Here is a 72089-nt window from a genome sequence, read left to right as displayed (position 1 = left end):
AAGAGGAGAGAGGGCCCCGATCACCAGATACAAGAGGAGTGAGGGCCCCGATCACCAGATACAAGAGGAGTGAGGGCCCTGATCACCAGATACAAGAGGAGTGAGGGCCCCGACCAGCAGATACAAGAGGAGAGAGGGCCCCGATCACCAGATACAAGAGGAGTGAGGACCCCGATCACCAGATACAAGAGGAGTGAGGGCCCCGATCACCAGATACAAGAGGAATGAGGGCCCGATCACCACATACAAGAAGAGTGAGGGCCCCGATCACCAGATACCAAGAGGAGTGAGGGCCCCGATCACCAGATACAGGAGGAGTGAGGGCCCCGATCACAAGATACAAGAGGAGTGAGGGTCCCGATCACCAGATACAAAAGGAGAGAGGGCCCCGATCACCAGATACAAGAGGAGTGAGGGCCCCGATCACCAGATACAAGAGGAGTGAGGGCCCCCGTCAACAGATACAAGAGGAGTGAGGGCCCTGATCACCAGATACAGGAGAAGTGAGGGCCCCGATCACCAGATACAGGAGGAGTGAGGGCCCCGATCACCAGATACAGGAGGAGTGAGGGCCCCGATCACCAGATACAAGAGGAGTGAGGACCCCGATCACCAGATACAAGAGGAGTGAGAGCCCCGATCACCAGATACAAGTGGAGTGAGGACCCCGATCACCAGATACAGGAGTGAGGGCCCCGATCACCAGATGCAAGAGGAGTGAGGACCCCGATCACCAGATACAAAAGGAGTGAGGGCCCCGACCACCAGATACCAAGAGGAGTGAGGGCCCCGATCACCAGATACAAGAGGAGTGAGGGCCCGGATCACCAGATACAAGAGGAGTGACGGCCCCGATCACCAGATACAGGAGGAGTGAGTGCCCCGATCACCAGATACAGGAGGAATGAGGGCCCCGATCACTAGATACAAGAGGAGTGAGGGCCCCGATCACCAGATACAAGAGGAGTGAGGGCCCCGACCACCAGATACAAGAGTAGTGAGGGCCCCGATCACCAGATACAAGAGGAGAGAGGGCCCGATCACCAGATAGAAGAAGAGTGAGGGCCCCGATCACCAGATACCAAGAGGAGTGAGGGCCCCGATCACCAGATACAGGAGGAGTGAGGGCCCCGATCACAAGATACAAGAGGAGTCAGGGCCCCGATCACAAGATACAAGAGGAGTGAGGGTCCCGATCACCAGATACAAAAGGAGAGAGGGCCCCGATCACCAGATACAAGAGGAGTGAGGGCCCCGATCACCAGATACAAGAGGAGTGAGGGCCCCCGTCAACAGATACAAGAGGAGTGAGGGCCCCGATCACCAGATACAAGAGGAGTGAGGGCCCCGATCACCAGATACAAGAGGAATGAGGGCCCGATCACCAGATACAAGAAGAGTGAGGGCCCCGATCACCAGATACCAAGAGGAGTGAGGGCCCCGATCACTAGATACAGGAGGAGTGAGGGCCCCGATCACAAGATACAAGAGGAGTGAGGGTCCCGATCACCAGATACAAAAGGAGAGAGGGCCCCGATCACCAGATACAAGAGGAGTGAGGGCCCCGATCACCAGATACAAGAGGAGTGAGGGCCCCCGTCAACAGATACAAGAGGAGTGAGGGCCCTGATCACCAGATACAGGAGGAGTGAGGGCCCCGATCACCAGATACAGGAGGAGTGAGGGCCCCCGATCACCAGATACAAGAGGAGTGAGGACCCCGATCACCAGATACAAGAGGAGTGAGGGCCCCGATCACCAGATACAAGAGGAGTGAGGGCCCCGATCACCAGATACAAGAGGAGTGAGGGCCCCGATCACCAGATACAGGAGGAGTGAGGGCCCCGATCACCAGATACAAGAGGAGTGAGGACCCCGATCACCAGATACAAGAGGAGTGAGAGCCCCGATCACCAGATACAAGAGGAGTGAGGACCCCGATCACCAGATACAGGAGTGAGGGCCCCGATCACCAGATACAAGAGGAGTGAGGACCCCGATCACCAGATACAAAAGGAGTGAGGGCCCCGACCACCAGATACAAGAAGAGTGAGGGCCCCGATCACCAGATACCAAGAGGAGTGAGGGCCCCGATCACCAAATACAAGAGGAGTGAGGGCCCGGATCACCAGATACAAGAGGAGTGACGGCCCCGATCACCAGATACAGGAGGAGTGAGTGCCCCGATCACCAGATACAGGAGGAATGAGGGCCCCGATCACTAGATACAAGAGGAGTGAGGGCCCCGATCACCAGATACAAGAGGAGTGAGGGCCCCGACCACCAGATACAAGAGTAGTGAGGGCCCCGATCACCAGATACAAGAGGAGAGAGGGCCCGATCACCAGATACAAAAAGAGTGAGGGCCCCGATCACCAGATACCAAGAGGAGTGAGGGCCCCGATCACCAGATACAGGAGGAGTGAGGGCCCCGATCACAAGATACAAGAGGAGTGAGGGTCCCGATCACCAGATACAAAAGGAGTGAGGGCCCCTATCACCAGATACAAGAGGAGTGAGGGCCCCCGTCAACAGATACAAGAGGAGTGAGGGCCCCGATCACCAGATACAGGAGGAGTGAGGGCCCCGATCACCAGATACAGGAGGAGTGAGGGCCCCCGATCACCAGATACAAGAGGAGTGAGGACCCCGATCACCAGATACAAGAGGAGTGAGGGCCCCGATCACCAGATACAAGAGGAGTGAGGGCCCCGATCACCAGATACAGGAGGAGTGAGGACCCCGATCACTAGATACAAGAGGAGTGAGGACCCCGATCACCAGATACAGGAGTGAGGGCCCCGATCACCAGATACAAGAGGAGTGAGGACCCCGATCACCAGATACAAAAGGAGTGAGGGCCCCGACCACCAGATACAAGAAGAGTGAGGGCCCCGATCACCAGATACCAAGAGGAGTGAGGGCCCCGATCACCAGATACAAGAGGAGTGAGGGCCCCGATCACCAGATACAAGAGGAGTGAGGGCCCCGACCACCAGATACAAGAGTAGTGAGGGCCCCGATCACCAGATACAAGAGGAGAGAGGGCCCGATCACCAGATACAAAAAGAGTGAGGGCCCCGATCACCAGATACCAAGAGGAGTGAGGGCCCCGATCACCAGATACAGGAGGAGTGAGGGCCCCGATCACAAGATACAAGAGGAGTGAGGGTCCCGATCACCAGATACAAAAGGAGTGAGGGCCCCTATCACCAGATACAAGAGGAGTGAGGGCCCCCGTCAACAGATACAAGAGGAGTGAGGGCCCCGATCACCAGATACAGGAGGAGTGAGGGCCCCGATCACCAGATACAGGAGGAGTGAGGGCCCCCGATCACCAGATACAAGAGGAGTGAGGACCCCGATCACCAGATACAAGAGGAGTGAGGGCCCCGATCACCAGATACAAGAGGAGTGAGGGCCCCGATCACCAGATACAGGAGGAGTGAGGACCCCGATCACTAGATACAAGAGGAGTGAGGACCCCGATCACCAGATACAGGAGTGAGGGCCCCGATCACCAGATACAAGAGGAGTGAGGACCCCGATCACCAGATACAAAAGGAGTGAGGGCCCCGACCACCAGATACAAGAAGAGTGAGGGCCCCGATCACCAGATACCAAGAGGAGTGAGGGCCCCGATCACCAGATACAAGAGGAGTGAGGGCCCGGATCACCAGATACAAGAGGAGTGACGGCCCCGATCACCAGATACAGGAGTGAGTGCCCCGATAACCAGATACAGGAGGAATGAGGGCCCCGATCACTAGATACAAGAGGAGTGAGGGCCCCGATCACCAGATACAAGAGGAGTGAGGGCCCCGACCACCAGATACAAGAGTAGTGAGGGCCCCGATCACCAGATACAAGAGGAGAGAGGGCCCCGATCACCAGATACAAGAGGAGTGAGGGCCCCGATCACCAGATAACGAGAGGAGTGAGGTCCCCGACCACCAGATACAAGAAGAGTTAGGGCCCCGATCACCAGATACAAGAGGAGTGAGGGACCCGATCACCAGATACAAGAGGAGTGAGGGCCCCGATCACCAGATACAAGAGGAGTGAGGGCCCCGATCACCAGATACAAGAGGAGTGAGGGCCCCGACCACCAGATACAAGAAGAGTGAGGGCCCCGACCACCAGATACAAGAAGAGTGAGGGCCCCGATCACCAGATACCAAGAGGAGTGAGGGCCCCGATCACCAGATACCAAGAGGAGTGAGGGCCCCGATCACCAGATACAAGAGGAGTGAGGGCCCCGATCACCAGATACAAGAGGAATGAGGGCCCCGATCACCAGATACAAGAGGAGTGAGGGCCCCGATCACCAGATACAAGAGGAGTGAGGGCCCCGATCACCAGATACAAGAGGAATGAGGGCCCCGATCACCAGATACAAGAGGAGTGAGGGCCCCGATCACCAGATACAAGAGGAGAGAGGGCCCCGATCACCAGATACAAGAGGAGTGAGGGCCCCGATCACCAGATACAAGAGGAGTGAGGGCCCCCGTCACCAGATACAAGAGGAGTGAGGGCCCTGATCACCAGATACAGGAGGAGTGAAGGCCCCGATCACCTGATACAGGAGGAGTGAGGGCCCCGATCACCAGATACAAGAGGAGTGAGGACCCCGATCACCAGATACAAGAGGAGTGAGGGCCCCGATCACCAGATACAAGAGGAGTGAGGGCCCCGATCACCAGATACAAGAGGAGTGAGAGCCCCGATCACCAGATACAGGAGGAGTGAGGGCCCCGATCACCAGATACAAGAGGAGTGAGGACCCCGATCACCAGATACAAGAGGAGTGAGAGCCCCGATCACCAGATACAAGAGGAGTGAGGACCCCGATCACCAGATACAGGAGGAGTGAGGGCCCCGATCACCAGATACAAGAGGAGTGAGGACCCCGATCACCAGATACAAAAGGAGTGAGGGCCCCGACCACCAGATACAAGAAGAGTGAGGGCCCCGATCACCAGATACCAAGAGGAGTGAGGGCCCCGATCACCAGATACAAGAGGAGTGAGGGCCCCGATCACCAGATACAAGAGGAATGGGGGCCCCGATCACCAGATACAAGAGGAGTGAGGGCCCCGACCACCAGATACAAGAAGAGTGAGGGCCCCGACCACCAGATACTAGAAGAGTGAGGGCCCCGATCACCAGATACCAAGAGGAGTGAGGGCCCCGATCACCAGATACCAAGAGGAGTGAGGGCCCCGATCACCAGATACAAGAGGAGTGAGGGCCCCGATCACCAGATACAAGAGGAATGAGGGCCCCGATCACCAGATACAAGAGGAGTGAGGGCCCCGATCACCAGATACAAGAGTAGTGAGGGCCCCGATCACCAGATACAAGAGGAGTGAGGGCCCCGATCACCAGATACAAGAGGAGTGAGAGCCCCGATCACCAGATACAAGAGGAGTGAGGACCCCGATCACCAGATACAGGAGTGAGGGCCCCGATCACCAGATACAAGAGGAGTGAGGACCCCGATCACCAGATACAAAAGGAGTGAGGGCCCCGACCACCAGATACAAGAAGAGTGAGGGCCCCGATCACCAGATCCCAAGAGGAGTGAGGGCCCCGATCACCAAATACAAGAGGAGTGAGGGCCCGGATCACCAGATACAAGAGGAGTGACGGCCCCGATCACCAGATACAGGAGGAGTGAGTGCCCCGATCACCAGATACAGGAGGAATGAGGGCCCCGATCACTAGATACAAGAGGAGTGAGGGCCCCGATCACCAGATACAAGAGGAGAGAGGGCCCCGACCACCAGATACAAGAGTAGTGAGGGCCCCGATCACCAGATACAAGAGGAGAGAGGGCCCGATCACCAGATACAAGAAGAGTGAGGGCCCCGATCACCAGATACCAAGAGGAGTGAGGGCCCCGATCACCAGATACAGGAGGAGTGAGGGCCCCGATCACAAGATACAAGAGGAGTGAGGGTCCCGATCACCAGATACAAAAGGAGAGAGGGCCCCGATCACCAGATACAAGAGGAGTGAGGGCCCCGATCACCAGATACAAGAGGAGTGAGGGCCCCTGTCAACAGATACAAGAGGAGTGAGGGCCCCGATCACCAGATACAAGAGGAGTGAGGGCCCCGATCACCAGATACAGGAGGAGTGAGGGCCCCCGATCACCAGATACAAGAGGAGTGAGGACCCCGATCACCAGATACAAGAGGAGTGAGGGCCCCGATCACCAGATACAAGAGGAGTGAGGGCCCCGATCACCAGATACAAGAGGAGTGAGGGCCCCGATCACCAGATACAGGAGGAGTGAGGACCCCGATCACTAGATACAAGAGGAGTGAGGACCCCGATCACCAGATACAGGAGTGAGGGCCCCGATCACCAGATACAAGAGGAGTGAGGACCCCGATCACCAGATACAAAAGGAGTGAGGGCCCCGACCACCAGATACAAGAAGAGTGAGGGCCCCGATCACCAGATACCAAGAGGAGTGAGGGCCCCGATCACCAGATACAAGAGGAGTGAGGGCCCGGATCACCAGATACAAGAGGAGTGACGGCCCCGATCACCAGATACAGGAGTGAGTGCCCCGATCACCAGATACAGGAGGAATGAGGGCCCCGATCACTAGATACAAGAGGAGTGAGGGCCCCGATCACCAGATACAAGAGGAGTGAGGGCCCCGACCACCAGATACAAGAGTAGTGAGGGCCCCGATCACCAGATACAAGAGGAGAGAGGGCCCCGATCACCAGATACAAGAGGAGTGAGGGCCCCGATCACCAGATAACAAGAGGAGTGAGGTCCCCGACCACCAGATACAAGAAGAGTTAGGGCCCCGATCACCAGATACAAGAGGAGTGAGGGCCCCGATCACCAGATACAAGAGGAGTGAGGGCCCCGATCACCAGATACAAGAGGAGTGAGGGCCCCGATCACCAGATACCAAGAGGAGTGAGGGCCCCTATCACCAGATACAAGAGGAGTGAGGGCCCCGATCACCAGATACAAGAGGAATGGGGGCCCCGATCACCAGATACAAGAGGAGTGAGGGCCCCGACCACCAGATACAAGAAGAGTGAGGGCCCCGACCACCAGATACAAGAAGAGTGAGGGCCCCGATCACCAGATACCAAGAGGAGTGAGGGCCCCGATCACCAGATACCAAGAGGAGTGAGGGCCCCGATCACCAGATACAAGAGGAGTGAGGGCCCCGATCACCAGATACAAGAGGAATGAGGGCCCCGATCACCAGATACAAGAGGAGTGAGGGCCCCGATCACCAGATACAAGAGGAGTGAGGGCCCCGATCACCAGATACAAGAGGAATGAGGGCCCCGATCACCAGATACAAGAGGAGTGAGGGCCCCGATCACCAGATACAAGAGGAGAGAGGGCCCCGATCACCAGATACAAGAGGAGTGAGGGCCCCGATCACCAGATACAAGAGGAGTGAGGGCCCCCGTCACCAGATACAAGAGGAGTGAGGGCCCTCATCACCAGATACAGGAGGAGTGAAGGCCCCGATCACCTGATACAGGAGGAGTGAGGGCCCCGATCACCAGATACAAGAGGAGTGAGGACCCCGATCACCAGATACAAGAGGAGTGAGGGCCCCGATCACCAGATACAAGAGGAGTGAGGGCCCCGATCACCAGATACAAGAGGAGTGAGAGCCCCGATCACCAGATACAGGAGGAGTGAGGGCCCCGATCACCAGATACAAGAGGAGTGAGGGCCCCGATCACCAGATACAAGAGGAGTGAGAGCCCCGATCACCAGATACAAGAGGAGTGAGGACCCCGATCACCAGATACAGGAGGAGTGAGGGCCCCGATCACCAGATACAAGAGGAGTGAGGACCCCGATCACCAGATACAAAAGGAGTGAGGGCCCCGACCACCAGATACAAGAAGAGTGAGGGCCCCGATCACCAGATACTAAGAAGAGTGAGGGCCCCGATCACCAGATACAAGAGGAGTGAGGGCCCGGATCACCAGATACAAGAGGAGTGAGGGCCCCGATGACCAGATACAGGAGGAGTGAGGGCCCCGATCACCAGATACAGGAGGAATGAGGGCCCCGATCACTAGATACAAGAGGAGTGAGGGCCCCGATCACCAGATACAAGAGGAGTGAGGGCCCCAACCACCAGATACAAGAGGAGTGAGGGCCCCGATCACCAGATACAAGAGGAGAGAGGGCCCCGATCACCAGATACAAGAGGAGTGAGGGCCCCGATCACCAGATAACAAGAGGAGTGAGGGCCCCGACCACCAGATACAAGAAGAGTGAGGGCCCCGATCACCAGATACAAGAGGAGTGAGGGCCCCGATCACCAGATACAAGAGGAGTGAGGGCCCCGATCATCAGATACCAAGAGGAGTGAGGGCCCCGATCACCAGATACAAGAGGAGTGAGGGCCCCGATCACCAGATACAAGAGGAATGGGGGCCCCGATCACCAGATACAAGAGGAGTGAGGGCCCCGACCACCAGATACAAGAAGAGTGAGGGCCCCGACCACCAGATACTAGAAGAGTGAGGGCCCCGATCACCAGATACCAAGAGGAGTGAGGGCCCCGATCACCAGATACCAAGAGGAGTGAGGGCCCCGATCACCAGATACAAGAGGAGTGAGGGCCCCGATCACCAGATACAAGAGGAATGAGGGCCCCGATCACCAGATACAAGAGGAGTGAGGGCCCCGATCACCAGATACAAGAGTAGTGAGGGCCCCGATCACCAGATACAAGAGGAGTGAGGGCCCCGATCACCAGATACAAGAGGAGTGAGGGCCCCGATCACCAGATATAAGAGGAATGAGGGCCCCAATCACCAGATACAGGAGGAGTGAGGGCCCCGATCACCAGATACAAGAGGAGTGAGGGCCCCGACCAACAGATATGTCACGAACCCTTAGCCACTTCCGATATGTCAGGGATCCACACTGTGACCGTCACCCCTACGTCACGGATCGGGGTGAGTTTAGGCCAACAGACGGCTATCACATGTGCAGGGGGCTTATCTTTGTTATCCCTCCACTCCACAATGTGATAAAAAGACACACACGAGGCTATTGACCTCTTAGTTTACAGCAGGGGCTTATTCTAGGTATCCCACTGCTCTTCAATATACCACGAACTGCAGGGACTTATGTATCCCGCTTACAGTTCCACCTAACACTTGCAGCTCTCTGGCACCCCCTTTACCCGCAGGTCAGATCAGGTACTGCACCTAGGGTAATTAGTCGCCAGAAAGGCTGTCTGCTATGTACGGGCTATTGGGCACGCTATTGGGAACAATAATTATTAACGCCGCAGTCACTACAACATCACCCAAAAGCCTGCACGGTATCGCTGCCACCAGCTTCGATTAAACGGGTCCGAAGCTAACCCAACACAGTAGCGTAATTCCCTTCAGGAGACAGGGTACGTTTAGAGCATGGAGAAGGAACTAGTATTAAATATTATACTCCGTAAAGTTTAGGCAGTGCTTTATAAAAAAAGTTTACAAAGATGTTACAAATGAGACAATTGCAAATATGTACAAGGTAATTATAACATAAAGAGGATTAAAGGAGAAAAGATCACACTCACATGTTCTTAGTTCATATCAGTTCAGGCAAAAACCATGCTGTTGGGCGGAGCTCCCAAAAATCACAATGCATGAGGTACAGCTCTTCAGATCAGACTCGCATGTTCTTCCAGCAACAGACTCCTCGCTGGAATCTGGCCAAGACAGTTATAGCTCAGCTTGGTGACATCACCAAAAAGGGCTGGCTATCCTGTTGTGAAATTGGATTCTGGGCTCCCCCGGTGGCCACTTGTGGAATTGAACTTGTGTGCATCATCCCCTCTGTTCACCTGCTCCTATCAGGATGTGGGAGTCGCTATATAACCTTGCTCCTCTGTCAGTTTCTTGCCGGTCAACAATGTAATCAGAAGCCTTCTGTGCTTGTTCCTGCTACTAGACAACTCCCAGCTAAGTTGGACTTTTGTCCTTGTGTGTTTTTGCATTTTGTTCCTGTTCACAGCTGCTGTTTCGTTACTGTGTCTGGAAAGCTCTTGTGATCGGAAATTGCCACTCTGGTGTTATGAGTTAATGCTAGAGTCTTAAAGGAATTTCTGGATGGTGTTTTGATAGGGTTTTCTGCTGACCATGAAAGTGTCCTTTCTGTCTTCCTGCTATCTAGAAAGCGGACCTCGATTTTGCTAAACCTATTTTCATACTACGTTTGTCATTTCATCTGAAATCACCGCCAATATATGTGGGGGCCTCTGTCTGCCTTTTGGGAAAATTTCTCTAGAGGTGAGCCAGGACTGTCTTTTCCTCTGCTAGGATTAGGTAGTTCTCCGGCTGGCGCTGGGCATCTAGGGTTAAAAAACGTAGGCATGCTACCCGGCCACTTCTAGTTGTGCGGCAGGTTTAGTTCATGGTCAGTATAGTTTCCATCTTCCAAGAGCTAGTTCTCATATTTGCTGGGCTATGTTCTCTCGCCATTGAGAATCATGACAGTTTGACCGGCCCAAAAAAGGGTTAAATTACTGGCTGAGAAAGGAGAGAAAAAAGAAGTCTGCTACAATTTTTTTTTTTTTTTTCCTCTAGTTCTGAGTGTGCTCTTAATTGAATCACTTGCTAGTTTGCCTATGCTGCAGCCTTCCTCTCTTTCTCTCCTTCTGATCCTTGAATGGCTCTGTGTTCACCTGTTTCAAATGGATCTTCAGAGTGTAGCTACAGGTTTGAATAATCTCGCCACAAAGGTACAAAATTTGCAAGATTTTGTTGTTCATGCACCTATGTCTGAGCCTAGAATTCCTTTGCCTGAATTCTTCTCGGGGAATAGATCTCACTTTCAAAATTTTAAAAATAATTGCAAATTGTTTTTGTCCCTGAAGTCTCGCTCTGCCGGAGACCCTGCGCAGCAGGTCAGGATTGTAATTTCCTTGCTCCGGGGCGACCCTCAGGACTGGGCTTTTGCATTGGCACCAGGGGATCCTGCGTTGCTCAATGTGGATGCGTTTTTTCTGGCCTTGGGGTTGCTTTATGAGGAACCTCATTTAGAGCTTCAGGCGGAAAAGGCCTTGATGTCCTTGTCTCAGGGGCAAGATGAAGCTGAAATATACTGCCAAAAATTCCGCAAATGGTCTGTGCTTACTCAGTGGAATGAGTGCGCCCTGGCGGCGATTTTCAGAGAAGGTCTCTCTGATGCCATTAAGGATGTTATGGTGGGGTTCCCTGTGCCTGCGAGTCTGAATGAGTCCATGACGATGGCTATTCAGATCGATAGGCGTCTGCGGGAGCGCAAACCTGTGCACCATTTGGCGGTGTCTACTGAGAAAACGCCAGAAAATATGCAATGTGATAGAATTCTGTCCAGAAGCGAGTGGCAGAATTTTAGACGAAAAAATGGGTTGTGCTTCTATTGTGGTGATTCAACTCATGTTATATCAGCATGCTTTAAGCGTACTAAGAAGCCTGACAAGTCTGTTTCAATTAGCACTTTACAGTCTAAGTTTATTCTATCTGTGACCCTGATTTGTTCTTTGTCATCTATTACCGCGGACGCCTATGTCGACTCTGGCGCTGCTTTGAGTCTTATGGATTGGTCCTTTGCCAAACGCTGTGGGTATGATTTGGAGCCACTGGAGGCTCCGATACCTCTGAAAGGGATTGACTCCACCCCATTGGCTAGTAATAAACCACAATACTGGACACAAGTGACTATGCGTGTTAATCCGGATCACCAGGAGGTTATTCGCTTTCTGGTGCTGTATAATCTACATGATGTTTTGGTGCTGGGATTGCCATGGCTGCAATCTCATAACCCAGTCCTCGACTGGAGAGCTATGTCTGTGTTAAGCTGGGGATGTAAAGGAACTCATGGGGACGTACCTTTGGTTTCCATTTCATCATCTATTCCCTCTGAGATTCCTGAATTCTTGTCTGACTTTCGTGACGTTTTTGAAGAACCCAAGGTTGGTTCACTACCTCCGCACCGGGAGTGCGATTGTGCCATAGACTTGATTCCGGGTAGTAAATACCCTAAGGGTCGTTTATTTAATCTGTCTGTGCCTGAACACGCTGCTATGCGAGAATATATAAAGGAGTCCTTGGAAAAGGGACATATTCGTCCTTCGTCATCTCCCTTAGGAGCCGGTTTTTTCTTTGTGTCTAAGAAAGACGGCTCTTTGAGGCCGTGTATTGATTATCGACTTTTGAATAAAATCACGGTTAAATATCAATATCCGTTACCACTGCTTACTGATTTGTTTGCTCGTATAAAGGGGGCCAAGTGGTTCTCTAAGATTGATCTCCGTGGGGCGTATAATTTGGTGCGAATCAAGCAGGGGGATGAGTGGAAAACCGCATTTAATACGCCCGAGGGCCATTTTGAGTATTTGGTGATGCCTTTTGGTCTTTCAAATGCCCCTTCAGTCTTCCAGTCCTTTATGCATGACATTTTCCGCGATTATTTGGATAAATTTATGATTGTGTATCTGGATGATATTCTGATTTTTTCGGATGACTGGGACTCTCATGTCCAGCAGGTCAGGAGGGTTTTTCAGGTTTTGCGGTCTAATTCCTTGTGTGTGAAGGGTTCTAAGTGTGTTTTTGGGGTTCAAAAGATTTCTTTCTTGGGATACATTTTTTCCCCCTCTTCCATCGAGATGGATCCTGTCAAGGTTCAGGCTATTGGTGATTGGACGCAACCCTCTTCTCTTAAGAGTCTTCAGAAATTTTTGGGCTTTGCTAACTTTTATCGTCGATTTATTGCTGGTTTTTCTGATGTTGTAAAACCATTGACTGATTTGACTAAGAAGGGTGCTGATGTTGCTGATTGGTCCCCTGATGCTGTGGAGGCCTTTCGGGAGCTCAAGCGCCGCTTTTCTTCCGCCCCAGTGTTGCGTCAGCCTGATGTTGCTCTTCCTTTTCAGGTTGAGGTCGACGCTTCTGAGATCGGAGCTGGGGCGGTGTTGTCGCAGAGAAGTTCCGACTGCTCCGTGATGAGACCTTGTGCTTTTTTTTCCCGTAAATTTTCGCCCGCCGAGCGGAATTATGATATTGGGAATCGGGAGCTTTTGGCCATGAAGTGGGCTTTTGAGGAGTGGCGTCACTGGCTTGAGGGGGCCAGACATCAGGTGGTGGTATTGACTGACCACAAAAATTTAATTTACCTTGAGTCTGCCAGGCGCCTGAATCCTAGACAGGCGCGCTGGTCGTTGTTTTTCTCTCGGTTTAATTTTGTGGTGTCGTACCTACCGGGTTCTAAGAATGTTAAGGCGGATGCCCTTTCTAGGAGTTTTGAGCCTGACTCCCCTGGTAATTCTGAGCCCACAGGTATCCTTAAAGATGGAGTGATATTGTCTGCCGTTTCTCCAGACCTGCGGCGGGCCTTGCAGGAGTTTCAGGCGGATAGACCTGATCGTTGCCCACCTGGTAGACTGTTTGTTCCTGATGATTGGACCAGTAGAGTCATCTCTGAGGTTCATTCTTCTGCGTTGGCAGGTCATCCTGGAATCTTTGGTACCAGGGATCTGGTGGCAAGGTCCTTCTGGTGGCCTTCCCTGTCACGAGATGTGCGAGGCTTTGTGCAGTCTTGTGACGTTTGTGCTCGGGCCAAGCCTTGTTGTTCTCGGGCTAGTGGATTGTTGTTGCCCTTGCCTATCCCGAAGAGGCCTTGGACGCACATCTCGATGGATTTTATTTCGGATCTGCCTGTTTCTCAGAAGATGTCTGTCATCTGGGTGGTGTGTGACCGTTTCTCGAAGATGGTCCATCTGGTTCCCTTGCCTAAGTTGCCTTCTTCTTCCGAGTTGGTTCCTCTGTTTTTTCAAAATGTTGTTCGTTTGCATGGTATTCCTGAGAATATCGTTTCTGACAGAGGGACCCAATTCGTGTCTAGATTTTGGCGGGCATTCTGTGCTAGGATGGGCATAGATTTGTCTTTTTCGTCTGCTTTCCATCCTCAGACTAATGGCCAGACCGAGCGGACTAATCAGACCTTGGAGACATATTTGAGGTGTTTTGTGTCTGCGGATCAGGATGATTGGGTTGCTTTTTTGCCTTTGGCGGAGTTCGCCCTCAATAATCGGGCCAGCTCTGCCACCTTGGTGTCCCCGTTTTTCTGTAATTTGGGGTTTCATCCTCGATTTTCCTCCGGTCAAGTGGAATCTTCGGATTGTCCTGGAGTGGATGCTGTGGTGGAGAGGTTGCATCAGATTTGGGGGCAGGTGGTGGACAATTTGAAGTTGTCCCAGGAGAAGACTCAGCTTTTTGCCAACCGCCGTCGTCGTGTTGGTCCTCGGCTTTGTGTTGGGGACTTGGTGTGGTTGTCTTCTCGTTTTGTCCCTATGAGGGTTTCTTCTCCTAAGTTTAAGCCTCGGTTCATCGGCCCGTACAAGATATTGGAGATTCTTAACCCTGTGTCCTTCCGTTTGGACCTCCCTGCATCCTTTTCGATTCATAATGTTTTTCATCGGTCATTGTTGCGCAGGTATGAGGTACCGGTTGTGCCTTCCGTTGAGCCTCCTGCTCCGGTGTTGGTTGAGGGTGAGTTGGAGTACGTTGTGGAAAAGATCTTAGACTCTCGTGTTTCCAGACGGAGACTCCAGTATCTGGTCAAATGGAAGGGATACGGTCAGGAGGATAATTCTTGGGTCACTGCCTCTGATGTTCATGCCTCCGATCTTGTCCGTGCCTTTCATAGGGCTCACCCTGATCGCCCTGGTGGTTCTGGTGAGGGTTCGGTGCCCCCTCCTTGAGGGGGGGGTACTGTTGTGAAATTGGATTCTGGGCTCCCCCGGTGGCCACTTGTGGAATTGAACTTGTGTGCATCATCCCCTCTGTTCACCTGCTCCTATCAGGATGTGGGAGTCGCTATATAACCTTGCTCCTCTGTCAGTTTCTTGCCGGTCAACAATGTAATCAGAAGCCTTCTGTGCTTGTTCCTGCTACTAGACAACTCCCAGCTAAGTTGGACTTTTGTCCTTGTGTGTTTTTGCATTTTGTTCCTGTTCACAGCTGCTGTTTCGTTACTGTGTCTGGAAAGCTCTTGTGATCGGAAATTGCCACTCTGGTGTTATGAGTTAATGCTAGAGTCTTAAAGGAATTTCTGGATGGTGTTTTGATAGGGTTTTCTGCTGACCATGAAAGTGTCCTTTCTGTCTTCCTGCTATCTAGAAAGCGGACCTCGATTTTGCTAAACCTATTTTCATACTACGTTTGTCATTTCATCTGAAATCACCGCCAATATATGTGGGGGCCTCTGTCTGCCTTTTGGGAAAATTTCTCTAGAGGTGAGCCAGGACTGTCTTTTCCTCTGCTAGGATTAGGTAGTTCTCCGGCTGGCGCTGGGCATCTAGGGTTAAAAAACGTAGGCATGCTACCCGGCCACTTCTAGTTGTGCGGCAGGTTTAGTTCATGGTCAGTATAGTTTCCATCTTCCAAGAGCTAGTTCTCATATTTGCTGGGCTATGTTCTCTCGCCATTGAGAATCATGACACTATCCCAGACCCTCCTACCTTTTCAGTCTAACTAACTGTGCATTAAATATATCTGATGCCCGTAACTTCGCTACAGAACGTGTCATAATCCTACCACACCCAGCATTCATCTCGTATTATCGCTAGCATTCTATTGAGATCAAATATGTCCTATTTGGGATGTATATTTACAGAGAAATCCCTACTTCTTTACCTGATGGAGTTAGAAGCTCATGATTAGAGTGCTGGATAGATGCTCCGATGGAGATTAAGAATATATATTTTCGTGTTCTTAACTTAAATGATTTGCCTAATATCTTACAAAAACAGAACAAAGGACTTTCATGATTCTGGAAGTTTCTAATCCAGTTAAAGCTGGTCACTTTCCACTACAGGAAATGCCGGTCGTAAATACCTTGGCGAGGGGGGATGAGGCTTGTGAGCTGAAAGTCAGGAATGTGCAGCAAGAAGCAATAAACCCTTCTACACTCATTGACAAGACAAGGTAAAACACAGTGAAGGGGGGGTCAGCGCCCACCCTATGTGTGCTGGCAGAGAAACTAAACTTATATATTTCATACCATATCGTGACAAGATACAAGAGAAGTGAGGGCCCCGATCACCAGATACAAGAGGAGTGAGGGCCCCGATCACCAGATACAGGAGGAGTGAGGGCCCCGATCACCAGATACAAGAGGAGTGAGGGCCCCGACCACCAGATACAAGAAGAGTGAGGGCCCCAATCACCAGATACAAGAGGAGTGAGGGCCCCGACCACCAGATACAAGAGTAGTGAGGGCCCCGATCACCAGATACAAGAGGAGAGAGGGCCCCGGTCACTAGATACAAGAGGAGTGAGGGCCCCGATCACCAGATACAAGAGGAGTGAGGGCCCCGATCACCAGATACAAGAGGAGTGAGGGCCCCGACCACCAGATACAAGAGGAGAGAGGGCCCCCATCACCAGATACAAGAGGAGTGAGGGCCCCGATCACCAGATACAAGAGGAGAGAGGGCCCTGATCACCAGATACAAGAGGAGTGAGGACCCCGATCACCAGATACAAGAGGAGAGAGGGCCCCGATCACCAGATACAAGAGTAGTGAGGGCCCCGATCACCAGATACAAGAGGAGTGAGGGCCCCGATCACCAGATACAAGAGGAATGAGGGCCCCGACCACCAGACACAAGAGGAGAGAGGGCCCCCATCACCAGATACAAGAGTAGTGAGGGCCCCGACCACCAGATACAAGAGGAGAGAGGGCCCCGATCACCAGATACAAGAGTAGTGAGGGCCCCGATCACCAGATACAAGAGGAGAGAGGGCCCCGATCACCAGATACAAGAGGAGTGAGGGCCCCGATCACCAGATACAAGAGGAGTGAGGGCCCCGATCACCAGATACAAGAGGAGTGAGGACCCCGATTACCAGATACAAGAGGAGTGAGGGCTCCGATCACCAGATACAAGAGGAGTGAGGGCCCCGATCACCAGATACCAAGAGGAGTGAGGGCCCCGACCACCAGATACAAGAAGAGTGAGGGCCCCGATCACCAGATACCAAGAGGAGTGAGGGCCCCGATCACCAGATACAAGAGGAGTGAGGGCCCCGATCACCAGATACAAGAGGAATGAGGGACCCGATCACCAGATACTAGAGTAGTGAGGGCCCTGATCACCAGATACAAGAGGAGAGAGGGCCCCGATCACCAGATACAAGAGGAGTGAGGGCCCCGATTACCAGATACAAGAGGAGTGAGGGCCCCGATCACCAGATTCCAAGAGGAGTGAGGGCCCCGATCACCAGATACCAAGAGGAGTGAGGGCCCCGATCACCAGATACAAGAGGAGTGAGGGCCCCGATCACCAGATACCAAGAGGAGTGAGGGCCCCGATCACCAGATACAAGAGGAGTGAGGGCCCCGATCACCAGATACAAGAGGAGTGAGGGCCCCGATCACCAGATACCAAGAGGAGTGAGGGCCCCGATCACCAGATACAAGAGGAGTGAGAGCCCCGATCACCAGATACAAGAGGAATGAGGGCCCCGATCACCAGATACAGGAGGAGTGAGGGCCCCGATCACCAGATACAAGAGTAGTGAGGGCCCCGATCACCAGATACAAGAGGAGTGAGGGCCCCGATCACCAGATACAAGAGGAATGAGGGCCCCGACCACCAGATACAAGAGGAGAGAGGGCCCCGATCACCAGATACAGGAGGAGTGAGGGCCCCGATCACCAGATACAAGAGGAGTGAGGGCCCCGACCACCAGATACAAGAGGAGAGAGGGCCCGATCACCAGATACAAGAGTAGTGAGGGCCCCGATCACCAGATACAAGAGGAGAGAGGGCCCCGATCACCAGATACAAGAGGAGTGAGGGCCCCGATCACCAGATACAAGAGGAGTGAGGGCCCCGATCACCAGATACAAGAGGAGTGAGGACCCCGATTACCAGATACAAGAGGAGTGAGGGCTCCGATCACCAGATACAAGAGGAGTGAGGGCCCCGATCACCAGATACCAAGAGGAGTGAGGGCCCCGACCACCAGATACAAGAAGAGTGAGGGCCCCGATCACCAGATACCAAGAGGAGTGAGGGCCCCGATCACCAGATACAAGAGGAGTGAGGGCCCCGATCACCAGATACAAGAGGAATGAGGGACCCGATCACCAGATACTAGAGTAGTGAGGGCCCTTAACCCTCAGATACAAGAGGAGAGAGGGCCCCGATCACCAGATACAAGAGGAGTGAGGGCCCCGATCACCAGATACAAGAGGAGTGAGGGCCCCGATCACCAGATTCCAAGAGGAGTGAGGGCCCCGATCACCAGATACCAAGAGGAGTGAGGGCCCCAAACACCAGATACAAGAGGAGTGAGGGCCCCGATCACCAGATACCAAGAGGAGTGAGGGCCCCGATCACCAGATACAAGAGGAGTGAGGGCCCCGATCACCAGATACAAGAGGAGTGAGGGCCCCGATCACCAGATACCAAGAGGAGTGAGGGCCCCGATCACCAGATACAAGAGGAGTGAGAGCCCCGATCACCAGATACAAGAGGAATGAGGGCCCCGATCACCAGATACAGGAGCAGTGAGGGCCCCGATCACCAGATACAAGAGGAGTGAGGGCCCCGATCACCAGATACAGGAGGAGTGAGGGCCCCGATCACCAGATACAAGAGGAGTGAGGGCCCTGATCACCAGATACAAGAGGAGTGAGGGCCCCGATCACCAGATACAAGAGGAGTGAGGGCCCCGATCACCAGATACAAGAGGAGTGAGGGCCCCGATCACCAGATACTGTAGGAGTGAGGGCCCCGATCACCAGATACAAGAGGAGTGAGGGCCCCGATCACCAGATACAAGAGGAATGAGGGCCCTGCTGCTCACAAGCTACAATCTATGAGGATAAAGGGGATGCACGAGAGGGGGATGGTAACAATTGCTTTCGTAGTTCGGACCAGCCATAGTGTAAGGATCGGTTTTTCATGTAAAGCTGCATGAACCAGTTATCAGCCTAAGTATGTAACAGTACAGACACAGGGCTATTAACCCCTTCACTCCCAGAGCTTTTTTCGGTTTTGCGTTTTCGTTTTTCACTCCCCTCTTTCCCAGAGCCATAACTTTTTTATTTTTCCGTCAGTATGGCCATGTGAGGGCTTATTTTTTGCGGGATGAGTTGTAATTTTGAACGACACCATTGGTTTTACCATGTCATGTACTAGAAAACGGGAAAAAAATTCCAAGTGCGGTGAATTTGCAGGAAAAATGCAATGCCACGCTTGTTTTTTGTTTTGCTTTTTTGCTAGGTTCACTAAATGCTAAAACTGACCTGCTATTATGATTCTCCAGGTCATTACGAGTTCATAGGAACCAAACATGTCTAGGTTATTTTTTATCTAAGTGGTGAAAAAAATTCCAAACTTTGGTAAAAAAAAAAATTGCGCTATTTTCCGATACCCGTAGCGTCTCCATTTTTCGTGATCTCGGGTCAGGTGAGGGCTTATTTTTTGTGTGCTGAGCTGATGTTTTTAATGATACCATTTTGGTGTAGATACATTTTTTTGTTCGCCCGTTATTGCATTTTAATGCAATGTCGTGGTGGCAAAAAACAATTCTGGCGTTTCAAATTTTTTTCTTGCTACACCATTTAGCGATCAGGTTAATGCTTTTTTTATTGATAGATCGAGCAATTCTGAACGCGGCGATACCAAATATGTGTATATTTGATTTTTTTCAATTGTTTTATTGTGAATGGGATGAAAGGGGGGTCATTTAAACGTTTATATCTTTTTTATTTTTTTCATATTTTTAAAATATTTTTTTTTACTTTTGCCATGCTTCAATAGCCTCCATGATCAGATCGCTCCTATGTAGCTGAATTACTGCATTGCTATGAGCGCCAACCACAGGGAGGCACTCACAACAATCCAGCATCAACAACCATAGAGGTCTTCAAGAGACCTCTGGTTGTCATGCCGAGCCGATGGCCAGAAGCGCTACTGAAATGCTGCTGTCAGCGTTTGACAGCGGCATGTAACTAGTTAATGGCGTTGGGTGGATCGCAATTCCACCCGCTGCTATTGCGGGCACATGTCAGCTGTACAAAACAGCTGACTTATCCCGGCTCACCGCCGAAGCCAGCATCAAAGCGGGGGTTCTGACCTCGGACGTACAATCCCATCAGAGGTCAAAAAGGGGTTAAATGCATAAAGCGTGTGAGGACATGATGAGAGGAACCTGGTTATGGTAAAAAAAATTTATGGGCCACAAAGGGATAGTTAGGTTAATGCGTTGAGGCGGTAGGCCAGTCTGAACAAATGCGTTTTTAGGGCACGCTTAAAACTGTGGGGATTGGGGATTAATCGCATTAACCTGCGTAGTGCATTCCAAAGAATTGGCGCAGCACGTGTAAAGTCTTGGAGACGGGAGTGGGAGGTTCTGATTATTGAGGATGTTAACCTCAGGTCATTAACTGAATGGAGGGCACGGGTAGGGTGGTAGACTGAGACCAGAGAGATGTAGGGTGGTGCTGAGCCATGGAGGGCATGGGTAGGTTGGTAGACTGAGACCAGAGAGGAGATGTTGGGTGGTGCTGAGCCATGGAGTGCTTTGTGGATGAGGGTAGTAGTTTTGTACTGGATTCTGGAGTGGATGGGTAGCCAGTGTAATGACTGGCACAATGTAGAGGCATCGGTGTAACGGTTGGTGAGGAATATGATCCTGGCTGCAGCATTCAGGACAGATTGCAGTGGGGAGAGTTTGGTAAGAGGGAGGCCGATTAGTAGAGAGTTACAATAGTCCAGACGGGAATGAATAAGTGAACCAGTAAGAGTTTTTGCAGAGTCGAAAGTAAGAAAGGGGCGAATTCTAGAAATGTTTTTGAGGTGCAGATAAGAGTGAGCCAGTGATTGGATGTGGGGGGTGAATGAAAGCTCGGAATCAAGGATGACGCCAAGGCAGCGGGCATGTTGCTATGGAGTAATGGTGGAACCGCACACGGAGATGGCAATGTCAGGCAAAGGTAGGTTAGTAGAGGGAGAGAACATGAGGAGTTCAGTTTTTGACAGGTTCAGTTTCAGATAGAGGGAGGACATGATGTTAGAGACAGCGGTAAGACAATCACTGGTGTTTTCTAAAAAGGTCGGCGTGATATCAGGAGAATAAGTGCGTAATTGGGTGTCGTCATCATAGAGATGGTACTGGAAACCAAATCTACTGATTGTTTGTCCAATAGGGGCAGTATACAAAGAGAAGAGGAGGGGGCCTAGGACTGATCCTTGAGGAACCCCAACAGTAAGGGGAAGGTGAGAGGAGGAAGCAGCAAAAGATACAGTGAAGGAGCGGTCAGAGAGATAGGAGGAGAACCAGGAGAGAACGGTGTCCTTGACGCCGATGGAGCGGAGCATAATGAGGAGGAGCTGGTGATCCACACTATTGTGAGCAGGTAGGAAGATGCAGTAACGGGTCGGAGGCTGAGCAAGTGTTAACGTGGGGTTTAATTTCACAGGAATACTCCTCACAGGGAGAAAACAAATAAAACAATATAAAGGAACGCAGGAGACGTAACTCAGGGGAAACAGGTGTGAAGCATAGGGTAGGAAGTTCAAGGATAGCAAACTCATCAGTCTGACGACTTCAGAATGCGTTTAGTTCAGGATGTGGGCGTTTGCGCCAAAGCAGTGGCGCATAAGGGGTCCAGTATAGTCCTGGAAAAGATGACATCCTGGATCCTGGCAGCGGCGGGGATTCCTCATGGCCCGGTCGGTGATCGGTGTTTCAGGAAACGATGACCCAGACAGAGGACAGTCTTTCCCCCTGTCAGCGTACAGGGACAATGAGCAACTCGATTCAGGTACAAAGGGAAACCCCTCACAGCGGGTGTCCCAATTCTCCTATCGGTGCGTGCGCAGGTTTATGTCCTGACTGGGCGTCCTGTCACTCACGGTCAGCGATGTCAGCGGGGACCAGGTACGTCATTGTCGACAGTCTCTGTTAACAGCTTTCAGCCTCTGCAGGTTTTTGCCCACTTTGGCAGTTGCCCCCCCCCCCCCCGCAGAAGCCCTGACACTGCCCACCTGCGCGATGCACGTTCCCACGGCAACTAACTGATTTGCCGTGCGCTGTGGCCCTTTTATCTTAGCCATGCCCCCTACTCCTAGGTGCAGAGATCAGTCCGGGGTTTTAAGCTTTCCCCCATAAAACCTGGGTGACGGCCTGACAGTTCCAGATCCGTCATGGAGTAGGTAGGCCTAGCCTGGGTGTTCTCCTCACATTATCCAATGCTGCGGAGAGATAAAAGAGAATTAGCATGGAGTAGTGACCATTAAATTTAGCTGGTAGTAGGTCATTAGAGACTTTAGTGAGGGCAGTTTTAGTAGAGTGTAAAGAGTGGAAACCAGATTGAAGAGGGTCGAGAAGAGAATTATCTGAGAGATAGCGGATAAGACCTGGGCGTTCGAGGAGTTTGGAGATGTAGGGAAGATTAGAGACAGGTCTATAGTGAGCAGCACAGTTTTGGTCGAGGGATGGATTATTAAGTAATGGATGTATGATGGCATGCTTAAATGAGGAGGGAAAGATACCAGAAGAGAGAGAGAGGTTGAATATTTTTGTTAGGTGAGAGGTGACAGCCGGGGAAAGGGACTGGAGAAAATGTGATGGAATAGGGTCACTGGTGCAAGTGGTCGGGCGAGACGATGCAAGGAGCCTGATTACTTCTTCTTCTGTGACTGGTTCGAAGTCAGAGAGTGAGCGAGAAGCACTGGGGGAAAAGATGGAGAAGATGCCACCTGAATAGTGTGCGTCTGTCACCTGTGCCTCACTGTGTATCTGTACGGTCATCGCTTGTCTGCAGGGATCCTCAGCTATAAGCTCACTGTTTGGCGGTAATATTAATCATGTGTTGTTTGCTGAGGTGCCTACTGTAAATGGGGTCTGCCTCTGTCATTGTACATGTGTTACTTGGTTTTGAGGCTCACTTAGATGTGTTTCACACTTCGGGAACAGTTATGGAGGAAACGTGTTCTGGCTGTGTGGCATCTGCGGCCCGGTGGGCTAATTACAGGCCCGGGGTCCCGCGTGGCCTCTTAGGTTTCTTGCTCTGAGATTCTTCTCTGTTACTTGTGTCTCCTCTGTAATAAACGTTTCTTATGACGGTAATTATGGATTTCTCAGCAGGGAGACGAGGAGCAGCTGGAACCATCGCCTCCTCCGCCAGGTCCCCTGGGAGTCGCCATCATGTCTCTAGAGGAAGCAGCAGAAGTTTTCTCACCAACAGGATCTGACACAAACGACTCAGGTGACACTGAGCTCTAACATGAAAGGGCAGGCGCAGTCCCAAGTAAATGAAGCTTCATCATTGAGGAAAGTGAGCGTCATCCTTTTCCTCCTCACTGTCACAAGATCTCTGCTTGCTGTCACTGAATGACACATCCTGATACTTATTTTTGTCACCAAACACAAGCCCCTGTTTACTCCTCTCATGAGTTACTGTGGCCGGGGCCTTCAGATGCTGGAGGACAAGGGGGCAGCGCAGAGTACAAGTGTGCGGCATGTGATATAGGAGCCGCCGTCTGACGGCCACAATCATTTTGTGGTTTCAGCTTCCTTCCACCATAAAAGGCTCTTTGTGTGGAGTGTGGAGGAGAAGCGGCCATACTGGATATAACACGGGGGATTGTACGGGAGGTGTGGCAGGACGACACCCCGGGGACAACTAGCAGCCACGACCATAAACAAGTCAGCCACAAACTTCCAAGCAGACGGGGACTGAGCCCAGACCAGCAATGCCCAACAAGGGCCATCAGGGCCCGCAAGTAGACGCCAGGGGTCCGCGGCATAGAAAGGGACAGGCTCTGGTCCACGAATCTATCCTCCCTCAATGCATATACAGTCACAGGTGCTAAAATATACCTAAAATATCCTTCATGTACACAACCCCCAAGACCTGACCCCCTGCACCCCCGGAAAGAGGCACAAATCTGGTGGTGTGCGAAGCTCTGTGTCCGCTGTATCCCTTTGTGTCCTCTGTATCCCTCTATATCCTTCTGTGTCCTCTGTATCCCTCTGTGTCGTCTGTATCTCTCTATACCCTCTGTGTCCTCTGTATCCTTCTGTGTCCTCTGTATCCCTCTATATCCCTCTGTGTCCTCTGTATCCCTCTGTGTCGTCTGTATCCTTCTGTGTCCACTGTATCCCTCTGTGTCCTCTATATCCTTCTGTGTCCTCTGTATCTCTCTATACCCTCTATGTCCTCTGTATCCCTCTGTGTCCTCTGTATCCTTCTGTGTCCTCTGTATCCTTCTGTGTCGTCAGTATTCCTCTGTGTCCTCTGTATCCTTCTGTGTCCTCTGTATCCCTCTGTGTCCGCTGTATCCCTCTGTGTCCGCTGTATTAATCTGAGCCCGCTGTATCCTTCTGTGTCCTCTGTATCCCTCTGTGTCCTCTGTATCCTTCTGTGTCCTCTGTATCCCTCTATATCCCTCTATGTCCTCTGTATCCCTCTGTATCCCTCTATATCCTTCTGTATCCTCTGTATCCCTCTGTGTCCTCTGTATCCTTCTGTGTCCTCTGTATCCCTCTGTATCCTTCTGTGTCCTTTGTATCTCTCTATACCCTCTGTGTCCTCTGTATCCTTCTGTGTCGTCTGTATCCTTCTGTGTCCTCTGTATCTCTCTATGTCCTCTGTATCCCTTTGTGTCCTCTGTATCCCTCTGTGTCCTCTGTATCCTTCTGTGTCCTCTGTATCCTTCTGTGTCGTCAGTATCCCTCTGTGTCCTCTGTATCCTTCTGTGTCCTCTGTATCCCTCTGTGTCCGCTGTATCCCTCTGTGTCCGCTGTATCCATCTGAGCCCGCTGTATCCTTCTGTGTCCTCTGTATCCCTCTATGTCCTCTGTATCCCTCTGTATCCTTCTGTGTCGTCTGTATCCTTCTGTGTCGTCTGCATCCCTCTGTGTCCTCTGTATCCCTCTGTGTCCTCTGTATCCTTCTGTATTCTTCTGTGTCCTCTGTATCCCTCTGTATACTTCTGTGTCCTCTGTATCCTTCTGTGTCCTCTGTATCCCTCTGTGTCCTCTGTATCCTTCTGTGTCCTCTGTATCCCTCTGTGTCCTCTGTATCCCTCTATGTCCTCTGTATCCCTCTGTGTCCTCTGTATCCTTCTGTGTCCTCTGTATCCTTCTGTGTCGTCTGCATCCCTCTGTGTCCTCTGTATCCCTCTGTGTCCTCTGTATCCGTCTGTGTCGTCTATATCCTTCTGTGTCCTCTGTATCCTTCCGTGTCCTCTGTATCCCTCAGTGTCCTCTGTATCCTTCTGTGTTCTCTGTATCCCTCAGTGTCCTCTGTATCCTTCTGTGTCCTCTGTATCCCTCTTTGTCCTCTGTATCCTTCCGTGTCCTCTGTATCCCTGTGTCCTCTGTATCCTTCCGTGTCCTCTGTATCCCTCAGTGTCCTCTGTATCCTTCTGTGTCCTCTGTATCCCTCTTTGTCCTGTTTTCTTCTGTGTCCTCTGTATCCCTCTTTCTCCTCTGTATCCTTCTGTGTCCTCTGTATCCCTCTGTGTCCTCTGTATCCTGTGTCCTCTGTATCCCTCTGTATCCATGTCCTCTGTATCCCTCTGTATCCTTCTGTGTCCTCTGTATCCTTCTGTGTCGTCTGCATCCCTGTTGTGAATTTACCTTTTGGCTCCCTCTAGTGGCTACTAGTGATTTGACTCTGGGTATGTCATTCATCCCTTGTATGCTCACCTGGGTCGTTAGGTCAGGGGTGTTGCTATATAAGCTCCCTGGACCTTCAGTTCAATGCCTGGCAACGTTGATATCAGAGCTAATCTGTAGTGCTCTTGTCTACTGATCCTGGTTCCTGCTTGATTAAGCTAAGTCTGCTTTCTTGCTTTTTGCTATTTGTTTTTGTTTGCATTTTTGTCCAGCTTGCATATTATTTGTTTCCTGACCTTGCTGGAAGCTCTAGGGTGGCTGGTGTTCTCCCCCCGGGCCGTTAGACGGTTCGGGGGTTCTTGAATCTCCAGCGTGGATTTTGATAGGGTTTTTGTTGACCATATAAGTTATCTTACTACATTCTGCTATTAGTAAAGTGGGCCTCTCTTTGCTAAAATCTAGTTCATCTCTGTGTTTGTCATTTCCTCTTACCTCACCGTTATTATTTGTGGGGGGCTACTATCCTACTTTTGGGGTCTATTCTCTGGAGGCAAGAGAGGTCTTTGTTTTCCTCTTCTAGGGGTAGTTAGTCCTCCGGCTGGCGCAAGACATCTAGCGACCAACGTAGGCATGTTCCCCGGCTACTGCTAGTGTTGGCGTTAGGAGTAGATATATGGTCAACCCAGTTACCACTGCCCTATGAGCTGGATTTTTGTACGTCGCAGACTTACTTGTTTCTCTGAGACCCTCGCCATTGGGGTCATAACAGTTTGCCAGGCCAGTATTAAATGTTAAATGCATTGCAGAAGCGGGATTATAAGAAAGAAAGTTCTGAGGTTTTTTTTCTCTCTCTCATTTTTTTTTTTCTTTTCCCCTTTTCCTCTGAGTGGCTTGTGTTTGCTGCAGACATGAATGTCCAGACCTTGATTACAAGTGTGGACCAGCTTGCTGCTCGTGTGCAGGGCATACAAGATTATGTTATCAGAAGTCCTATGTCAGAACCTAAGATACCGATTCCTGAACCGTTTTCCGGAGACCGATTTAAATTTAGAAATTTCAGGAATAATTGTAAATTGTTTTTGTCCCTGAAACCCTGTTCATCTGGAGACTCCGCTCAGCAAGTAAAAATTGTTATTTCTTTTTTACGGGGCGACCCTCAGGATTGGGCCTTCTTGCTGGCGCCAGGAGATCCGGCATTGGCTGACATTGATGCGTTTTTTCTGGCGCTCGGTTTGCTTTATGAGGAACCTAATCTTGAGATTCAGGCAGAAAAAGCCTTGCTGGCGATGTCTCAGGGCCAGGACGAGGCTGAAGTGTATTGCCAAAAATTTCGGAAATGGTCCGTGCTGACCCAGTGGAACGAGTGTGCATTGGCTGCTAATTTTAGAAATGGCCTTTCTGAAGCCATTAAGAATGTGATGGTGGGTTTTCCCATTCCCACAGGTCTGAGTGATTCTATGGCCCTGGCTATTCAAATCGACCGGCGGTTGCGGGAGCGCAAAACCGCAAATCCTCTCATGGTGTTATCTGAACAGACACCTGATTTAATGCAATGTGATAGAATCCTGACTAGAAATGAGCGGAAAATTCATAGACGCCAGAATGGCTTGTGCTACTACTGTGGTGATTCTACACATGTTATCTCAGCATGCTCTAAACGTCTTACTAAGGTTGTTAGTCCGGTCGCCATTGGTAATTTGCAACCTAAATTTATTCTATCTGTAACTTTGATTTGCTCACTGTCATCGTATCCTGTCATGGCGTTTGTGGACTCAGGTGCTGCCCTGAGCCTTATGGATCTGCCATTTGCCAAGCGCTGCGGATTTGTTCTTGAGCCATTGGAAAATCCTATCCCTCTTAGGGGTATTGATTCTACGCCATTGGCAAAAAATAAACCGCAGTTTTGGACACAGGTTACCATGTGCATGACTCCCGAACATCGGGAGGTAATACGTTTTCTTGTTCTGCATAAAATGCATGATTTGGTTGTTTTGGGGTTGCCATGGTTACAGACCCATAATCCAGTCTTGGACTGGAAGGCTATGTCAGTGTCAAGTTGGGGCTGCCATGGAATTCATGGAGATTCCCTGCCCTTGTCTATTGCTTCTTCTACGCCTTCGGAAGTTCCGGCGTATTTGTCTGATTATCAGGATGTCTTCAGCGAGTCTAAGTCCAGTGCACTGCCTCCTCATAGGGAATGTGACTGTGCAATAGATTTGATTCCAGGCAGTAAATTTCCTAAGGGAAGACTGTTTAATCTGTCGGTACCTGAACATACCGCGATGCGTTCATATATCAAGGAGTCTCTTGAGAAGGGGCATATCCGTCCTTCTTCTTCCCCTCTTGGTGCGGGATTCTTTTTTGTGGCCAAAAAGGACGGATCTTTGAGGCCTTGTATTGACTATCGGCTTTTAAATAAGATCACTGTCAAATTTCAGTATCCTTTGCCGCTGTTGTCAGATTTGTTTGCCCGGATTAAAGGTGCCAAGTGGTTCACCAAGATAGACCTTCGTGGTGCGTACAACCTTGTGCGCATTAGGCAGGGCGATGAATGGAAAACCGCATTCAATACGCCCGAAGGTCATTTTGAGTACTTGGTGATGCCATTCAGTCTCTCTAATGCACCTTCAGTTTTTCAGTCCTTCATGCATGACATTTTCCGGAAGTATCTGGATAAATTTTTGATTGTTTATCTGGATGATATTCTGGTTTTTTCTGATGATTGGGACTCGCATGTGGAGCAGGTCAGGATGGTTTTTGAGATTCTGCGTGAAAATTCTTTGTTTGTAAAAGGCTCAAAGTGTCTCTTTGGTGTACAGAAGGTTCCCTTTTTGGGGTTCATTTTTTCCCCTTCTGCTGTGGAGATGGATCCAGTCAAGGTCCGAGCTATTCATGATTGGACTCAACCCTCGTCAGTTAAGAGTCTTCAGAAGTTCTTGGGTTTTGCTAACTTCTACCGTCGTTTTATCGCAAATTTCTCTAGCGTTGTTAAACCGCTGACGGATATGACCAAGAAAGGCTCTGATGTAGCTAACTGGGCTCCTGCTGCCGTGGAGGCTTTCCAGGAGTTGAAACGCCGGTTTACTTCGGCGCCTGTTTTGTGCCAGCCTGACATCTCACTTCCTTTTCAGGTTGAGGTGGATGCTTCGGAGATTGGGGCAGGGGCCGTTTTGTCACAGAGAGGCCCTGGTTGTTCTACTATGAGACCTTGTGCCTTTTTCTCTAGGAAGTTTTCGCCGGCAGAGCGAAATTATGATGTGGGCAATCGGGAGTTGTTGGCCATGAAGTGGGCATTTGAGGAGTGGCGTCATTGGCTCGAGGGTGCTAAGCATCGTGTGGTGGTCTTGACTGATCACAAAAATCTGATGTATCTCGAGTCTGCTAAACGCCTGAATCCTAGACAGGCCCGCTGGTCATTGTTTTTCTCCCGTTTTGACTTTGTGGTCTCGTATTTGCCAGGGTCTAAGAATGTGAAGGCCGACGCTCTGTCTAGGAGCTTTGTGCCTGATGCTCCTGGAGTCGCTGAACCTGTGGGTATTCTTAAGGAAGGAGTTATCGTGTCTGCTATTTCTCCAGATCTGCGACGTGTGTTGCAGAGATTTCAGGCTGGTAGGCCTGACTCTTGTCCACCTGACAGATTGTTTGTGCCTGCTAGATGGACCAGCAGAGTCATTTCCGAGGTTCATTCCTCGGTGTTGGCAGGGCACCCGGGAATTTTTGGCACCAGAGATCTGGTGGCCAGGTCCTTTTGGTGGCCTTCCTTGTCAAGGGATGTGCGGTTATTTGTACAGTCCTGTGGTACTTGTGCTCGAGCTAAGCCTTGCTGCTCTCGTGCCAGCGGGTTGCTCTTGCCCTTGCCTGTCCCGAAGAGACCTTGGACACACATCTCTATGGATTTCATTTCTGATCTTCCGGTGTCTCAGGGCATGTCTGTTATCTGGGTGATATGTGATCGTTTCTCCAAGATGGTCCATTTGGTTCCTTTGCCTAAGCTGCCCTCTTCTTCTGATCTGGTTCCTGTGTTCTTCCAGAACGTGGTTCGTTTGCACGGCATTCCTGAGAATATTGTGTCGGACAGAGGATCCCAGTTTGTTTCCAGGTTCTGGCGATCCTTTTGTGGTAGGATGGGCATTGAGTTGTCGTTTTCATCCGCTTTCCATCCCCAGACTAACGGACAAACGGAGCGAACTAATCAGACTCTGGAGGCTTATTTGAGGTGTTTTGTCTCTTCTGATCAGGATGATTGGGTGACCTTCTTGCCGTTGGCTGAATTTGCCCTTAATAATCGGGCTAGTTCCGCCACCTTGGTTTCGCCATTTTTCTGCAACTCTGGTTTCCATCCTCGTTTTTCCTCGGGACATGTGGAGCCTTCTGACTGTCCTGGGGTGGATTCCGTGGTGGATAGGTTGCAGCGGATCTGGGGGCATGTGGTGGACAACTTGAAGTTGTCACAGGAGAAGGCTCAGCGTTTTGCCAACCGCCGCCGCGGTGTGGGTCCCCGACTTCGCGTTGGGGATTTGGTATGGCTGTCTTCTCGATTTGTTCCTATGAAGGTCTCCTCTCCCAAATTTAAGCCTCGCTTCATTGGTCCTTACAAGATATTGGAAATCATTAATCCTGTATCCTTTCGCTTGGATCTTCCGGTGTCGTTTGCCATCCACAATGTATTTCATAGGTCCTTGTTGCAGCGGTACATTGTGCCTGTGGTTCCTTCTGCTGAGCCTCCTGCTCCGGTGTTGGTTGAGGGCGAGTTGGAGTACGTGGTGGAGAAGATCTTAGATTCTCGTCTCTCCAGGCGGAGGCTTCAGTACCTGGTCAAGTGGAAGGGATATGGTCAGGAGGATAATTCCTGGGTGGTCGCCTCTGATGTGCATGCGGCCGATTTAGTTTGTGCCTTTCACGCCGCTCATCCTGATCACCCTGGTGGTCTTGGTGAGGGTTCGGTGACCCCTCACTAAGGGGGGGGTACTGTTGTGAATTTACCTTTTGGCTCCCTCTAGTGGCTACTAGTGATTTGACTCTGGGTATGTCATTCATCCCTTGTATGCTCACCTGGGTCGTTAGGTCAGGGGTGTTGCCATATAAGCTCCCTGGACCTTCAGTTCAATGCCTGGCAACGTTGATATCAGAGCTAATCTGTAGTGCTCTTGTCTACTGATCCTGGTTCCTGCTTGATTAAGCTAAGTCTGCTTTCTTGCTTTTTGCTATTTGTTTTTGTTTGCATTTTTGTCCAGCTTGCATATTATTTGTTTCCTGACCTTGCTGGAAGCTCTAGGGTGGCTGGTGTTCTCCCCCCGGGCCGTTAGACGGTTCGGGGGTTCTTGAATCTCCAGCGTGGATTTTGATAGGGTTTTTGTTGACCATATAAGTTATCTTACTACATTCTGCTATTAGTAAAGTGGGCCTCTCTTTGCTAAAATCTAGTTCATCTCTGTGTTTGTCATTTCCTCTTACCTCACCGTTATTATTTGTGGGGGGCTACTATCCTACTTTTGGGGTCTATTCTCTGGAGGCAAGAGAGGTCTTTGTTTTCCTCTTCTAGGGGTAGTTAGTCCTCCGGCTGGCGCGAGACATCTAGCGACCAACGTAGGCATGTTCCCCGGCTACTGCTAGTGTTGGCGTTAGGAGTAGATATATGGTCAACCCAGTTACCACTGCCCTATGAGCTGGATTTTTGTACGTCGCAGACTTACTTGTTTCTCTGAGACCCTCGCCATTGGGGTCATAACACATCCCTCTGTGTCCTCTGTATCCTTCCGTGTCCTCTGTATCCCTCAGTGTCCTCTGTATCCTTCTGTGTCCTCTGTATCCCTCTTTGTCCTCTGTTTCCTTCTGTGTCCTCTGTATCCCTCTTTGTCCTCTGTATCCCTCTGTGTCCTCTGTATCCTTCCCCTACTTTACGTCCATCGGGGTTGTCCCCGGCAACAAGGGACCCATGAACCAGAGTCACTAAGCTCCCCGGGTCTAAGAGAGCCTCCATCTGGTACCTGTTGACGAGTACCTGGCACAGTTGGGGTTCGCTGTCGGCGGTGCCTGTAGTTGTGGTGCAGACAGTCTGGGCGAACATCGACACTCGGCGAGTATACCGGCAGTCCATGGGTTCAGCTGTCAGGGGCAGTTGGCAGCTACATGTCCGGGCCCTTGGCACCGCCAACACTTAATAGCTGCGACATGAGGGGATCCTGGGGCCGATTTAGGGGACACGGGTCTGTTGTCACTTTCCTTTCTGGATACCCCCTCAGTACAGGTTCAGTCCGGATTGGCCCCAGTGGAGGGTCGTGGACTTTTCCCAGACTCCTGGGCTGGTGGGGCCCGATGTGACATCTGAAATGGAGCAGTGTCTCGTGTAAAGTCCTGTGTGGCTGTACACCGCTCAATCAGTCCCACCATCTGTTCCACAGTGCCTGGGTCCCTTTGCCCCACCCAATGCTGTATGGCTGCTGGCGGAGCCCTCCCCAGCCGGTCGACCACCACCCTCTCTACCATCTGGAAGGGAGTTAAGGACTCCGGTTGGAGCCATTTCTTAACCAGTTACAGCAAGTCATTTGCCTGAGACCTGGAGGGGTGCAACTCCACAAAAGACCACTGGAATGTCCGTTGAGCCTACACATAGGTATTAACCTCCAGTCGGGCAAGGATCTCACCTCTCAGCTTCTCATAGTCCAGGGCATCGTCCCGACTGAAGTCCAGGTAGGCCTTCTGGACATCTCTCGTCAGGAAGGGGCCCACCACTTCAGCCCACTGGGTCATCAGCAAGATCTCCCGCTCTGCTGTGAGCTTGAAGATGGTGAGGAAGGCCTCCATGTCTTCTTCAGGACCCATCTTCCTCAGCGCTGACCGAACTTTATAACGAGCCTCCGAACTGATTGAGGTTGCTGGTGGGGCCGCCTCTCACATAGCCTCTATCTACTGCATCAACAAGTTATTTGTCTGCTGCTGTTGCTGATTAAATATCTCTGCTGCCGTTGATGCTGCTCCAGCTACTGCTCATGTTGCCACTACTGAGCGAGGAACAACTGCTTCAAAAGATCCTCCATCTTGTCAGCAGGCTTGAGCTGTAGCGTTGCCGGCTTAATTATTGACATGCAGCACGCTTTGAGGTATGCCTCAGTTCACACTCTCCAACGATATGTAGTGCAGCGGGGTGGGTGCAGTGTGACAGATAGGCAGGGATCACAGGAAAGTTCACAGCAAACGTGTTTAATGTCCAAACTCACACAGTGCACAGCACACGGAATACTCCGGATAACAGCTGGGAAACAAGACCGACTGCTGTGGGCGACTGCACCGCCATGTACTCTGAGGATGCCAGGCTTTTAGGCTCCGCTTGGCCCTGTGTTGCCTGACACAGGTTGAGCTCTGCAGAGCCTCATGCTCTACCTGCTTGAAAGACCAAAACTGACACACCCGACCCTCTACTGCAGGGGTTTTTACAAAAGAACCTGTGGCCGCCGGCCACACGGAAAACCCGGGGCCGGGGAGGAAAACGGACTGCCCAACTACCATCCTGTAGTCCGTTTCAAAACTAAAAGCCCATGGCAGGTATCAGGACTCTGAACATTTTTTATTACCTTTTTGTGCATTACTGCCCTTTTCCAAGATGGCGTCTTTGGTCTCATGTGCACTGTGTCTTCCTGCTATAAAACTCCACCCCAGCCTTCAGTCTGTGCTAGAGTATTCTGCCTTGCATCCAGCTGCTGACCTCTGGTGACTCCCTGGCTATATACCTGCTCCTGTGAACCTGTGGGGTTATCCTGCTACTCTGCTCTGAGTTCCTGCTGCATACACCAGTTCCAGTAATCCTCCTTCATCTGCTGCTCGTATTTGCTTCCATCTGCATTTGCTGGACATGTAAGCTGTTTCTGCTCTGCAAGAACCTGAGACTATTACCCAGGCCTCCCTGGTTGAGCTTAGATATTATTTGAAGTGCCTTATAAGCATATCTATCTGTGTTTTGGACTAAGCAAGGACTTATTCATGTCAAGTATCCTCAAGAATAATTGTGCTTCATAGACTTTCTGCGTGATTGCATTTTCCTCTGACGTTTCCTATTGACTGCTAAGCTGCATTTGATATTTGCACCATGTTTTGTGGACTTGAGTTTCTCTCTGCACCTGTTTGAATCACCGTGTGATAATATAGACTTTACCACTTATAAAACTGTGTCCTGTAGTTGTCTTGTTCCACGCAAAGAGTCTCCTGAGTTATCTCCTATAATTATTACAGCAGGCTTTCTTAAATCTGCCTTGGACAAATAGCTTGCCCAAGATTAACACTTACTTCTATTCTGCATTGCAATCACAGTTATGCCTGTGACTGCAGTGCACTCCCACAGCTTCTATACGCCTCTGTGCGAATCCTGGGGGGCATAAATAACACCGGTCACTGCCTCACACTATATGTGTATTATCTGATTACGGCGTCATTACTATGTACTATATATGTTACATTACTAGTCCTCATCCGCCTCCTCTGGGGCTATTTCACTATACAGCTCTGTCTATATGTGTATTATCTGATTACGGCGTCATTACTATGTACTGTATACGTTACATTACTAGTCCTCATCCGCCTCCTCTGGGGCTATTTCACTATACATCTCTGTCTATATGTGGATTATCTGATTACGGCGTCATTACTATGTACTGTATACGTTACATTACAGGTCCTCATCCGCCTCCTCTGGGGCTATTTCACTATACAGCTCTGTCTATATGTGTATTATCTGATTATGGCGTCATTACTATGTACTGTATACGTTATATTACAGGTCCTCATCCGCCTCCTCTGGGGCTATTTCACTATACAGCTCTGTCTATATGTGTATTATCTCATTACGGGGTTATTACTATGTACTGTATATGTTACATTACAGGTCCTCATCCGCCTCCTCTGGGGCTATTTCACTATACAGCTCTGTCTATATGTGTATTATCCGATTACGGGGTTATTACTATGTACTGTATACGTTACATTACAGGTCCTCATCCGCCTCCTCTGGGGCTATTTCACTATACAGCTCTGTCTATATGTGTATTATCTGATTACGGCATCATTACTATGTACTGTATACGTTATATTACAGGTCCTCATCCGCCTCCTCTGGGGCTTTTTCACTATACAGCTCTGTCTATATGTGTATTATCCGATTACGGGGTTATTACTATGTACTGTATACGTTACATTACAGGTCCTCATCCGCCTCCTCTGGGGCAATTTCACTATACAGCTCTGTCTATATGTGTATTATCCGATTACGGGGTTATTACTATGTACTGTATACGTTACATTACAGGTCCTCATCCGCCTCCTCTGGGGCTATTTCACTATACAGCATTGTCTATATGTGTATTATCCGATTACGGGGTTATTACTATGTACTGTATACGTTACATTACAGGTCCTCATCCACCTCCTCTGGGGCTATTTCACTATACAGCTCTGTCTATATGTGTATTATCTGATTACGGGGTTATTACTATGTACTGTATACGTTACATTACAGGTCCTCATCCGCCTCCTCTGGGGCTATTTCACTATACAGCTCTGTCTATATGTGTATTATCTGATTACGGGGTTATTACTATGTACTGTATACGTTACATTACAGGTCCTCATCCGCCTCCTCTGGGGCTATTTCACTATACAGCATTGTCTATATGTGTATTATCCGATTACGGGGTTATTACTATGTACTGTATACGTTACATTACAGGTCCTCATCCACCTCCTCTGGGGCTATTTCACTATACAGCTCTGTCTATATGTGTATTATCTGATTACGGCATCATTACTATGTACTGTATACGTTACATTACAGGTCCTCATCCGCCTCCTCTGGGGCTATTTCACTATACAGCTCTGTCTATATGTGTATTATCTGATTACGGGGTTATTACTATGTGCTGTATACGTTACATTACAGGTCCTCATCCGCCTCCTCTGGTGCTATTTCACTATACACTGTGTGCAGAATTATTAGGCAAGTTGTATTTTGATCACATGATACTTTTTATACATGTCGTCCTACTCCAAGCTGTTCAGGCTGAGAGCCAACTACTAATTAAGTAAATCAGGTGATGTGCATCTCTGTAATGAGGAGGGGTGTTGTCTAATGACATCAAAACCCTATATAAGGTGTGCTTAATTGTTAGGCAACTTTCTTTCCTTTGGCAAAAAGAAGAGAGATTTGACGGCTCTGAAAAGTCCAAAATTGTGAGATGTCTTGCAGAGGGATGCAGCAGTCTTGAAACTGCCAAACTTTTGAAGCATGATCACCGAACAATCAAGCATTTCATGGCAAATAGCCAATAGGGTCGCAAGAAGCGTGTTGGGCAAAAAAGGCGCAAAATAACTGCCCATGAATTGAGGAAAATCAAGCGTGAAGCTGCCAAGATGCCATTTGCCACCAGTTTTGCCATATTTCAGAGCTGCAACGTTACTGGAGTAACAAAAAGCACAAGGTTTGCGACACTCAGGGACATGGCCAAGGTAAGGAAGGCTGAAAAACGACCACCTGTGACCAAGAAACATAAGATAAAACGTCAAGACTGGGCCAAGAAATATCTGAAGACTGACTTTACAAAGGTTTTATGGACTGATGAAATGAGAGTGACTTTTGATGGGCCAGATGGATGAGCCAGAGGCTGGATCAGTAAAGGGCAGAGAGCTCCACCCCGACTCAGACACCAGCAAGGTGGAGGTGGGGGACTGGTATGGGCTGGGATCATCAAAGATGAACTTGTGGGACCTTTTCAGGTTGAGGATGGAGTGAAGCTCAACTCCCAGACCTACTGCCAGTTTCTGGAAGACAACTTCTTCAAGCAGTGGTACAGGAAGAAGTCGGTATCGTTCAGGAGAAACATGATTTTCATGCAGGACAATGATCCATCACATGCCTCCAACTACTCCACAGGGTGGCTGGCCAGTAAAGCTCTCAAAGAAGAAAAAATAATGACATGGCCCCTTGTTCACCTGATCTGAACCCCATAGAGAACCTGTGGTCCCTCATAAAATGTGAGATCTACAGGGAGGGAAAACAGTCCACCTCTCGGAACAGTGTCTGGAGGCTGTGGTGGCTGCTGCACGCAATGTTGGCCGTAAACAGATCAAGCAACTGACAGAATCTATGGATGGAGGTTGCCGAGTGTCATCATAAAGAAAGGTGGCTGTATTGGGCACTAATTTTGGGGGGTTTTGTTTTTGCATATCAAAACTGTTTATTTCTAAATTTTGTGCAGTTATATTGGTTTACCTGGTGAAAATAAACAAGTGAGATGGGAATATATTTGGTTTTTATTAAGTTGCCTAATAATTCTCCACAGTAATAGTTACCTGCACAAACAGATATCCTCCTAAGATAGCCAAATCTAAAAAAAAACAAAAAAAACACTCCAACTTCCAAAAATATTAAGCTTTGATATTTATGAGTCTTTTGGGTTGATTGAGAACATAGTTGTTGATCAATAACAAAAATAATCCTCTAAAATACAACTTGCCTAATAATTCTGCACACAGTGTACAGCTCTGTCTATATGTGTATTATCTGATTACAGGGTTATTACTATGTACTGTATACGTTACATTACAGGTCCTCATCCGCCTCCTCTGGGGCTATTTCACTATACAGCTCTGTCTATATGTGTACTATCTGATTATGGGGTTATTACTATGTACTGTATACGTTACATTACAGGTCCTCATCCGCCTCCTCTGGTGCTATTTCACTATACAGCTCTGTCTATATGTGTATTATCTGATTATGGGGTTATTACTATGTACTGTATACATTACATTACAGGTCCTTATCCGCCTCCTCTGGGGCTATTTCACTATACAGCTCTGTCTATATGTGTATTATCTGATTATGGGGTTATTACTATGTACTGTATACGTTACATTACAGGTCCTCATCCGCCTCCTCTGGGGCTATTTCACTATACAGCTCTGTCTATATGTGTACTATCTGATTACGGCGTTATTACTATGTACTGTATACGTTACATTACAGGTCCTCATCCGCCTCCTCTGGGGCTATTTCACTATACAGCTCTGTCTATATGTGTATTATCTGATTACAGGGTTATTACTATGTACTGTATACATTACATTACAGGTCCTTATCCGCCTCCACTGGGGCTATTTCACTATACAGCTCTGTCTATACGTGTATTATCTGATTATGGGGTTATTACTATGTACTATATATGTTACATTACTGGTCCTCATCTGCCTCCTCTGGTGCTATTTCACTATACAGCTCTGTCTATATGTGTATTATCTGATTATGGGGTTATTACTATGTACTGTATACGTTACATTACAGGTCCTTATCTGCCTCCTCTGGGGCTATTTCACTATACAGCTCTGTCTATATGTGTATTATCTGATTACGGCGTCATTACTATGTACTGTATACATTACATTACAGGTCCTCATCCGCCTCCTCTGGGGCTATTTCACTATACAGCTCTGTCTATATGTGTATTATCCGATTACGGGGTTATTACTATGTACTGTATACGTTACATTACAGGTCCTCATCCGCCTCCTCTGGGGCTATTTCACTATACAGCTCTGTCTATATGTGTATTATCTGATTACGGGGTTATTACTATGTACTGTATACGTTACATTACAGGTCCTCATCCGCCTCCTCTGGGGCTATTTCACTATACAGCTCTGTCTATATGTGTATTATCTGATTACGGGATTATTACTATGTATTGTATACGTTACATTACAGGACCTCATCCGCCTCCTCTGGGGCTATTTCACTATACAGCATTGTCTATATGTGTATTATCCGATTACGGGGTTATTACTATGTACTGTATACATTACATTACAGGTCCTTATCCGCCTCCTCTGGGGCTATTTCACTATACAGCTCTGTCTATATGTGTATTATCTGATTATGGGGTTATTACTATGTACTGTATACATTACATTACAGGTCCTCATCCGCCTCCTCTGGAGCTATTTCACTATACATCTCTGTCTATATGTGTATTATCTGATTACGGGGTTATTACTATGTATTGTATACGTTACATTACAGGTCCTCATCCGCCTCCTCTGGGGCTATTTCACTATACAGCATTGTCTATATGTGTATTATCCGATTACGGGGTTATTACTATGTACTGTATACATTACATTACAGGTCCTTATCCGCCTCCTCTGGGGCTATTTCACTAAATAGCTCTGTCTATATGTGTATTATCTGATTATGGGGTTATTACTATGTACTGTATACGTTACATTACAGGTCCTCATCCGCCTCCTCTGGGGCTATTTCACTATACAGCTCTGTCTATATGTGTATTATCTGATTATGGGGTTATTACTATGTACTGTGTACATTACATTACAGGTCCTTATCCGCCTCCACTGGGGCTATTTCACTATACAGCTCTGTCTATATGTGTATTATCTGATTATGGGGTTATTACTATGTACTATATATGTTACATTACTGGTCCTCATCTGCCTCCTCTGGTGCTATTTCACTATACAGCTCTGTCTATATGTGTATTATCCGATTACAGGGTTATTACTATGTACTGTATACGTTACATTACAGGTCCTCATCCGCCTCCTCTGGGGCTATTTCACTATACAGCATTGTCTATATGTGTATTATCCGATTACGGGGTTATTACTATGTACTGTATACGTTACATTACAGGTCCACATCCGCCTCCTCTGGGGCTATTTCACTATACAGCTCTGTCTATATGTGTATTATCTGATTATGGGGTTATTACTATGTACTGTATACATTACATTACAGGTCCTTATCCGCCTCCTCTGGGGCTATTTCACTATACAGCTCTGTCTATATGTGTATTATCTGATTACGGGTCAGTACTATGTACTGTATACGTTACATTACAGGTCCTCATCCGCCTCCTCTGGGGCTATTTTACTATCCAGCTCTGTCTATATGTGTATTATCTGATTACGGGTCAGTACTATGTACTGTATACGTTACATTACAGGTCCTCATCCGCCTTCTCTGGGGCTATTTCACTATACAGCTGTATCTATATGTGTATTATCTGATTACAGGGTTATTACTATGTACTGTATACGTTACATTACAGGTCCTCATCCGCCTCCTCTGGGGCTATTTCACTATACAGCTGTATCTACACTGTGTGCAGTATTATTAGGTAAGTTGTATTTTAGAGGATTATTTTTATTATTGATCAACAACTATGTTCTCAGTCACCCCAAAAGACTCATAAATATCAAAGCTTAATATTTTTGGAAGTTGGAGTGGTTTTTTTTTTTTAGATTTGGCTATCTTAGGAGGATATGTGTTTGTGCAGGTAACTATTACTGTGCAGAATTATTAGGCAACTTAATAAAAACCAAATATATTCCCATCTCACCTGTTTATTTTCACCAGGTAAACCAATATAACTGCACAAAATTTAGAAATAAACATTTCTGACATGCAAAAACAAAACCCCCCAAAATTAGTGCCCAATATAGCCCCTTTTCTTTATGATGACACTCAGCAGCCTTCCATCCATAGATTCTGTCAGTTGCTTGATCTGTTTACGATCAACATTGTTCCGAGAGATGGACTGTTTTCCCTCCCTGTAGATCTCACATTTTATGAGGGACCACAGGTTCTCTATGGGGTTCAGATCAGGTGAACAAGGGGGTCATGTCATTATTTTTTCTTCTTTGAGACTGGCCAGCCACGCTGTGGAGTAGTTGGGGGCATGTGATGGAGCATTTTTGGAATTTTTTTTAAAAAAATGAACATTTAATTTTTTTTTCACAAAAAATTAATTCAGCTCCAATTTGCTTTATTTTACCAAGGGTAACAGGAGAAATTGGACCCCAAATGTTGTTGTACAATTTGTCCTGAGTACGCTGATACCCCATATGTGGGGGTAAACCACTGTTTAGGCGCATGGCAGTGCTCGGAATGGAAGGAGCTCCGTTTGACTTTTCAATGCAAAATTGACTGGAATTGAGATGGGACGCCATGTCGCATTTGGAGAGCCCCTGATGTGCCTAAACATTGAAACCCCCCACAAGTGACACCATTTTGGAAAGTAGACCCCCTAAGGAACTTATTTAGATGTGTGGTGAGCACTTCGACCTACCAAGTGCTTCACAGAAGTTTATAATGTAGAGCTGTAAAAATAATCATATTTTTTTCACAAAAATGATCTTTTCGCCCCCATCTTTTTATTTTGCCAAGGGTAAGAGAAGAAATTGGACCCAAAAAGTTGTTGTGCAATTTGTCCTGAGTACGCTGATACCCCATATGTTGGGGTAAACCACTGTTTGGGCGCATGGCAGAGCTCGGAAGGGAAGGAGCACTGTTTGACATTTCAATGCAAAATTGACTGGAATTGACAAGTGACACAATTTTGGAAAGTAGACCCCCTAAGGAACTTATCTAGATGTGTTGTGAGAACTTTGCACCTCTATATGTTTCTCTACAGTTTATAATGCAGAGTCATGAAAATAAAAATTATTTTTTTTCCACAAAAATTATTTTTAGCCCCCAGTTTTGTATTTTTTCAAGGGTAACAGGAGAAATTGGACCCCAAAAGTTGTTGTCCAATTTGTCCTGGGAATGCTGATACCCCATATGTGGGGGAGAACCACCGTTTGGGCGCATGGTAAAGCTCGGAAGGGAAGGAGCGCCATTTGGAATGCAGACTTAGATGGATTGGTCTGCAGGCGTCACATTGCATTTGCAGAGCCCCTGATGTACCTAAACAGTAGAAACCCCCCAGAAGTGACCCCATATTGGAAACTAGACCTCCAAGGAACTTATCTAGATGTGGTGTGAGAACTTTGAACCCCCAATTGTTTCACTACAGTTTATAACGCAGAGCCGTGAAAATAAAAAATATTTTTTTTCCACAAAAAATATTTTTTAGCCCCTAGTTTTGTATTTTCCCAAGGTTAGCAGGAGAAATTGGACCCCAAAAGTTGTTGTCCTATTTGTCCTGAGTAAGCTGATACCCCATATGTTGGAGTAAACCCCTGTTTGGGCGCACAGGAGAGCTTGGAAGGGAAGGAGCACTGTTTTACTTTTTCAACACAGAATTGGCTGGAATTGAGATCGGACACCAGGTCGCGTTTGGAGAGCCCCTGATGTGCCTAAACAGCGGAAACCCCCAAATTCTAACTGAAACCCTAACCCAAACACACCCCTAACTATAATCCCAACTCTAACCATAACCCTAACTACACCCCTAACCCGAACATGCCCCTAACCCTAATCCCAACCACAACCCTAACCACACCCCTAACCCAAACATGCCCCTAACCTTAATCCCAACCACACCCCTAACCCCAACACACCACTAACCCCAACACACCCCTAACCCTAATCCTGTTGTGTATCCGCTTTTTGGGCTCCCCTGGTGGTTGCTGGTGGTACTGGTGACTTGTTTGCACTTTGCTTCTTCTGTTCACCTGCTTCCATCAGTGTTTGGGAGTTTCCTATTTAGCCTTGCTCTCCAGTCATTTCCTTGCCGGTCATCATTGTAACCAGAGCCTTCGGTTGCATGTTCCTGCTACTAGTCTGCTGATCAGCTAAGTGGACTTTGTTCTTTTGTTTTGTACCTTTTGTCCAGTTTGCAGTTTTTGTAATTCTCTGTAGCTGGAAGCTCTTGCGGGCTGAAATTGCCACTCCTGTGTCATGAGTTGACACAGGAGTCTTAAAGTAATTTCAGGATGGTTTTTGAAAGGGTTTTCAGTTGACCGTGAAGTCCTCTTTTGTATCCTTCTGCTATCTAGTAAGTGGACCTCTCTTTGCTAAATCTACTTTCATACTGTGTATGTCTTTTCCTCTTAATTCACTGTTATTTCATGTGGGGGGCTGCTATCATCTTTTGGGGTATTTCCCTAGAGGTAAGCCAGGTCTGTTTCTTCCTCTACCAGGCGTAGTTAGTCCTCCGGCTGGCGCGTGGCATATAGGAAGCCGTAGGTATGCTCCCTGGCTACTGTTAGTTGTGTGGTAGATTTAGCTCACGGTCAACTCGAGTTTCCATCACCCGAGAGCTCGTTCGTTACTTATATGTTTCTTACGTTCCCTTGCCATTGGGAACCATGACAGTATGACCGGACTTGTGTTAAACTTATTGGCAGAAGAAAGGAGAGAAAAAAGAAGTCTGTAAATTTTTTTTTTTTTTCCCTTTTTCCTCTATGCTTGTTCCATAGTTGGATCTGTTGTATTTCAGCTTTAATTACAGCCTTTGCCTTTCTCTCCTTATAATCCTTGAATGGCTCTGAGCTCACCTGTTTAAAGATGGATCCTCAGAGTTTGGCTGCAGGTTTAAATAATCTTGCTACGAAGGTTCAAAATTTACAAGATTTTGTTATACATGCTCCTATTTCTGAACCTAAAATCCCTACACCAGAGGTGTTTTCCGGAGATAGATCTCGGTTTTTGAATTTCAAATATAATTGTAAATTATTCCTTTCTCTCAGACCTCACTCCTCAGGAGATCCTGTCCAGCAGGTTAAGATTGTAATCTCTTTGCTGCGAGGTGACCCTCAAAATTGGGCATTTTCATTGGCACCAGGGGATCCTGCGTTGCTCAATGTGGATGCGTTTTTCCTGGCGTTTGGGTATATTTTTTCCCCTTCTTCTATTGAGATGGACCCTGTCAAGGTTCGGGCTATTTACGACTGGACGCAGCCTACTTCTCTGAAGAGTCTCCAGAAATTCTTGGGCTTTGCTAATTTTTATCGTCGATTTATAGCTGGTTTTTCTGGCGTTGCTAAACCTCTGACGGATTTGACTAAAAAGGGTGCTGATGTTGCCAATTGGTCCCCTGCTGCCGTGGAGGCCTTTCGGGAGCTTAAGCGCCGCTTTTTGTCTGCCCCTGTGTTGCGCCAGCCTGATGTTTCTCTTCCCTTTCAGGTTGAGGTCGATGCTTCCGAGATCGGAGCAGGGGCGGTTTTGTCGCAGAAAAGTTCCGACTGCTCAGTGATGAGACCTTGTGCGTTCTTTTCGCGAAAATTTTCGGCCGCCGAGCGTAACTATGATGTTGGTAATTGGGAGCTTTTGGCCATGAAGTGGGCATTTGAGGAGTGGCGTCATTGGCTTGAGGGTGCCAGACATCAGGTGGTAGTTTTGACTGATCACAAGAATTTAATTTATTTGGAGTCTGCCAGGCGCCTGAATCCTAGACAGGCACGTTGGTCGTTGTTCTTTTCCCGGTTTAATTTTGTGGTCTCGTACTTACCGGGTTCTAGGAATGTGAAAGCAGATGCTCTTTCTAGGAGTTTTGAGCCTGACTCTCCTGGGAATTCTGAACCTGCTGGTGTCCTTAAGGATGGAGTGGTTTTGTCTGCCGTCTCTCCAGATTTGCGACGTGCTTTGCAAGAATTTCAGGCGGATAGACCTGATCGTTGTCCGTCTGGTAGACTGTTTGTTCCTGACGAGTGGACCACTAGAGTCATCTCGGAAGTTCATTCTTCTACTCTGGCAGGTCATCCGGGAATTTTTGGCACCAGAGATTTGGTGGCTAGATCCTTCTGGTGGCCTTCCCTGTCTCGAGATGTGCGTGTTTTTGTGCAGTCTTGCAATGTGTGTGCTCGGGCCAAGCCTTGTTGTTCTAGGGCTAGTGGGTTGTTGTTGCCCTTGCCTATTCCGAAGAGGCCTTGGACGCACATCTCTATGGACTTTATCTCGGATCTCCCTGTTTCTCAGAAGATGTCTGTCATCTGGGTGGTGTGTGACCGTTTTTCTAAAATGGTTCATTTGGTGCCATTGCCTAAGTTGCCTTCCTCATCTGAGTTGGTCCCTCTGTTTTTTCAAAATGTGGTTCGCTTGCATGGTATTCCGGAAAACATTGTTTCTGACAGGGGTACCCAGTTCGTGTCTAGATTTTGGCGGGCAGTCTGTGCCAGGTTGGGCATTGATTTGTCCTTTTCGTCTGCATTCCATCCTCAGACCAATGGCCAGACGGAGCGAACTAATCAAACTTTGGAGACTTATTTGAGGTGTTTTGTGTCTGCGGATCAGGATGATTGGGTTGCCTTTCTGCCATTGGCGGAGTTTGCTCTTAATAATCGGGCTAGTTCTGCCACTTTGGTTTCTCCTTTCTTTTGCAATTCAGGGTTTCATCCGCGTTTTTCATCTGGTCAGGTTGAATCTTCGGATTGTCCTGGAGTGGATGCGGTGGTGGATCGGTTGCATCGGATTTGGGGACAAGTGGTGGATAATTTGGAATTGTCCCAGGAGAGGACTCAGCAGTTTGCTAACCGTCATCGTCGTGTTGGTCCCCACCTTCGCGTTGGGGACTTGGTGTGGTTGTCTTCCCGTTTTGTCCCTATGAGGGTTTCTTCTCCCAAATTTAAGCCTCGGTTCATCGGTCCTTATAGGATTTTGGAGATTCTTAACCCTGTTTCCTTTCGTTTGGACCTCCCGGCATCTTTCGCTATCCATAATGTGTTCCATCGGTCGTTGTTGCGGAGATATGAGGTACCGGTGGTTCCTTCTACTGAACCTCCTGCTCCTGTGCTGGTGGAGGGTGAATTGGAGTACGTCGTAGAGAAGATCTTGGACTCCCGTATTTCCAGACGGAGACTTCAATATCTGGTTAAATGGAAAGGCTATGGTCAGGAAGATAATTCTTGGGTAACTGCCTCTGATGTTCATGCCTCGGATTTGGTTCGTGCCTTTCATAGGGCTCATCCAGATCCCCCTGGCGGTTCTTGTGAGGGTTCGGTGCCCCCTCCTTAAGGGGAGGGTACTGTTGTGTATCCGCTTTTTGGGCTCCCCTGGTGGTTGCTGGTGGTACTGGTGACTTGTTTGCACTTTGCTTCTTCTGTTCACCTGCTTCCATCAGTGTTTGGGAGTTTCCTATTTAGCCTTGCTCTCCAGTCATTTCCTTGCCGGTCATCATTGTAACCAGAGCCTTCGGTTGCATGTTCCTGCTACTAGTCTGCTGATCAGCTAAGTGGACTTTGTCCTTTTGTTTTGTACCTTTTGTCCAGTTTGCAGTTTTTGTAATTCTCTGTAGCTGGAAGCTCTTGCGGGCTGAAATTGCCACTCCTGTGTCATGAGTTGACACAGGAGTCTTAAAGTAATTTCAGGATGGTTTTTGAAAGGGTTTTCAGTTGACCGTGAAGTCCTCTTTTGTATCCTTCTGCTATCTAGTAAGTGGACCTCTCTTTGCTAAATCTACTTTCATACTGTGTATGTCTTTTCCTCTTAATTCACCGTTATTTCATGTGGGGGGCTGCTATCATCTTTTGGGGTATTTCCCTAGAGGTAAGCCAGGTCTGTTTCTTCCTCTACCAGGCGTAGTTAGTCCTCCGGCTGGCGCGTGGCATATAGGAAGCCATAGGTATGCTCCCTGGCTACTGTTAGTTGTGTGGTAGATTTAGCTCACGGTCAACTCGAGTTTCCATCACCCGAGAGCTCGTTCGTTACTTATATGTTTCTTACGTTCCCTTGCCATTGGGAACCATGACATAATCCCAACCCTAATCCTAACCACACCCCTAACCCTAATCCCAACCGTAAATGTAATCCAAACCCTAACTTTAGCCCCAACCCTAACCCTAACTTTAGCCCCTACTCTAACCCTAGCCCCAACCCTAACCCTAGCCCCAACCCTAACTGTAGCCATAACCCTAACTTTGGCCCCAACCCTAACTTAAGCCCCAACCCTAACCCTAACTGTAGCCCCAACCCTAGCTGTAGCCCCAACCTTATCTGTAGTCCCAACCCTAACTTTAGCTCCAACCCTAACCCTAACTTTAGCCCCAACCCTAACCCTAACGTTAACCCTAATGGGAAAGTGCAAAGAAATACATTTTTTTAATTTTATTATTTTTCCCTAACTAAGGGAGTGATGAAGGGGGGTTTGATTTACTTTCATAGCGGGTTTTTTAGTGGATTTTTATGACTGGCAGCTGTCACACACTAAAAGACGCTTTTTATTGCAAAAAATAGTTTTTTGAGAGCTATAATTTTTCCATATTTTGGTCCACAGAGTCATGTGAGGTCTTGTTTTTTGCGGGATGAGATGACATTCTTATTGGTAACATTTTCGGGCACGCCACATTTTTTGATCGCTTTTTATTCCGATTTTTGTGAAGCAGAATGACCAAAAACGAGCTATTCATGAATTTCTTTTGGGGGGGGCGTTTATACCGTTCCGCGTTATTAAAATTGATAAAGCACTTTTATTCTTCGGGTCTGTACGATTACAGCGGTACATCATTTATATCATTTTTTATGTTTTGGTGCTTTTATACGATAAAAACTATTTTATATAAAAAATCATTATTTTTTGCATCGCTTTATTCTGAGGACTATAAATTTTTTATTTTTTTGCTGATGACGCTGTATGGTGGCTCGTTTTTTGCGGGACAAGATGACGTTTTCAGCGGTACCATGATTATTTATATCCGTCTTTTTGATCGCGTGTTATTTCACTTTTTGTTTCGCGGTATGATAATAAAGCGTTGTTTTTTGCCTCGTTTTTTTTTTTTTAAACGGTGTTCACTGAAGGGGTTAACTAGTGGGACAGTTTTATAGGTCGGGTTGTTACGGACGCGGCGATACTAAATATGTGTACTTTTATTGTTTTTTTTATTTAGATAAAGAAATGTATTTATTGGAACAATATTGATTTTTTATTTTCTTTATTTAGGATTTTTTTTTCTACACATGTAAATATATATATATTTTTACTTTATAACATTGCCCCAGGGGGGGACATCACTTTATATTATCAGATCGCTGATCTGCCACTATGCAATGCACTGTGTCAGATCAGCGATCTGACAGGCACTGCAGGGAGGCTTGCTGGCACCAGCTCTGAGCAGGCGCTTGTAAGCCTCCTCCCTGCAGGACCTGGAAGGCACCCCGCGGCCATTTTGGATCCGGGGCCTGCAGGGAGGAGGAGATAGGAGACGCTCTGAACAACGCGATCACATCGCATTGCTCCGAGGGTCGCAGTGATCAGTGAATATGATCTTCAGTCACAGTGTCAATCATCCCAGTGATCAGTGTGTATGATCTTCAGTCACATTGTGAATCATCCCAGTGATAAGTGAGTATGATCGTTAGTCACATTGTGAATCATCCCAGTGATAAGTGAGTATGATCATTAGTCACATTGTGAATCATCCCAGTGATCAGTGAGTATGATCGTTAGTCACATTGTGAATCATCCCAGTGATCAGTGAGTATGATCTTCAGTCACAGTGTGAATCATCGCAGTGATCAGTGAGTATGATCTTCAGTCACAGTGTGAATCATCCCAGTGATCAGTGAGTATGATCGTTAGTCACAGTGTGAATCATCGCAGTGATCAGTGAGTATGATCGTTAGTCACAGTGTGAATCATCGCAGTGATCAGTGAGTATGATCTTCAGTCACAGTGTGAATCATCGCAGTGATCAGTGAGTATGATCGTTAGTCACAGTGTGAATCATCGCAGTGATCAGTGAGTATGATCTTCAGTCACAGTGTGAATCATCCCAGTGATCAGTGAGTATGATCGTTAGTCACAGTGTGAATCATCCCAGTGATCAGTGAGTATGATCTTCAGTCACAGTGTGAATCATCCCAGTGATCAGTGAGTATGATCTTCAGTCACAGTGTGAATCATCGCAGTGATCAGTGAGTATGATCTTCAGTCACAGTGTGAATCATCCCAGTGATCAGTGAGTATGATCGTTAGTCACAGTGTGAATCATCGCAGTGATCAGTGAGTATGATCGTTAGTCACAGTGTGAATCATCACAGTGATCAGTGAGTATGATCTTCAGTCACAGTGTGAATCATCGCAGTGATCAGTGAGTATGATCGTTAGTCACAGTGTGAATCATCGCAGTGATCAGTGAGTATGATCTTCAGTCACAGTGTGAATCATCCCAGTGATCAGTGAGTATGATCTTCAGTCACATTGTCAATCATCCCAGTGATCAGTGAGTATGATCTTCAGTCACAGTGTGAATCATCGCAGTGATCAGTGAGTATGATCGTTAGTCACAGTGTGAATCATCGCAGTGATCAGTGAGTATGATCTTCAGTCACAGTGTGAATCATCGCAGTGATCAGTGAGTATGATCGTTAGTCACAGTGTGAATCATCGCAGTGATCAGTGAGTATGATCTTCAGTCACAGTGTGAATCATCACAGTGATCAGTGAGTATGATCTTCAGTCACAGTGTGAATCATCGCAGTGATCAGTGAGTATGATCTTCAGTCACAGTGTGAATTATCGCAGTGATCAGTGAGTATGATCTTCAGTCACAGTGTGAATTATCGCAGTGATCAGTGAGTATGATCTTCAGTCACAGTGTGAATTATCCCAGTGATCAGTGAGTATGATCTTCAGTCACATTGTGAATCATCCCAGTGATCAGTGAGTATGATCTTCAGTCACAGTGTGAATCATCGCAGTAATCAGTGAGTATGATCTTCAGTCACAGTGTGAATCATCCCAGTGATCAGTGAGTATGATCGTTAGTCACATTGTGAATCATCCCAGTGATCAGTGAGTATGATCTTCAGTCACAGTGTGAATCATCCCAGTGATCAGTGAGTATGATCGTTAGTCACAGTGTGAATCATCGCAGTGATCAGTGAGTATGATCGTTAGTCACATTGTGAATCATTCCAGTGATCAGTGAGTATGATCTTCAGTCACAGTGTGAATCATCGCAGTGATCAGTGAGTATGATCTTCAGTCACAGTGTGAATCATCCCTGTGATCAGTGAGTATGATCGTTAGTCACAGTGTGAATCATCGCAGTGATCAGTGAGTATGATCGTTAGTCAAAGTGTGAATCATCCCAGTGATCAGTGAGTATGATCTTCAGTCACAGTGTGAATCATCCCAGTGATCAGTGAGTATGATCTTCAGTCACAGTGTGAATCATCGCAGTGATCAGTGAGTATGATCTTCAGTCACAGTGTGAATCATCCCAGTGATCAGTGAGTATGATCGTTAGTCACAGTGTGAATCATCGCAGTGATCAGTGAGTATGATCGTTAGTCACAGTGTGAATCATCGCAGTGATCAGTGAGTATGATCTTCAGTCACAGTGTGAATCATCGCAGTGATCAGTGAGTATGATCGTTAGTCACAGTGTGAATCATCGCAGTGATCAGTGAGTATGATCTTCAGTCACAGTGTGAATCATCCCAGTGATCAGTGAGTATGATCGTTAGTCACAGTGTGAATCATCACAGTGATCAGTGAGTATGATCGTTAGTCACAGTGTGAATCATCGCAGTGATCAGTGAGTATGATCTTCAGTCACAGTGTGAATCATCGCAGTGATCAGTGAGTATGATCGTTAGTCACAGTGTAAATCATCGCAGTGATCAGTGAGTATGATCTTCAGTCACAGTGTGAATCATCGCAGTGATCAGTGAGTATGATCGTTAGTCACAGTGTGAATCATCGCAGTGATCAGTGAGTATGATCTTCAGTCACAGTGTGAATCATCCCAGTGATCAGTGAGTATGATCTTCAGTCACATTGTCAATTATCCCAGTGATCAGTGAGTATGATCTTCAGTCACAGTGTGAATCATCGCAGTGATCAATGAGTATGATCGTTAGTCACAGTGTGAATCATCGCAGTGATCAGTGAGTATGATCTTCAGTCACAGTGTGAATCATCGCAGTGATCAGTGAGTATGATCGTTAGTCACAGTGTGAATCATCGCAGTGATCAGTGAGTATGATCTTCAGTCAGTGTGAATCATCACAGTGATCAGTGAGTATGATCTTCAGTCACAGTGTGAATTATCGCAGTGATCAGTGAGTATGATCTTCAGTCACATTGTGAATCATCCCAGTGATCAGTGAGTATGATCTTCAGTCACAGTGTGAATCATCGCGGTAATCAGTGAGTATGATCTTCAGTCACAGTGTGAATCATCCCAGTGATCAGTGAGTATGATCGTTAGTCACATTGTGAATCATCCCAGTGATCAGTGAGTATGATCGTTAGTCACATTGTGAATCATCCCAGTGATCAGTGAGTATGATCTTCAGTCAGTGTGAATCATCCCAGTGATCAGTGAGTATGATCGTTAGTCACAGTGTGAATCATTGCAGTGATCAGTGAGTATGATCGTTAGTCACAGTGTGAATCATCGCAGTGATCAGTGAGTTTGATCGTTAGTCACAGTGTGAATCATCGCAGTGATCAGTGAGTATGATCTTCAGTCACAGTGTGAATCATCGCAGTGATCAGTGAGTATGATCTTCAGTCACAGTGTGAATCATCCCAGTGATCAGTGAGTATGATCGTTAGTCACAGTGTGAATCATCCCAGTGATCAGTGAGTATGATCGTTAGTCACAGTGTGAATCATCGCAGTGATCAGTGAGTATGATCGTTAGTCACAGTGTGAATCATCGCAGTGATCAGTGAGTATGATCGTTAGTCAGTGTGAATCATCGCAGTGATCAGTATGATCTTCAGTCACAGTGTGAATCATCCCAGTGATCAGTGAGTATGATCGTTAGTCACATTGTCAATCATCCCAGTGATCAGTGAGTATGATCTTCAGTCACATTGTGAATCATTCCAGTGATCAGTGAGTATGATCTTCAGTCACAGTGTGAATCATCGCAGTGATCAGTGAGTATGATCTTCAGTCACAGTGTGAATCATCGCAGTGATCAGTGAGTATGATCGTTAGTCAGTGTGAATCATCGCAGTGATCAGTATGATCTTCAGTCACAGTGTGAATCATCCCAGTGATCAGTGAGTATGATCTTCAGTCACAGTGTGAATCATCCCAGTGATCAGTTAGTATGATCGTTAGTCACATTGTCAATCATCCCAGTGATCAGTGAGTATGATCTTCAGTCACATTGTGAATCATTCCAGTGATCAGTGAGTATGATCTTCAGTCACAGTGTGAATCATCGCAGTGATCAGTGAGTATGATCGTTAGTCACAGTGTGAATCATCGCAGTGATCAGTGAGTATGATCTTCAGTCACAGTGTGAATCATCGCAGTGATCAGTGAGTATGATCTTCAGTCACAGTGTGAATCATCCCAGTGATCAGTGAGTATGATCGTTAGTCACAGTGTGAATCATCCCAGTGATCAGTGAGTATGATCGTTAGTCACAGTGTGAATCATCGCAGTGATCAGTGAGTATGATCGTTAGTCACAGTGTGAATCATCGCAGTGATCAGTGAGTATGATCTTCAGTGACAGTGTGAATCATCCCAGTGATTCACGATGATGATTGATGATGTTCCCCAGTCACAGGGTGATTCAGTTGCATCTTGTGGATTCGATGGGTCTCGTCCCTGTTGCTTCCACCCCGTCACATGCTTCTATCCATTGTCCTGGTCTCTGGGGGACATGGAAGTGACAAGTAGTACACGCTGCTGTGCTTGACGGAGGCTTTCTTGCTGCTGATTGGCGACTTTGGCGGCAGCCGCCGCTGTATTTCGCTGGTCCCCTCGCTTCGCCTCTCTGCTGGGGCTCATTAGCCGGGCCGTGAATGCTGTTTAGAAATCCATAAGGTGATTCCTGTTAATGATTCCGCTAACGACCTACAGATTAATAATAGATAGCGGCGCTGTGACAAACAAGTATGTGCCCCGGGGATGAGCGCAGGAGAGGGAGTAATTGGATCAATGAGCCGCACGATCATTTTAAGTGTTTTTTTTTTAACTTCTCACTTCCAAATGCAAAAAAAAAAGAAGTCACCGAATGTTGGAGTATCTGAAATGTGATTGTCCGTCAGCCCCCGCGGAAGTGACCTTATCTGTACCTCATAATTAGTCATTAGACAGGAAAGCGCCATTCTGATGTTTCCATGGTAATAGGTCCGGCAGAGGGAGATTAACTAGCGGGAATACAACCCCGGAGGTGGCACTACTCCACTCACCATCCGCCGTCACCGCCCCGGGTGGCAGCTCCGCACCTGGAAACAGGACGGCCATCTTGGGACTCCTCATATAATCAGCGCCACATGCTGAAATCATGTCGGAGCTGAGGGACTGTGACATTGTATCCAGGGTAGACAATCCTCTGTGAAATAATCAGTCTGCACTCCAGACTGATACGTTGTAACAGCAGCTGATCTCAGCTCACAGAGCATTGTCTGCACCGGTACACTGTAACAGCAGCTGTGCTGAGCTCACAGAGCATTGTCTGCACAGATACACTGTACTAGCTGCTGTGCTCAGCTCACAGAGCATTGTCTGCACCGGTACACTGTAACAGCAGCTGTGCTGAGCTCACAGAGCATTGTCTGCACAGATACACTGTAACAGCAGCTGAGCTCAGCTCACAGAGCATTGTCTGCACAGATACACTGTAACAGCAGCTGAGCTCAGCTCACAGAGCATTGTCTGCACAGATACACTGTAACAGCAGCTGAGCTCAGCTCACAGAGTATTGTCTGCACAGATACACTGTAACAGCTGCTGTGCTCAGCTCACAGAGCATTGTCTGCACAGATACACTGTAACAGCAGCTGAGCTCAGCTCACAGAGCATTGTCTGCACAGATACACTGTAACAGCAGCTGAGCTCAGCTCACAGAGCATTGTCTGCACAGATACACTGTAACAGCTGCTGTGCTCAGCTCACAGAGCATTGTCTGCACAGATACACTGTAACAGCTGCTGTGCTCAGCTCACAGAGCATTGTCTGCACCGGTACACTGTAACAGCAGCTGTGCTGAGCTCACAGAGCATTGTCTGCACAGATACACTGTAACAGCTGCTGTGCTCAGCTCACAGAGCATTGTCTGCCTGGTACACTGTAACTCACATATAAATATATGAGGGGACAGTACAAAGTACAAAGACCTTTCTGCTGATCTTTTTAATCATAGACCTGAGACAGGGACAAGGGGGCATCCTCTACGTCTGGAGGAAAGAAGGTTTAAGCATAATAACAGACGCGGATTCTTTACTGTAAGGGTACCGTCACACAGTGCAATTTTGATCGCTACGACGGCACGATTCGTGACGTTCTAGCGATATCGTTACGATATCGCAGTGTCTGACACGCAGCAGCGATCAGGGATCCTGCTGAGAATCGTACGTCGTAGCAGATCGTTTGGAACTTTCTTTCGTCGCTTGATCACCCGCTGACATCGCTGGATCATTGTGTGTGACAGCGATCCAGCGATGCGTTCGCTGGTAACCAGGGTAAACATCGGGTAACTAAGCGCAGGGCCGCGCTTAGTAACCCGATGTTTACCGTGGTTACCAGCGTAAAAGTAAAAAAAAACAAACCGTACATGCTCACCATCTGATGTCCGTCCGGTCCCTTGCCGTCCGCTTCCCGCTCTGACTGTCTGCCGGCCGGAAAGTGAGAGCAGATCACAGCGGTGACGTCACCGCTGCACTCTGCTGTCACTGTACGGCCGGATCTGTCAGAGCAGGAAGCGGACGGCAAGGGACCGGACGGACATCAGATGGTGAGCATGTACGGTTTGTTTTTTTTACGTTCACGCTGGTAACCAGGGTAAACATCGGGTTACTAAGTGCGGCCCTGCGCTTAGTTACCCGATGTTTACCCTGGTTACCCGGGGACTTCGGCATCGCTCCAGCGCCGTGATTGCAACGTGTGACCGCAGTCTACGACGCTGGAGCGATAATCATACGATTGCTGCGACGTCACGGATCGTGCCGTCGTAGCGATCAAAATGGCACTGTGTGACGGTACCCTAAGAACAGTGAGACTATGGAACTCTCTGCCGTATGATGTTGTAATGAGTGATTCATTGCTTCAATTTAAGAGGGGACTGGATACCTTTCTGGAAAAGTATAATGTTACAGGGTATATACACTAGATTCCTTGATAGGGCGTTGATCCAGGGAACTAGTCTGATTGCCGTATGTGGAGTCGGGAAGGAATTTTTTTCCCCATGGTGGAGTTACTCTTTGCCACATGGTTTTTTTTGCCTTCCTCTGGATCAACATGTTAGGGCATGTTAGGTTAGGCTATGGGGTGAACTAGATGGACTTAAAGTCTTCCTTCAACCTTAATAACTATGTAACTATGTAACAGCAGCTGTGCTCAGCTCACAGAGCATTGTCTGCCTGGTACACTGTAACAGCTGCTGTGCTCAGCTCACAGAGCATTGTCTGCCTGGTACACTGTAACAGCTGCTGTGCTAAGCTCACAGAGCATTGTCTGCCTGGTACACTGAAATAGCTGCTGAGCTCAGCTCACAGAGCATTGTCTGCACAGATACACTGTAACAGCTGCTGTGCGCAGCTCACAGAGCATTGTCTGCACAGATACACTATAACAGCAGCTGAGCTCAGCTCACAGAGAATTGTCTGCACAGATACACTGTAACAGCTGCTGTGCTCAGCTCACAGAGCATTGTCTGCACAGATACACTGTAACAGCTGCTGTGCTCAGCTCACAGAGCATTGTCTGCACAGATACACTGTAACAGCTGTTGTGCTCAGCTCACAGAGCATTGTCTGCACAGATACACTGTAACAGCTGCTGTGCTCAGCTCACAGAGCATTGTCTGCACCAATACACTGTAACAGCAGCTGTGCTGAGCTCAGAGAGCATTGTCTGCCTGGTACACTGTAACAGCTGCTGTGCTCAGGTCACAGAGCATTGTCTGCACCAATACACTGTAAGAGCAGCTGTGCTCAGCTCACAGAGCATTGTCTGCACCAATACACTGTAACAACTGCTGTGCTCAGCTCACAGAGCATTCTCTGCACCAATACACTGTACTAGCTGCTGTGCTCAGCTCACAGAGCATTGTCTGCACAGATACACTGTAACAGCTGCTGTGCTCAGCTCACAGAGCATTGTCTGCACAGATACACTGTAACAGCTGCTGTGCTCAGCTCACAGAGCATTGTTTGCACAGATACACTGTAACAGCTGCTGTGCTCAGCTCACAGAGCATTGTCTGCACAGATACACTGTAACAGCTGCTGTGCTCAGCTCACAGAGCATTGTCTGCACAGATACAGTGTAACAGCAGCTGTGCTCAGCTCACAGAGCATTGTCTGCACAGATACACTGTAACAGCTGCTGTGCTCAGCTCACAGAGCATTGTCTGCACAGATACACTGTAACAGCAGCTGTGCTCAGCTCACAGAGCATTGTCTGCACAGATACACTGTAACAGCTGCTGTGCTCAGCTCACAGAGCATTGTCTGCACAGATACACTGTAACAGCAGCTGAGCTCAGCTCACAGAGCATTGTCTGCACAGATACACTGTAACAGCTGCTGTGCTCAGCTCACAGAGCATTGTCTGCACAGATACACTGTAACAGCAGCTGAGCTCAGCTCACAGAGCATTGTCTGCACAGATACACTGTAACAGCAGCTGAGCTCAGCTCACAGAGTATTGTCTGCACAGATACACTGTAACAGCTGCTGTGCTCAGCTCACAGAGCATTGTCTGCACAGATACACTGTAACAGCAGCTGAGCTCAGCTCACAGAGCATTGTCTGCACAGATACACTGTAACAGCAGCTGAGCTCAGCTCACAGAGCATTGTCTGCACAGATACACTGTAACAGCTGCTGTGCTCAGCTCACAGAGCATTGTCTGCACAGATACACTGTAACAGCTGCTGTGCTCAGCTCACAGAGCATTGTCTGCACAGATACAGTGTAACAGCAGCTGTGCTCAGCTCACAGAGCATTGTCTGCACAGATACAGTGTAACAGCAGCTGTGCTCAGCTCACAGAGCATTGTCTGTCTGGTACATTGTCCTCAGCAGTGAGACGTCCGGCGCCATGTGTCATCGGAGCTGACGCTCTGATTTGGGCAGTGTGTAGCAGGTAGCGGAGGGCGCTCCTTGTATTTACCTGCAGACATATTTCCAGTGCTCAATTACGTGACACAAACATGAAGTAATGAATAAAAAAGCTGCCAAACCAAAACAACAGGCAACATCTGCTGCCGACAGTCAGGTGGCTCCCCGGGGCCCCACGTCTGCACCATGGGAACCAGGGCCAGCAGCCTGTCAGTAGGGGCTCACACTTCAGGAGTGTATAGGGGCAGCTCTAGAGGGGCTGCTTTCACCGATGACCACATGACAACACTTCTGTTTTCATTCAAAAACGGTCTCCATGGCTGCCCACCGGAGGGCGGTGATCTGATCACTGCTCTGTCATCTGTGGCTCAGTGAGAACTACAAGCCCCAGCATGTCACGACAGGCCGCTGTATGATAACAGTATTGTCATGAGGTCCCTTCCAGTAATGGTGGACAGAACGACATGGGGGTCCTCTCAGACGTTCAGGTGGAGGAGCAGTGACCCCCAGGTCTGTCGGGCCCCTGTGCGAGACAAAGTGTGGGCCTTTCAGTCCAATAGCCCTCATAATGCACAATTCCTACTGCTTTGGAGGTGGCAGTGGCCCCTGACCTCTTGGGCCCCTGACCTCTCGGGCCCCTGACCTCTCGGGCCCCTGAGCGGCTGCACAGGTTGCACCAATGATATGTCCGCCCCTGGCTGGCAGCAGACATGACGCCATCACTGTCCTGCTCACACAGCTTTTTGTCTTTATTCACTTTACTGCAGAGCCGTGAGACGGGCAAGTAGCGACACAAGCCGGCGCCGCTCATTACCGAGCCACTGACAAGGTGCCACATCCTAATAACGTCTTCACACCCGGCGCGGGCCTGACCTCCTCGTTCTCCACAGCCCAATTAATCTCCTGCTGCCCAGAGATTAGCTAATTAGCAGAGCTGGACTTCTCCTCTGAGGTCAGCGGTTAATGGTGACATGATGGAGATGCCCCATTCACACGTGACACTGCCGCAGCATTACAACCGCAGCTCGCCTGCTGCAGTTACCCCAGCCTGATGATGGTGGCTTGTTAGGGGACAAATACTTTCCAGGCTCTTATTGACTGCTGGCCTCATTGTCCTCCTTCTCACTGTATACACAGAGCACGCCGTATACAGTATATCAGCACCCACCAGCCATAACATTAATACCACAGCCCACTGATGTCACACTGGTTATCTGAAGAAGATGAAGGGGAAGCAGGAAAACTGGGGAAGAGCAAAGAGCTGGTCTTGTGGGGTGTTCCCGGTATACGGCAGGTCTTATGGCTTGTTCCCGGTATACGGCAGGTCTTGTGGGGTGTTCCCAGTATATGGCAGGTCTTATGGGGTGTTCCCGGTATACGGCAGGTCTTGTGGGGTGTTCCCAGTATATGGCAGGTCTTATGGGGTGTTCCCAGTATACGGCAGGACTTGTGGTTTGTTCCCTGTATATGGTAGGTCTTGTGGGGTGTTCCCAGTATATGGTAGGTCTTGTGGGGTGTTCCCGGTATACGGCTGGTTTTGTGGGGTGTTCCCGGTATACAGCAGGTCTTGTGGGATGTTCCCAGTATATGGCAGGTCTTGTGGGGTGTTCCCAGTATATGGCAGGTCTTATGGCTTGTTCCCGGTATACGGCAGGTCTTGTGGGGTGTTCCCAGTATATGGCAGGTCTTATGGGGTGTTCCCAGTATACGGCAGGACTTGTGGTTTGTTCCCTATATATGGTAGGTCTTGTGGGGTGTTCCCAGTATATGGTAGGTCTTGTGGGGTGTTCCTGATATACGGCAGGTCTTATGGCTTGTTCCCTGTATACAGCAGGTCTTGTGGGATGTTCCCAGTATATGGCAGGTCTTGTGGGGTGTTCCCAGTATATGGCAGGTCTTATGGGGTGTTCCCGGTATACGGCAGGTCTTGTGGGGTGTTCCCAGTATATGGCAGGTCTTATGGGGTGTTCCCGGTATACGGCAGGTCTTGTTGGGTGTTCCCAGTATATGGCAGGTCTTATGGGGTGTTCCCGGTATACGGCAGGTCTTGTGGGGTGTTCCCGGTATACGGAGGGTCTTGTGGGGTGTTCCCGGTATACGGCAGGTCTTGTGGGGTGTTCCCAGTATATGGCAGGTCTTGTGGCTTGTTCCCTGTATACCGCAGGTCTTGTGGGGCGTTCCCGGTATACGGCAGGTCTTGTGGGGTGTTCCCAGTATACGGCAGGTCTTGTGGGGTGTTCCCAGTATATGGCAGGTCTTATGGGGTGTTCCCGGTATACGGCAGGTCTTATGGGGTGTTCCCAGTATATGGCAGGTCTTATGGGGTGTTCCCGGTATACGGCAGGTCTTGTGGGGTGTTCCCAGTATATGGCAGGTCTTATGGGGTGTTCCCAGTATACGGCAGGACTTGTGGTTTGTTCCCTGTATATGGTAGGTCTTGTGGGGTGTTCCCAGTATATGGTAGGTCTTGTGGGGTGTTCCCAGTATACGGCTGGTCTTGTGGGGTGTTCCCGGTATACAGCAGGTCTTGTGGGATGTTCCCAGTATATGGCAGGTCTTGTGGGGTGTTCCCAGTATATGGCAGGTCTTATGGCTTGTTCCCGGTATACGGCAGGTCTTGTGGGGTGTTCCCAGTATATGGCAGGTCTTATGGGGTGTTCCCAGTATACGGCAGGACTTGTGGTTTGTTCCCTGTATATGGTAGGTCTTGTGGGGTGTTCCCAGTATATGGTAGGTCTTGTGGGGTGTTCCCGGTATACGGCAGGTCTTATGGCTTGTTCCCTGTATACAGCAGGTCTTGTGGGATGTTCCCAGTATATGGCAGGTCTTGTGGGGTGTTCCCAGTATATGGCAGGTCTTATGGGGTGTTCCCGGTATACGGCAGGTCTTGTGGGGTGTTCCCAGTATATGGCAGGTCTTATGGGGTGTTCCCGGTATACGGCAGGTCTTGTTGGGTGTTCCCAGTATATGGCAGGTCTTATGGGGTGTTCCCGGTATACGGCAGGTCTTGTGGGGTGTTCCCGGTATACGGAGGGTCTTGTGGGGTGTTCCCGGTATACGGCAGGTCTTGTGGGGTGTTCCCAGTATATGGCAGGTCTTGTGGCTTGTTCCCTGTATACCGCAGGTCTTGTGGGGCGTTCCCGGTATACGGCAGGTCTTGTGGGGTGTTCCCAGTATACGGCAGGTCTTGTGGGGTGTTCCCAGTATACGGCAGGTCTTGTGGGGTGTTCCCGGTATACGGCAGGTCTTGTGGGGTGTTCCCAGTATACGGCAGGTCTTGTGGGGTGTTCCCAGTATATGGCAGGTCTTGTGGGGTGTTCCCAGTATATGGCAGGTCTTATGGGGTGTTCCCGGTATACGGCAGGTCTTGTGGGGTGTTCCCAGTATATGGCAGGTCTTATGGGGTGTTCCCGGTATACGGCAGGTCTTGTTGGGTGTTCCCAGTATATGGCAGGTCTTATGGGGTGTTCCCAGTATACGGCAGGTCTTGTGGGGTGTTCCCAGTATACGGCAGGTCTTGTGGGGTGTTCCCAGTATACGGCAGGTCTTGTGGGGTGTTCCTAGTATACAGCAGGTCTTGTGGGGTGTTCCCTGTATACAGCAGGTCTTGTGGGGTGTTCCCGGTATATGGCAGGTCTTGTGGGGTGTTCCCTGTATACAGCAGGTCTTGTGGGGTGTTCCCAGTATACGGCAGGTCTTGTGGGGTGTTCCCTGTATACAGCAGGTCTTATGGGGTGTTCCCGGTATACGGCGAGTCTTATGGGGTGTTCCTAGTATACAGCAGGTCTTGTGGCTTGTTCCCTGTATACAGCAGGTCTTGTGGGGTGTTCCCTGTATACAGCAGGTCTTGTGGCTTGTTCCCTGTATACAGCAGGTCTTATGGGGTGTTCCCAGTATATGGCAGGTCTTATGGGGTGTTCCCGGTATACGGCAGGTCTTGTTGGGTGTTCCCAGTATATGGCAGGTCTTGTGGGGTGTTCCCTGTATACGGCTGGTCTTGTGGGGTGTTCCCGGTATACGGCGAGTCTTGTGGGGTGTTCCCGGTATATGGCAGGTCTTGTGGGGTGTTCCCAGTATATGGCAGGTCTTGTGGGGTGTTCCCTGTATACTGCAGGTCTTGTGGGGTGTTCCCGGTATATGGCAGGTCTTGTGGGGTGTTCCCTGTATACAGCAGGTCTTGTGGGGTGTTCCCAGTATACAGCAGGTCTTGTGGGGTGTTCCCTGTATACAGCAGGTCTTGTGGGGTGTTCCCGGTATATGGCAGGTCTTGTGGGGTGTTCCCTGTATACAGCAGGTCTTGTGGGATGTTCCCTGTATACAGCAGGTCTTGTGGGGTGTTCCCAGTATATGGCAGGTCTTGTGGGGTGTTCCTGGTATACAGCAGGTCTTGTGGGGTGTTCCCAGTATACAGCAGGTCTTGTGGGATGTTCCTGGTATACAGCAGGTCTTGTGGGGTGTTCCCAGTATACAGCAGGTCTTGTGGGGTGTTCCCAGTATATGGCAGGTCTTGTGGGGTGTTCCCAGTATATGGCAGGTCTTGTGGGGTGTTCCCGGTATACGGCAGGTCTTGTGGGGTGTTCCCAGTATATGGCAGGTCTTGTGGGGTGTTCCCAGTGTATGGCAGGTCTTGTGGTTTGTTCCCTGTATACAGCAGGTCTTATGGGGTGTTCCCGGTATACAGCAGGTCTTGTGGGGTGTTCCCAGTATACAGCAGGTCTTGTGGGATGTTCCCGGTATACGGCAGGTCTTGTGGGGTATTCCCAGTATATGGCAGGTCTTGTGGGGTGTTCCCAGTATACGGTGGGTCTTGTGGGGTGTTCCCAGTATATGGCAGGTCTTGTGGGGTGTTCCCAGTATATGGCAGGTCTTGTGGGGTGTTCCCAGTATATGGCAGGTCTTGTGGGGTGTTCCCAGTGTATGGCAGGTCTTGTGGTTTGTTCCCTGTATACAGCAGGTCTTATGGGGTGTTCCCGGTATACAGCAGGTCTTGTGGGGTGTTCCCAGTATACAGCAGGTCTTGTGGGATGTTCCCGGTATACAGCAGGTCTTGTGGGGTGTTCCCAGTATACAGCAGGTCTTGTGGGATGTTCCCGGTATACGGCAGGTCTTGTGGGGTGTTCCCAGTATATGGCAGGTCTTGTGGGGTGTTCCCAGTATATGGTAGGTCTTGTGGGGTGTTCCCGGTATACGGCAGGTCTTGTGGGGTGTTCCCTGTATACAGCAGGTCTTATGGGGTGTTCCCAGTATACGGTAGGTCTTGTGGTTTGTTTCCTGTATACAGCAGGTCTTGGAGAGTGTTCCCGGTATACGGCAGGTCTTATGGGGTGTTCCCGGTATACAGCAGGTCTTGTGGGGTGTTCCCAGTATACAGCAGGTCTTGTGGGGTGTTCCCAGTATACAGCAGGTCTTGTGGGATGTTCCCGGTATACGGCAGGTCTTGTGGGGTGTTCCCAGTATATGGCAGGTCTTGTGGGGTGTTCCCAGTATATGGCAGGTCTTGTGGGGTGTTCCCGGTATACGGCAGGTCTTGTGGGGTGTTCCCTGTATACAGCAGGTCTTATGGGGTGTTCCCAGTATACGGTAGGTCTTGTGGTTTGTTTCCTGTATACAGCAGGTCTTGGAGAGTGTTCCCGGTATACGGCAGGTCTTGTGGGGTGTTCCCTGTATACAGCAGGTCTTGTGGGGTGTTCCCAGTATACGGCAGGTCTTGTGGTTTGTTTCCTGTATACAGCAGGCCTTGTAGGGTGTTCCCAGTATATAGAGGGTCTTGTGGGGTGTTCCCAGTATACGGCAGGTCTTGTGGTTTGTCCCAGTATACAGCAGGCCTTGTGGGGTGTTCCCTTCTCACTGTATACACAGAGCACGCAGTATACAGTATATCAGCACCCACCAGCCATAACATTAATACCACAGCCCACTGATGTCACACTGGTTATCTGATGAAGATGAAGGGGAAGCAGGAAAACTGGAGAAGAGCAAAGAGCTTGTGGGGTGTTCCCAGTAAATGTCAGGTATTGTGGGGTGTTCCCAGTAGACAGCAGCTCTTGTAGTTTGTTCCCAGTATACAGCCGGGCTTGTGGGGTGTTCCCAGTATACAGCAGGTCTTATGGGGTGTTCCCAGTATATGGTAGGGCTTGTGGGGTGTTCCCAGTAGACAGCAGGTCTTGTGGAGTGTTCCCAATATATGGTAGGTCTTGTGGGGTGTTCCCAATATACAGCAGCTCTTGTAGTTTGTTCCCGGTATACAGCCGGGCATGTGGGGTGTTCCCAGTAAATGGCAGGTATTGTGGGGTGTTCCCAGTATACGGCAGGTCTTGTGGTTTGTTCCTGGTATACAGCAGACCTTGTGGCGTGTTCCCGGTATACATCAGGTGTTGTGGGGAGTTCCTGGTATACAGCATGTCTTGTGGAGTGTTCCCAGTATATGGCTGGTCTTGTGGGGTGTTCCCCATAAATGGCAGGTCTCGTGGGGTGTTCCCCATAAATGGCAGGTCTTGTGGGGTGTTCCCAGTATACGGGATGTTCCTGGTATATGGTAGGTCTTGCACAGGTATTCTTGCACCTGTGTTGTCGCCATCTTAACTATATGGGTGCACTGCATCCTGATAGTGCATTTGTTTGGAGGCCTGGGCAGGTAAGCATCTCTGCCTTTTTGCTGTGTTTTTGAATTTATGGAGGGTTTTTAAGTCCTCTTTTTGTGCTATTGCTGTTTAGTGTTAAGACTCATAAGCGTGGGGACCCGTGACGAGGGTTACGAGCTTATGTATTTTGGCCAAAATATCAACTAAGGCTGGTTTCACACTTGCGTTTTGATCTGCAGCGTTTTAAACGCATCTGCAAACGCATGAAAAAACGCATGTAAACGTGTACAAACGCAGCGTTTGACCGCGTTTACATGCGTTTTTTCATGCGTTTGCGGTTTTTTTGCGCAAGAAGAGAAATTTCACAATAGCAAAAACAAGATAACCAGACACCACCAATGGGACTGGTGTCAGAGGATACAGAGGGCGTATATGATGGGCTCTCTATATATAGACCCTACGGTTACTGAAATTTTAACAGCTTGCTACTGTATCCTGTGTCATGAGGGATTTTAGCATGGAGAGCTTTTATTTCAACCTGGATTTCAGCTTCAAGATGTTTCTGGCCTGCGCTTTTGCTTGGGAGCAAGACCGAAACCGCGAAAGATGGAGAAGGAGACAACTTAGGCGTTTTTGGAGGCACCCGATTATTGAAGTGCGTGAGAGCCGTGGAGCCTATCACACACTCTATGCCGAGCTGAATGCCAACCCGGAGGAATTCCAGGAGTACACGAGAATGTCGCAAGAATCGTTCCGGGATTTGCTGTCTCGTGTCCAAGGAGCCATACGGCGACAGGACACCCAGCTCAGCTCCGTAGAGCGATTCCACCCGAGGAACGTCTGCTGGTGACATTAAGGTGCGTTCAAAATCTAAACCAATGACAGTCCTAATTTTGGTTATTCTAACATGCTTTTTTTTTGTTTTGTTTTTTCAATTTTTAACCATACCATAAAAAGAGTAGATTGTAATGTTGTTTTTTGTTTGTGTTTTTCTTCTAGATTTCTTGCCACAGGGGAGAGTTTATCTTCCCTCCACTTCCAATACCGGCTTGGAATATCCACCCTGTCCGGAATAGTTGTGGACACCTGTCGGGCTATATGGAATGCACTCTGTGATGAGTTTATACCACTACCCACCATGGACATGTGGCGTGAAATTGCTGACAAATTCTGGAGTGTGTGTGATTTCCCCAACTGTTTAGGAGCGGTGGATGGAAAGCACATCCGCATTATCAAACCTGCCAGAACTGGATCGGAGTTTTTCAACTACAAGAAATATTTTTCTGTAGTGCTCATGGCAATAGCTGATGCGGACTGTCACTTCATCGCCGTGGACATTGGAGATTTAGGCCGTGGCAACGATTCCCAGACTTCCAAGAGCTCGGATATGGGCCGGCGTGTGTATGGGAACAATTTTAATTCCCCCCCTCCACAGCCTCTTCCCAACACTCAAGGCCCACCGCTGCCATTTGTTATGGTTGGGGATGAGGCCTGTGTGGTTCTCCACAATTACATAATGACTAAGGAGCGACCCAACATTGAACTGGATGAACCAGTTGCACACCCACTGCCCGATTTCCAGCATCACCCGCTGCGGTCAACTGCAGCCGTTGGTCTCATGCGGGACCAATTTGCTGCCTTTTTTTATTCAGATATCGGACGTGTGTCATGGCAGGACAATGTTGTGTAAATGTCCTGTTGTATCTTTATCTGTACCAGTAATTTTCTACAATGAAAATAATGTTTCACATTAATAAACTTTAGTGTTGGTTGTGTTGACCGTGTCTCCTATCTTTTTCCTCTCCAAACCAAGATTACCCAAAAACGGGCAGTAAACCATGTCATATCCCCCTTTTTTTTGCATATTCCACACTACAAATGTTAGTAGTGTGTATGTGCAAAATTTTGGCGCTGTAGCTTTTAAAATAAAGGGTTAAATCGCGGAAAAAATTGGCGTGGGCTCCCGCGCAATTTTCTCCGCCAGAGTAGTAAAGCCAGTGACTGAGGGCAGATATTAATAGCCAGGAGAGGGTCCATGGTTATTGGCCCCCCCCTGGCTACAAACATCTGCCCCCAGCCACCCCAGAAAAGGCACATCTGTAAGATGCGCCAATTCTGGCACTTGGCCACTCTCTTCCCATTCCCGTGTAGCGGTGGGATATGGAGTAATGAAGGGTTAATGTCACCTTGCTATTGTAAGGTGACATTAAGCCAGATTAATAATGGAGAGGCGTCAATTATGACACCTATCCATTATTAATCCAATTGTATGAAAGGGTTAAAAAAACACACACATTATTAAAAAGTATTTTAATGAAATAAACACACAGGTTGTTTTAATATTTTATTGCTCCCTCAATCCACCTGAAGACACTCGCTCGGAAAAATAATAAACCAACAATATACATACCTTCCGATGATCTGTCACGTCCCACGAGGTAAATCCATCTGAAGGGGTTAAAATATTTTACAGGCAGGAGCTCTGCTAATGCAGCTGTGCTCGTGCCTGTAAAAACCCCGGGGAATGAAGGTAATGTAGGTCAATGACCTGTATTTACCTTCATTCGCGGTGATGTGCCCCCTGCTGGATGTCCCTAGAACGTGGGAAAATATTTACCAGACTTGAGGTCATATGAGGACATCCAGCAGGGGGCACATCACCGCGAATGAAGCTAAATACAGGTCATTGTACTACATTACCTTCATTCCCTGGGGTTTTTACAGGCACGAGCACAGCTGCATTAGCAGATCTCCTGCCTGTAAAATGATTTAACCCCTTCAGATGGATTTACCTCATGGGACGTGACAGATCATCGGAAGGTATGTATATTGTTGTTTTATTATTTTTCCTTTGTTACAGAACGATGATCTTCAGGTCGATTACCAGTATAATAAAATATTACAACAACCTGTGTCTTTATTTCATTAAAATACTTTGTAATAATGTGTGTGTGTTTTATTAACCATTTCGTACTATTGGATTAATTATGGATAGGTGTCATAATTGGCGCCTCTCCATTATTAATCTGGCTTAATGTCACCTTACAATAGCAAGGTGACATTAACCCTTCATTACCCCATATCCCACCGCTACACGGGAATGGGAAGAGAGTGGCCAAGTGCCAGAATTGGCGCATCTTACAGATGTGCCTTTTCTGGGGTGTCTGGGGGCAGATGTTTGTAGCCAGGGGGGGCCAATAACCATGGACCCTCTCTAGGCTATTAATATCTGCCCTCAGTCACTGGCTTTACTACTCTGGCGGAGAAAATTGCGCGGGAGCCCATGCCAATTTTTTCCGCGATTTAACCCTTAAATTTAATAGGTACAGCGCCAAAATTTTGCACATACACACTACTAACATTTGTAGTGTGGAATATGCAAAAAAAAGGGGGATATGACATGGTTTACTGCCCGTTTTTGGGTAATCTTGGTTTGGAGAGGAAAATTGAATTTCCCGCTTTTAACATATATCGCGCTGAAGTAAATATAAATATATATATATATGTGTGTCTCAATGACACATTATATATATATATATATATATATATATATATATATATATATAGAAACCAGACTTTGGAGCGAAGATCGCCATCGTCCGACCCGATCCCACAGTGAGATCGGGTGGGGTTTTACCAAACCCGACTTTGCCAAAAGTCGACGACTTTTGAAATTGGCCGATCTGTTTCGCTCAACCCTAGTGGTTATACAAGGCAGTTATCTACTCAACAGGTCAGGTGTCATAACTTTTGAGTTTTTGGACACCTGACCTGTTCAGTAGAGGACTGCACTGTATTTCCACCATTTTCTCTTAATACTGCCACACTAGGCATATACAAAAAGAGATTATGGAGATACAGGTTATATTTTTGGGGCCACCTCATATCTGTATACTAAAGACACACATATAGCTGCAGTCTTGTATTTTTAACTACTGGAGATACGTTGTGGCCCAAAAAGTAAGTGTGTGGCCAAGTTTCTTGGTGTGTGTTGGCGGCGGCGATATACACAATAAACCAAACATAATTGTGGCAAATCAAACTTGTTTTATTTTGTTAACAATGTAAAAAACTTATTTTTTTGAACCGCGCTGGCTTGGGGTTGAGTGATGTAAACGGGGGGTGTGAAGAACTGAGGCCTGGCTAGCCGTGGACAACGCAGAGGAGGCAGGAGAAGGAGCAATGAAACTAGAAGGGTCTGGAAGTTCAGGGATAGGGCTTGACACATGAGAGGCTTGAGACACACTGGAAGGGTGAGACAAAACTGACAATACAGACACATCGGTAGGTGAAGGGGGAGGAATAATAAGAGTTTTTTGTTTTTTTCTTTTCTGATTTTTTTTTGGCTTTGCCTGGTAGGGGGACATCTTGGTGGGCTCATATGCTGTAGCGTGGTGGCGGGAGACCCGTCAGGGTCCGGCTGCACTGTCTCACAGTCCATTGCGCTTGTCGAGCGCTCGCCCATGCCAGAGTCCTGCTGCGTAGTGGTGGGGGTGAAACATAAAGCCCTGCCAGGGTCCTGCTGCATCGTGGTGGGTCCGGTCCTGAAAGCCACGCCAGGGTCCTGCTGCATCGTGGTGGGTCCGGTCCTGAAAGCCACGCCAGGGTCCTGCTGCATCGTGGTGGGGCCGGTCTGAAAAGCCACGCCAGGGTCCTGCTGCATCGTGGTGGGTCCGGTCCTGAAAGCCACGCCAGGGTCCTGCTGCATCGTGGTGGGGCCGGTCCGAAAAGCCACGCCAGGGTCCTGCTGCATCATGGTGTCAGTGAAGGAGGTCCAAGCCGGAGCAGCGGTGGTCACGGTGGTGGCGGTGGGATGTCCAACTGCACTCGTCATGGTGTTGGCACTGTAGTGGAGTCCGCCTGTGGAAGGAATTGAGATGGCCATGCAGTGGTATGCAGCAGAGGTCGGCATGGAGGTTAATCGTGACAGTGACGGCACAGTTGGATATGCCCCCACTGTCTGCTGTAAATAACAACTCTGCTGCATAGCCTGCACAAAAGCAGCATTGCAGGCCTGCATAACACTGAGCTGGAGATCAGGGCTAAGGTGTTCCGACATGCCCTGCTCAATTTGGTTGAAAAAATGATGAGCTGGCCTCTGGAGGTCGGCTTTAACTTGATCAAGGCTTTTGGCGACCTCCTGGATACGGCAATTCAAGAGGTTATGAGAAACATCCATTCGGTCACCTAAAGCCTTGATTGCTTCGTGTAAAACCGAGCTCAAGTGCAAAAACTCGGGCATGAGTGACCTGTCCGAAGCCCTCTGTTGCTGCCGGGATGAGCCCCAAAAAAAAGGGTGCACTGGAAGAGGACTGCGAAAGGGGAAGACCTGATGGGCCAGCTCCCTGGTCTCCAGTTAGTGTGGAAGGCCCACCTGCTGCTGCGCTGCTGGATGGCTGGGACGGGTCCGTGGCTGTCGGATTAAGGACCGCTCCAGAACCTGGGCCGACAGTCGTGCTGTGTGTGCTGTGAAAAAAGAAAACAGAAAATTAATACCAAAAAATAACCAGACGCTAAATCCTGTGGAATTTTAAAATACAGATTATGTCAATACAATACAACCAAAAGCATGTGAGAAAAACTTACGTTCTCTGGACAAGGACCGGTCTTAAAAATGACAGCACGCGATTATATTTGTACAGTCTGATCCTTGCTCCTGAACCACTGGCAGCACGACTCTCTTGGCACAGGGCCTTGTTGAAGCGGTCCTTCATGGAACGCCAACGTGTTTTGACTTTGTCCACTGTTAAAAAAAAATATATATATATATGGTCAGGACATGGAATTTTTGACGTTCAAAGACAACTGTGTGTGATGAGAGAAACTCCGGAAAGTTTCTTTCATCACACACAGTCAAGAGAACACGGCAAAGGTCTCTGCTGCTTCACACTGCAGTGCAATACTTACCAAATGCACTACAGACCCGTGGCGTGGCATTGTCCCATCCATCCCACAACGCTTGGGCCACCTCATTCCACAGACGTCGGAGAGTGGTGTTGATCGAATTCAGTGGATCCCGGCTGTCCCACAACGGAACTCGCTCCTAGACCAGGTTTATTAGGAGGTAGTTTTCAATAAGGTCATTGTCCCGTCGTGAAACCTAAAAATTAAAAACAATCATTACAGTTTGCTCAATCACATTAGGAAAAGAAAGAGAACAGATGATGAGAAATGGCATGAATACGAAAGTAAACATACAAAAGGATTCCATAAGAAAAATGTAAAGATATACGAGTGTAAAGAATGGAAGATTCCAGAATTTTACAATGAGGACAGTCAGCCATGTATACATACCCGCTGCCGTCTTCCCACCGGACCTTGACTCCGCTGCTCCTGCCCGGTCTGTGCCTCAGTAGAAGTGCTCTAAAAAAAAAGGAAAAATCAAATTGTCACATGTGTCGATGTACAGTGAATACTTACCAATCTGACGAGGCAAATGCTCACCTCACTGACATGCTCCACTTCCGACTGACGTGGTTCAAACTCCTCACCAGATGAAGACTCCGAAGAAGACATTCTGAGGCATGTAGAAAGAAAGAAATGGAAGAAATTAGGACATGTAGAGCCAAAAAATAGAAAATAAAGGCATTGGTAGGATATACTCACATTGAGCTGGGTCTTGTCCTCCAAAATGCGGCCTGACAGTGTCTTGTCTTCTTGAGAGTCTGATGAGAAGTGTCTGGAAACTTTCCCCAACCTCCCTTTTATCACCTTGTTGGCAGGGGTTGTCTTATCAGTGTCTAGACATGGTTATCTTAATTGAAACGCATGCGTTCAAAAACGCATGCAAACGCATGTACGCAAAAACGCATGCGTTTCCATAGACATCAATGTATTTTTTGACGCAAATCAAATGCAAATGAACGCATGCGTTTTTTTTTTTTTGCGGCAAAAAAACGCCTCTAGAAATTACTACTGTACATGTTGCATTTCTGCGACAGAACGCATGCAGCAATGTTAAACATAGGGGAAAAAAACGCATGCGTTTTTTTCAGTACAAACGCTGCAGATCAAAACGCAAGTGTGAAACCAGCCTAATACCTCACATTTTTTATATGTGTTTTTTGCACTTTATTTTTCAGGGTGCAGTTGAGCCCATTCGGTCTTGTAAACGGTGGTGTCTGTTCACATGGGATGCATTTGGATAGCGCTGAGCAGCCCGCCTGATCTAATAGAAGGGTGTAACTAATAGGCTGTTAACCTGGATGCTGTGCATTACCATAGTGTGAACAGCGCCGCATACAAGTCTTCCTTGTCCATTAATATACCAAGCAACCGCCCCCTCCATGGATTGGTAGGCTGTGAGCGGTTGTCTCATCGGTATTCTTGCACCCGTGTTGCCGCCATCTTAACTATATGGGTCCACTGCATCCTGATAATGCATTTGTTTGGAGGCCTAGACAGGTAAGCATCTCTGCCTTTTTGCTGTGTTTTTGTGTTCTCAGTACACGACATGTCTTATGGGGTGTTCCTCGTATATGGCAGATCTTGTGGGGTATTCCCGGTATAAGGCAGATATTGTGTGGTGTTCCAGGTATACAGCAGGTCTTGTGGGGTGTTCCCGATATACGGAATGTCTTGTGGGGTGTTACCGATATACATCAGGTCTTGTGGGGTGTTTCCAATATATACTAGGTCTTGTGGGGTGTTCCCGGTATATGGTAGTTCTTGTGGGGTGTTCCTGGTATACGGCAGGCTTTGTGGGGTGTTCCTGGTGTACAGCAGGTCTTGTGGGGTGTTCTCAGTATACGGCAGGTCTTGTGGTGTGTTCCCTGTAAATGGCAGGTTTTGTGGGGTGTTCCTAGTAAATGGCAGGTCTTGTGGGCTATTTCCGGTATATGGCAGGCCTTATGGGGTGTTCCCGGTATACATCAGGTGTTGTGGGGTGTTCCTGGTATACAGCAGGTCTTGTGGAGTGTTCCCAGTATACGGCAGGTCTTGTTGGGTGTTCCCGGTAAACGGCAGGTCTTGTGAGGAGTTCCCCATAAATGGCAGGTGTTTTGGGGTTTTCCCGGTATACGGCATGTCTTATGGGGTGTTCGTGGTATATAGCATGTCTTGTGGAGTGATCCCAGTATACGGCATGTCTTATGGGTTGTGTCTTTGAGCGGATTTTTTTGATCAGTGAAGATGACAACCTGATGAACAGCTCCCTCAAGGAGATGCCGCCACTCCTGCAGAGCTAACTTGATTGCCAACAATTCACGATCTCCTACAGAATAATTTATTTCCGAGGTGGAAAAAACCTTGGAGAAGAAACCACAGGTAACCATCCGACCAGTAGATGACTTCTGGGTGAGAACTGCTCCAGCACCTATAGAAGAAGCGTCTACCTCAAGAAAAAATTGTTGATCAGAATGCAGACGATAGAGAACAGGTGCGTAAGAAAAAGCCTGTTCTAGAGAAACAAAAGCCTTCTCTGCCTCGGAAGTCCATTCCTTGGCGTTCGCGCCTTTACGGGTCAAGCTCGAGATGGGTGCCACTCGGGTGGAGAAGTGTGAAATAAACAAACAGTAATAGTTGGGGAACCCCAGGAAGCGTTGTATGGCTTTCAGGCCGGATGGACAAGGCCATTTTAGGATAGCGGAGACCTTCTCCGGATCCATCTTTAAACCTGTGGACGAGACTATGTAGACTATGTATCCAAGGAAGGGCAGAGAAGCTTGTTCAAATAGACACTTTTCAAATTTAGCATAAAGTCTGTTCTCCCTGAGTCTTTGTAAGACCAGACGTACTTGTCTCCGATGAGAGGCTAAATCTGCAGAGAAGATCAGGATGTCGTCCAGGTAAACGACAACACATGAATAAAGCAAATCTCTGAAAATATAATTTAAAAATTCCTGAAAAACTGCGGGTGCATTGCTTAGGCCGAACGGCATTACCAGGTATTCGTAGTGTCCATCCCGGGTGTTAAAGGCGGTTTTCCACTCGTCTTCCTCACGAATGCGTATCATGTTATAAGCTCCTCTGAGATCCAGTTTGGTGAAGATTTTAGAACCCCTAAGCCGGTCAAACAACTCAGAAATTAGTGGCAACGGATACCTGTTCTTTACCGTAATCAGATTCAGCCCCCTGTAATCGATACAGGGCCATAGAGATCCATCTTTTTT

This window comes from Ranitomeya variabilis, chromosome 4 (assembly GCF_051348905.1).
Source record: "Ranitomeya variabilis isolate aRanVar5 chromosome 4, aRanVar5.hap1, whole genome shotgun sequence".
NCBI classification, from domain to species: domain Eukaryota; kingdom Metazoa; phylum Chordata; class Amphibia; order Anura; family Dendrobatidae; genus Ranitomeya; species Ranitomeya variabilis.
Note: the sequence above shows the minus strand (reverse complement) of the source record.